The following is a 72089-nucleotide window of genomic DNA, read 5'->3' as shown; positions in this document are numbered from 1 at the left end:
ATTTGTCTTAAGATTCAAAAGGCAATCATATAATAAAGGACATTTTTCACCAGGATCAAGGATTGTAAACCAAGTACAATTACATGCTGGTGTATGCACCCTCAGGCAGGATATTCTCTTCTTTAAGCTTCTTTTGCCCTAGGTTTTAAGAAAAAAGGCTTAAAAAAATATTAAAATTAGCCTAACCCGCCTCTCCCCCATAACAGAGCTACATACAGCCGCCTCACCCCCACTCGTAGGTAAGTACAGTATGTGTAGTTTGTTTTTATTGTTAAACGTACTAGTTGTTTTCCTCTGAATACCAGTGATATGTGCCAGGACCATATTGATGCTCAATTCTACAAATGTTTGTGAGAAAGGGAATTTTTGCATTAAATACTTTCTGAATTATATTGGAATTAAACCGGTTATGTTAAATTTAGGACAATTATATGTTATTGTTTATATTATGAAAATCCTATACAATTTGCCAATGTATGTTTTGGGTGAATTCCTTGTGGTTTTTCTAGATCTCTGTTTGCTGTCCTTCAATAGAAAACTTCTGTGTCTTCTTCCAGAGGACAGAACTCTTTCCATGGTCATGTGATGTCACATAGGTGCATGGCTCATCATATCACACAGCTCTAATTTTTCTATGTGATACAATGTGCCGTGCACTTGTGTGGCATCAGATGACCACGGAACTGCAGCTTCCTTTAGAAGGACAACGAGCAGAGATCAAGAAAATCGTGAGGCATCAACACAGAAAGTATATTTGAAAAATGTGTAACTTTTTGTCATATTAATACTAAATATTACTAAAGTAAGCAGCTCCTAGCGCTACCCCAGATGTAGCAGTGTGAAACTGCCAGCTTTATCGGAACCTTCAAACACTGCAGTACATAGCGCTGTGAACACTGGATCAAGCTTACAATGTTGCAGCGTATTCATGAGGGAGGTGGTCCGGGGCGCTCCCCTCTCTTCTGCTTCTTCCCCGAATCGCCCCTCCCACATCATAGGCAGCGGTGACTGCTTCAAATGGCAGTTACCGCCTCCTCTTACCGCCCCCTAATGAGCCTAAAGCGGACTGGCGTTCACAGGGCTATGTACTGCAGTGTTTGCTAGCTTTATCAGAGGGTTCAGATAAAGATAGCAGTTTAACACTGCTACATCGGGGGTAGGGCTAGGAGCAGATTACTTTGGTAAACAGCTCCTAGGGGGCTTGAGCAGGTGGACAGGGTGACAGGACCTCTGTCACTACTTTGCATATAGTTCAGACAGAATCAGATCTCTTGCAACAACATAAATATTTTTCATACACTGTATTTTGCCAATTTTAGAAAACATTGGTAACAGCAAGAATATCTTCTACCACCAAACATTGGTAAAATTTAATCAGTCATCCCTAAGATCCATGTTCCCATAATTTCTTTCTAAAATCATATTAAAATCCCATAAAACTGCTAACCTTTAATTCAGATGCGTACATTTTAAAGTACAATTCATCTGCTCAGACATAGCTTATATTTCAGAAATATGGCAAGCTGTTTGTTTTATATGCCCCACAGCTACTCTGATGACTGCGAACACCCAGTGCAGGAAAACTAACAGCGCGGACAACTCTCTTTTAACTTTTATGATAGCATTAGATTAAAGTCATAGATTTTCACAATTCAAGTGAAATTATATGGCAAATAATAACATGTTTATGTGCATCATTTGTAGGATGCATTTTGCATTTTAGAATATGTGCTTTGAAAGTTTATTGTACAAAAACGAAGTGAATTTGTAAATACAGAAATTTGAGGCATTTGAAGTACATTATATAAGCATAGATCATAGTGCGATATATTGTATAAGAAATAAAATAAAATGCAAGGAACACATGTAACTGGAACTTTAGAGGCATCTGCATCCTAACAGATGCATAAAAATAAGTAATATTTGTACTCCTCAAATGTGGATTTGTAAAATGAGTTCTGTAGAAGACATGTTCTGTAGGTGAAATAGGGTGCTAAATAATAGATTTTTTTGTTTACTTTAACACCTTAACCCATTAACGACTTGGCAATTTTGCATCTTCCGGACACGGCCCTTTTTTAAAATCTGACATGTGTCATTTTAAGTGGTCATAACTTTGGAACACTTTAACATATCCAGTTGATTTTGAGAGTGTTTTTTCGTGACACATTGGGGCAGATTTATCAAGTGTCTGCAAGTCAGAATATTTCTAGTCGCCCATGGCAACCAATTGCAGCTCAGCTTTCATTTTACCAGTGCTCATGAATATTTCAAAGGAGAGCTGTGATTGGTTGCCATGGGCAACTAGAAATATTCTGACTTTCAGACAGCTTGATAAATCTGCCCCATTGTACTTCATGTTGGTTGAGAAACGTAAGCAATATGTTTAGTATTTAATTTATTAAATAAAATTTTGGAGAAAATTTTAAAGAAAACTATGTTTTTCAAATAAAAAAAATTCTACTTTTTGGAAAGTTAGTCATATCACCAAAATAACTTGATAACTAACATATTCTGCTTTAACATGGTATCATTTTTCAAACATTTTTTCCTTTTTTTTAGGATGTTAGGAGGCTTATAACTTTCAGTGTGATTTTTTACGATTTGCACGTAAATCATCAAAACCTACTTTTGGAGGGCCAATTCAGTTAGAAGTGACCTTATATGGCCTACATGACAAAAAAAACTCCACACTATTTTAGAAACTACACCCTCAAAATATTCAAAACAACCTTTAGGAAGTTTGTTTCATGAGGGTCAAAAATAAATGAAAGGGAAAAAACAGAAATGTAATTTTATTAGAGATGAGCGAACATGCTCGTCCGAGCTTGATGCTCGTTCGAGTATTAAGGTACTCGAGACGGCTCGTTGCTCGGACGAGTATTTCCCCTGCTCGAGATCGAGCATTTAATTAAAAAAACACAGTGAAGAACAATGAAGAATAGAATAAAAACAGTGAACACAGTGAACACAGGATCATTTAAGTGAAAAACACAGTGAAGAACACAGTGAAGAATAGATTACAGATGTTCGGCACATCTGCTTACTTGTCGGAAGATACGCGCGGAACGGTGCGAACAAAATAGTATGTGAAGAACAATATATATGTGTGAAGAACACATTGAAGAACACGGTGAGCAGGACAGAGACAACGGGGAGCAGCACAGAGACACCGGGGAGCAGCACAGAGACACCGGGGAGCAGCACGGAGACATCGGGCAGCAGCAGCACAGAGACATGGGGCAGCGGCAGCACGGAGACATGGGGCACGGAGACATGGGGCACGGAGACATGGGGCACGGAGACATGGGCACGGAGAGCAGCGGGGCACGGAGACATGGGGCACGGAGACAGCGGGGCACGGAGAGCAGTGGGGCACGGAGACATGGGGCACGGAGACATGGGCACGGAGAGCAGCGGGGCACGGAGACATGGGGCACGGAGACATGGGCACGGAGAGCAGCGGGGCACGGAGACATGGGGCACGGAGACATGGGCACGGAGAGCAGCGGGCACGGAGAGCAGCGGGGCACGGAGACATGGGGCACGGAGACATGGGGCACGGAGACATGGGCACGGAGAGCAGCGGGGCACGGAGACATGGGGCACGGAGACATGGGCACGGAGAGCAGCGGGGCACGGAGAGCAGCGGGGCACGGAGAGCAGCGGGGCACGGAGAGCAGCGGGGCACGGAGACATGGGGCACGGAGACATGGGGCACGGAGACATGGGCACGGAGAGCAGCGGGGCACGGAGAGCAGCGGGGCACGGAGAGCAGCGGGGCACGGAGAGCAGCGGGGCACGGAGAGCAGCGGGGCACGGGACAGCGTATCTCCCGACAAGTAAGCAGATGTGCAGAACATCTGTAATCTATTCTTCACTGTGTTTTTCACTTAAATGATCTTGTGTTCACTGTTTTTATTCTATTCCTCACTGTTCTTCACATCTGTTAACTTGTCGGGAGATAATATACGCGCGGAACAGTGAAGAATAGATTGCAGATGTTTGCATACATCTGCTAACTTATCAGAAGACATTCTTTTTCAATTAATTAACACATTTTATTCCCGAACCATGGTCCCTTTGAAAAATGCTCGAGTCTCCCATTGACTTCAATGGGGCTCGTTATTCGAGACGAGCACTCGAGCATCTGGAAAAGTTCGTCTCGAATAACGAGCACTCGAGCATTTTAGTGCTCGCTCATCTCTAAATTTTATCTTACAATATATTCAAAAAACACAAAAATTTGCACCTTCACAATGGGTTAAAAAGGAAAATGCATTTTACAATGTTTCGTGCAATTCCTCCTCAGTATGCCAATACCCATTTTGTCACTATACCCTGCTGTACGGACACAGGGGTAGCAATCGGAAGGGAAAGGGTGTTGTTTTATTTTGGGAGGACAAATATGTGTCAGGATTAGAGATGAGCGAGTATACTCGTCCGAGCTCGATGCTCGTTTGAGTATTACCATACTCGAAACGGCTCGTTGCTCGGACGAGTATTTCGCCTGCTAGATAACGAGCTTTCACTTAAGGAAATGCAGTGAAGAACAGTGAAGAACACAGTGAAAACAGTGAACATAGTGAACACAGGATCATTTAAGTGAAGAACACATTGAAAGAACACTAAAGAACACATTGCAGATGTTTCTGTGCATCTGCTAACTTATCCGAAGACACGAGTGCTGAACGGTGCTCTTCACAATAGTATGTGAAGAACAATATGTGTAAAGAACACATTGCAGATGTATGGAAACTGAAAGTGATCTTCTGATCACTTGTTCAAGCTCTTATACAGCTCATACAGATGTATAGATATGGGTGATACAGATAGGTGTAGGTTGCGACATGCAATGTGACACCCGTTCTTTACGAACGTGAGCCCGCATCTGCCGCACACCGTAATAGTACAGCGTGCATCGTTAAGTCACTTTCGGCGGGAAGGGGTTAAAGACAAGGCCTAATTTGGCCATCTTTTTTTTTTTTTTAAATAGGCATATGAGTGCACTAAGAGTTGAATTCTCCAAAAAAATGAAAGAACCCAAAATTGTGTAGGTAACAGCCCACAAGAGCCCTGGAATCATTATTTTGTCTTTGCTTTAAGTAATAGCAGGAATGTGATATGGAATAGGACCACTTGTGGAATCCCCTCAAACTGTTGTTTTCTTTGTTCCTCTCCTCACCAAATCACTGTCTATCCTTACCTTGATCATTATGCAGCTAAGGTTTGGATCAGCACATGTAAGAGAATAAGTGGGTACAAGCTTCTGAAGGGAAAACCCCACCATAGCAAAATTTCTACAAAGAAATTAGTTGAAGCATCACTGCAACAAAAAGTGATTATTTTATTCCATCATGTATTACAGGCAATGTTTTACCTTCAATGAAGGTATTATCAAGCTTGCATCCACCAAAGCTGCAAATTTGGATCTTTTCCAACATAGTCAAGACAGTTACTACATAATAACTTTCACCCGGAGGTATGTACCAACCATCAATACACAATTTAACAAGAAAACAAGATGGAGCTTAAAGCTTAACTTTTAGGGCTCTTTCACATTGGTGTTTTTCACATCCACAATTCAGTGATTTCAACAGATGCCTTACAAAGACATTGATATGTATGGGTGTTTTCACATTGGCTTGTATTTTCACTGTTCTGTGTTCCATAAAAAAAATAAGAAACATGTCCTTTTTTTTTTACTTATGTGGGTCACGGAAGGCAATAGAATTCTATGGTTCTGCAAAAAAAAAAAAAACTGTTTTCAAAGCAATGTTAAACCTTCAGGATACAGATACAAAACGGGACAAAAACAAAAACACAACCCAAAATAAAATGGCACGGATGCGCAACTGAAGCTGAGCATCAATGCCAATGTGAAAGGAGCCCTTTCTGATAGCATCAACCTAATAGTGGGTCCATATATAACCCTGACTGCACCATGTATACATATAGATAAGAAAAAGGAAAGTTCTCACCACACAGGGCTTGTAGGAGTCTGCATTATTTGGATAAATACAGAATTCAACAGCTCTTGTTGTAGACACCTATTCTGACCCTATAAAATTATCCCAGCCCTGGTTGTCCCGTCTTGACTCTATTCCAGACAAGTTCGTCCACAGCTTTTGCTGTTGCTCACTTCCCCTGCCTTGTATTATTTAGTTCACAATAATAGTTGTCCCGATAGGTGATTGGGTTTTTCTAAACTGTTTAATTACAGTGTCTGTAATTCTGTAGTTCTGGGATATTAGTGCCAATTACGTCACACTTTATTAAAATCAGTAAAAGTGGGGCGTGGCCTGGATGAGCTCTGAGACAGACGTGTGAGACGGAGCTTTGTCTCTAGGCCTGCTAGCGACTAATAAACCAGCATTTCGCAGCTTTCCCAGAACACCGGAGAACATCAGTAAGAGATCACATACCATGATGACAAGGAAGAGATCGGCGAAAACAGGTCCAAAACGACTCACAGACTTCTACCTGACAAGACCCCATGCACCGGGCCTGTCACAAAATGGAGGCGAGCACCCGTCCTCACCATGTCCCTCATCCTGCGGCGGCAGCTATCCATCTCGGCCCACGGCTACGGAACAGAGATCCCCATCGGAGCGGGAGGAAAATGAAAGATCAACATCAACCCCAAGCTCGGCAGAGCCAGCACCCGCCACGAGGCTGAGCAACGAGCGCAGATCAAACAAAATGGCACCGTCCGGACAGAGATACAGCTTCTCGCCGAGTCAAAGCCCCGACAAACAGAGACCTCAGCTTTCTGCTGCACTAACAGGTACCTCAAATAAACCCATAGACTGGGAAGACGAGACAGAGGACCCAATAAGAGATCTCCCTAGTACTGACCAACCGGCTTCAGAGACATTTATTAAGAATATGATTCTGGCATTGAAAGGGTCAATCCAGAAAGATCTCTCTCATGTCACTTCTGCCTTAAAAACTTCTATGGAAGAACTAGGTGGGAGAGCTGATCAGCTAGAAAACAAAATGTCAGAAGTCACCAGCTCTCATAACGAACTCATTGATGCACACTATGGGCTGGAGGAGGAGGTGGATAGGTTGAAGATAAAAATAGCAGACATGGAAGACAGAGGGAGAAGACACAATGTAAAATTCAGAGGCATTCCTGAGTCCATCTTACCAGCAAACCTGGACGAATATATCACCAAGCTAATAAGCACAGTCCTCCCAAATGTCCCAAAGCAAGAATGTCTCTTAGATAGAGCCCATAGACTACCGAAGCCTAAATCAATACCGGATAATCTTCCTAGAGACGCAATAGCAAGGCTTCATTATTTCCATGTAAAAGAGCTCCTAATGGCCGCTTCTCGAAAGTCACAAAATCTCCCGGAACCATACTCGGGCATAAGATTATTTGTGGATCTGTCTCAAGCGACACTTCAAGCCAGGAAAAAATTTGGCGCAACAACGGCAACATTAAGAGCAAACAACATACCATATAAGTGGGGTTTCCCGCTGAAGCTGCTAGTGAGAAAAGATGGGGTATTCCACACCATCAGGAACCCGGAGGAAGGTCCCGCACTTCTGGAGGAATGGGACCTTAAACAGGTGGAACCCTCATCACACCAGAAAACGGCAAGAATCTCCAATGACTGGGAAATCGCCTGAAAAAAGAAACATCACCCATTTGGAGAAGCATGATCAGCAGGCTGAAAAGCTCCAGGTGAACTTTACCCCCCAATAAAGCAGGAATATTTTTATCCTGCATCCCTGATGCTACTTGACTGTTTTATTTTTTTTTCTCTGCTCTTATGTGTATTGACTTCAGGGCCCTGTTAAGATGGTGGCAGCAGGATCACTGTGTCCCCTTCACCGTCACAAGGCTTTGTTGGCTGCATATATGTTGTAGAGGTTTAAATCTTAATTGTTGTAAAGAAGTTGTTTTAGTTAAGGGTATATCTCAATCTAATACTCATAAAGTTAAGAAAGAAAGGTGGAAACTCAGGACGTCAGAGTGGTACAAGCAAAAAAATCCACAGTCAAATGTCTTTTAAAATAGTGAGTCTAAATACTAAGGGCTTAACTCCCCATTTAAGAGAACATCGGTTTGGAGGGATGCAATAAAAGACAAAGCAGACATTCTATGCCTGCAAGAAACACATTTCTCCCAATCACATAGCCCAAAGTTCACACATCACAAATTCCCTACAATTATCTCAGCCAAAGCACAAAGGAAAGTTGCAGGGGTTACTATAGCAATTAGGGATGGGGTAGACATCAAAATTCAGTCATCAATAATTGACGAAGGAGGTAGATACATAATTCTGGTATGTACAATAAGATCCATTCAATTTACACTAGTAAATGTTTATAGCCCAAACTCAGCACAAGTTCGTTTTCTTAATAAACTGCTTAAAAAAGTAAGAAAAATTCAAAAAGGAAACCTACTGCTATGCGGAGATTTCAATTTGATCCCCGATCCCAAGCTAGACTCTAGCAATAGGGAGAGAGTAGCTCCCCCATCACTTGGATGTTGGCTCCTGAAGGAGGGGTTATATGACTGCTTTAGATGTCTTAATCCAATCTCGAAAGAATTTACGTTTTTCTCCCATAGACATAAATCTTTTTCTAGAATCGATCTGTTTTTATCAGATAGAAATACGCTCCCCTGGGTAACTACATCAAGTGTGGGAGTGACTACTTGGTCAGACCATGCCCCTATTTATCTTGAAATCTCTTTGAACCCAAAGTTATTGCCCACACGCATATGGAGAAACGCACCTTTTTTATTCCACAAACGGTACCCGTCAGGGCTGTCCTCTTTCCCCCCTCATTTTCGTAATGGTTATGGAACCACTGGCAGAGACAATTAGAAGGTCCCAAGGCATTGATGGAATAGACTGCGGAGGGAGACAACATAAAATTGGCTTATTCGCGGATGATGTAGTCCTGGCTCTGACTAACCCCATAAAATCCTTAAGACATACTTTAGTAACGTTAGAGGAATTTGGAAGTAACTCATATTACAAAGTAAATCCCAACAAATCCCTTATGCTAGGCTGCAACATTGAACAACGTATGAAGACAGAGATATTAAAGGAATTTCCATTCGTATGCGAAAATGAAAGCGTCCCTTATCTAGGCATAAAAATATGCATTCCACTCAAAAAAATGGTGGCAGTAAATTTCCTCCCACTGTATCAAAAGATACAAGCAGAAATCAATGCGATAAGTCCATTGGAACATCCGTGGTTAGGAAAAATTACTCTCTATAAGATGATGATATTACCAAAAATATTGTATGCATTCAGAACTATGGCTATTCCAATCCCCAACTATATTATAGCAAAATTCCAAAAACAAATGTCAAAATATATCTGGAAGGGTCACATACCAAGAGTGAACTCCAAAACATTACAAACTCCCAAGTCAGAAGGGGGTATGGGAGTCCCAAACCTATATAGGTACCATAAAGCATTTGTTTTTCAACAAGGGAAAGAGTGGTGTAGTACACAACACAACACCTCATGGCCTCAGATAGAAGCTCACTTAGCAGGTGGATCTTCATTACAACATCTGCTTATAGCTCACTCTACATGGAGAAATATTCCATTACCCTCTCAGGCTGTGCCAACAGTAAGAGCTACAGTGGATATCTGGAAACAATATTTAACAGCCTCACTAACCAATTCACCAAGATTAAAGCTGCTAAGCATCCCCCTATTAACTCTTAAAATCTGTAATCCGAAGTTAGACATACAACATTGGCTGCAGAAGGGCATCCAGACAGTGAGTGAACTTTGGGGAAGGAACTCAATAGTTCCATTTTTCAAGCTAAGGGATAAATTCTCACTTACCAAATCTGATTATATGCTGTATTCACAAATTAAACCATTAGTGAATGAATTGAAAGGTCCTAAAATTTTAATACCAATGAACATGGCCAATTACCTGGAAGGTACCATGGGTAAAGTATTCAAAAAAACAAGGGTCATATACGACACGTTTAGGATGGCTCAAAGTCCGGAGAGAATTTCCTCATTAGAAAAATGGGAAAGGGACCTAAGCATAGTAATTTCTGATAAAGAGTGGAAATCAGCAAATTATTGGTCTTCCAAGGCCTCTAAATCAGCTAGACTTATGGAGGTACATCACAAACTAATCACCAGATGGTATATGGTCCCAAGTAAAATAGCTAAGCTGTTTCCACGTTCTAAAGAAGACTGCTGGAGAAACTGCGGAGGAATAGGTACATTACATCATATTTTTTGGAATTGTAAAGAGATAGGCTCTTTCTGGAAAGATGTATTTGATTTATGCTCAAAAATAGCAGTAAAACAAATATTTCCTAGACCTGCATTAGCCCTTCTAAATATAGGAATAGGCAAGATACACAAGAGCTTACGTAAGGTGGTGGGACATATACTACTAACAGCAAAGCTTCTTCTCGCAAGAAACTGGAAAAACCCATATCCACCGAAAATCACCAACCTAATTGAGTCAGTAGCAGAACATTGTTCATCGGAAAAAATGCTGGCCCTAAGGAATAACTCTTTAGGAGAATATAATAAAATGTGGAAACCTTGGCTAAAAGTTTTCCCTAGGCTAGACCCAAGCATAACAGGTCTTTCAAACTAAGGAAGATTAGAAGAACCAACAATCAGTTGACTATTTGACTACTATAGACCATAATGGAATAACCACTGATTCCTGAATATAAACACAAGCATAAGCATGAAACATATGAGTATAATATTAAGATTCTCCTCCCTCAGCAAGGAAGAGAAATTTTAATTAGACCCTTTGTTCCAATTTAGTTGGATTAGGTTAGTTGTTGAAACCCCGGTTAGGGGTAAGTTGTAGAGTTTTTTAGTTCTACAGAGTAAAGGAAATGAGATGCAAAAGAAAGCCAAAGCAGTAAATTAAAACTGAAATAGTTAGTTATTACAGCACCCTCTGTGGGATTAGTCAGGAAGATAGAGCTGATACAAAAATTAAAGTGGATGTGTACATTACAAGAAATGTCATGCTATCAGTAAATAAGAAGTTCTAACTATTGTCTAGAATAAGTGTTATTATAACATGCCTGAATTTTCAGACAAATGTACATATATACAACTCAAATGTATCCTTTATACTCTGTATATGTTAAATTATAAATAAAAATTTATATTTAAAAAAAAATCAGTAAAAGTTACGTTTTATTCATTCCTCCACCTTGCTTTCTTGTTGACTTGTGAAACTATTAAAAAATGAAAAAGCAATTCAAGTAAATAGAAAAAACTCACATAAAGGATGATTTAAGTTCCAAATATGTACGGCACCCAAACTGCTTGTGGATATTTACACTGTATCCAAGACCCGGCACTTTGTGGTAGCTTTTAACTTCTTTTTTATTGTAGGTATAATTTGTCATAAAGTATAGCATCCATTTAATATTCCGGACACGTTTCGGCTCTCCAGAGCCTTTTTCAACAGCTCGAGATAAACGTTGATTATTTAAATGGTTGTTAATATTTATTGTTAGTATTCTGTTTAATTCAAACAGTTAATTTTAAAATGATCTAATAAATCTTCAAAACATTTTTTTCTGGAAATCTTGTAAACCCAACAATTAATTTAAACTGTACACTTTCTTTTGCCTTTTGGTGGCAGGCCAAACTATGACCAGAAACTTAAAATGCCACATGTCACTTAAATAGCCATCTGTTCATCTTGACATTCTTTGATGCAGTTATATCTGCCATCTGAATAATAAGCAGGTTCATTTATGGACATCAAAATAAGAAAATCAAAACATGTAATTTTACTTTTTAAATCTGAAATTCACATGAGTGCTCTGCTCGTAACAAAAAAACCCAATATTTCATGCCCAGATTCTAAAATCAAAATGTTGTTTTTGGAAGCAGAACCCCAGAGTTAAATGAATGAACAAGCTCTTTCATAAAGCAGTCATCAAAATCGCTAGAAGCCGCTACTTGTTATTTGTAAATTTGTCACTTCATCACTAAATATGTAATTTTTCATGATATTATATTTACTGACAAGTTGGCTTATCTTTGCCAATTTAATGATTCAAAAATGAATACCAGCAGCAAAATATGTCTACCAACAGCTGAATATATCAAATAACAGATCGTATTTATTATCAGTAATTTATGAGTCATTAGTAAAGTGGCAAAAAAACAATAGTAGTGGAACTAAAAGGGTTTGTCCAGTCTTGACTATTAAATCTTATTAAATATTATGTTTTTTTTAATTAAATTAATTTTTATTGAACATTTTGAAAATTACAACTGTTGTACAGAGTTGGTCGTCCAAATGATAATACATGCTTCCAGATATATTACAGATTGCTTGTAAATATTTGACATATATGATAAGACATTAACTTTGATGGATTGACAAGAGTTACCTTTTAGCTATATTAGTTGTCCTATAAAAGACCCTGTCACGTCCCTTCAAATCCCACTTCATCTTATGTTAATTCTTTTGCATCCTGACGAACATCACTACTATGCCTTATATTCAACACCTTAAATTTAAACTAATAAACTATCAAACCGAAAAACCAAGGGCCAATTTTAGTACCCTCCTCCTTCCCAAGGGAGGGGGGTAATAATGATAAGTTCAAGAGTAGGGAGAATGTCTCTTTGTATCTTCTTGAGTACCAGTGGTTATTCTTCCTGTTGCGGTTATAAGTTTTGAGAGTGGGGGTCCCTTTGACTCCTCTAATTCTGAATGACCTGGAATGCCTGGATCTAATTTTGGGAAGGTTGCCAAACATGGATTCCACATATTTCTGAGTGCCAGTAGCTTTTCCAGTGAACAGTCCTCCGCTATTACCTCTATCAACGCGTTTATGTTTTGGGCATTTATTACCTTCCAATTCCTAGCAATCAAAAGCTTAGCCGTTAATAGTACGTGGCCCACCAGTTTACAGACATTTTTATTAAATTTACCAATACCTATATGCAACATGGCTAAAGTGGGTCTTGGAAAGATCTGGTTTGCCGTCACTGTACAGCACAGGTCAAACACGTCCTTCCAAAAGGAACTAATTTCCGTGCTATTCCAAAACTCATGGTAAATTGTGCCCTCCTTACCTCAATTCTTCCAGCAATCTCCTTTGGAGCCTGGAAACAGTTTGGCTACTCTACTCGGCACCATATACCATCTAGTAATCAATTTATGGTGAACCTCCATGAGGTTGGCCGATTTGGAAGCTTTGGATGTCCAGTAATTCGCTTGCTTCCATTCTCCATTGGAGATAGTTTTCCCCAAATCTCCTTCCCATTTAGTTAGTGAGGAGATTCTTTCCTAAAGTTTCATAAATTGCTTTTGTTTTGTTTAAAGCTTTGCTCGGAGTGTCTTCTAAATATTTGGCAAAATGTATCGGGATGGGTATTTTTGTGCCTTTAAGTTTGGTAATGACTAGAGATGAGCGAGTATGCTCGTCCGAGCTTGATGCTCGTTCGAGTATTAAGGTACTCGAAACGGCTCGTTGCTCGGACGAGTATTTCCCCTGCTCGAGATCGAGCATTTAATTAAAAAAACACAGTGAAGAACAATGAAGAATAGAATAAAAACAGTGAACACAGTGAACACAGGATCATTTAAGTTAAAAACACAGTGAAGAACACAGTGAAGAATAGATTACAGATGTTCGGCACATCTGCTTACCTGTCGGAAGATATGCGCGGAACGGCAGCAGGGAGACAGACATCGGGCAGCACCACGGGGGACACAGACATTTGCCCGGGGGACACAGACATCGGGCAGCACCACGGGGGACACAGACATTTGCCCGGGGGACACAGACATCGGGCAGCACCACGGGGGACACAGACATTTGCCCGGGGGACACAGACATCGGGCAGCACCACGGGGGACACAGACATTTGCCCGGGGGACACAGACATCGGGCAGCACCACGGGGGACACAGACATTTGCCCGGGGGACACAGACATTTGCCCGGGGGACACAGACATCGGGCAGCCCGGGGGACACAGACATCGGGCAGCCCGGGGGACACAGACATCGGGCTGCCCGGGGGACACAGACATCGGGCAGCCCGGGGGACACAGACATCGGGCAGCCCGGGGGACACAGACATCGGGCTGCCCGGGGGACACAGACATCGGGCAGCCCGGGGGACACAGACATCGGGCAGCCCGGGGGACACAGACATCGGGCAGCCCGGGGGACACAGACATCGGGCAGCCCGGGGGACACAGACATCGGGCAGCCCGGGGGACACAGACATCGGGCAGCCCGGGGGACACAGACATCGGGCAGCCCGGGGGACACAGACATCGGGCAGCCCGGGGGAACACAGACATCGGGCAGACCGGGGGACACAGACATCGGGCAGCCCGGGGGAGACTTCAGTGGAAGAAGAGGAGCGGATCCCGGGACAGCGTATCACCCCGACAAGTAAGCAGATGTGCAGAACATCTGTAATCTATTCTTCACTGCGTTTTTCACTTAAATCATCCTGTGTTCACTGTTTTTATTCTATTCTTCACTGTTCTTCACATCTGTTAACTTGTCGGGAGATAATATACGCGCGGAACAGTGAAGAATAGATTGCAGATGTTTGCATACATCTGCTAACTTATCAGAAGACATTCTTTCAGTTAATTAACACATTTTATTCACGAACCATGGTCCCTTTGAAAAATGCTCGGGTCTCCCATTGACTTCAATGGGGCTCGTTATTCGAGACGAGCACTCGAGCATCTGGAAAAGTTCGTCTCGAATAACGAGCACCCGAGCATTTTAGTGCTCGCTCATCTCTAGTAATGACTAGAGATGAGCGAACACTAAAATGCTCGGGTACTCGTTATTCGAGACGAACTTTTCCCGATGCTCGAGTGCTCGTCTCGAATAACGAACCCCATTGAAGTCAATGGGAGACTCGAGCATTTTTCAAGGGGACCAAGGCTCTGCACAGGGAAGCTTGGCCAAACACCTGGGAACCTCAGAAAAGGATGGAAACACCACGGAAATGGACAGGAAACAGCAGGGGCAGCATGCATGGATGCCTCTGAGGCTGCTTAATCGCACCATTATGCCGAAATTATGGGCAACAGCATGGCCATGACAGAGTGACAGAATGAAGCTAGATAGCATCTAAAACATCCAATAATTGACCCTGACACTATAGGGGACGGCATGCAGAGGCAGAGGCAGCGGCAGCAGGCTAGAGAGTGGCATGGCGACATACCCTAATTGGACTCAGGCTTCAAACCAATGGGTGTCAGAGAGGAACCAAAGGAGGTGAGCAAGAAGCGCTCAAATAATATCGGTACATGATAAAAGTTTGCCAGTATATTTTGTGGATTACACAGCAGGGTGGCGACAAAGTTAACATGGAAGCCATGAAAACAACCCAAAATTCTGCCTGACACAGCTCGTTTGATAAGGGGACCATGTATGCTTACAGTTCATGCCAGTCGCTGCACTGGCTGCCAGTCTCCTTTCGAATACAGTTTAAAATAATAATAACCCTCATCCATAAAGCTCTGTATAATGCTGCACCCCCCTACCTCTCCTCTCTTATCTCAGTCTATCGCCCAACCCGTGCTCTTAGATCCGCCAGTGATCTTAGATTAACCTCTACCCTAGTGCGGACCTCCCACTCGCGTCTCCAAGACTTCTCTAGAGCTGCACCAATTCTATGGAATGCTCTGCCCTGGACTATCAGACTAATACCTAACCTCCAAAGTTTCAAACGTGCTCTTAAAACCCATTTCTTTAGGCAAGCCTATAACACTCATTAACTGCATGAAGTTTTAACTCTTCTACTAACCCGTCCTGTGTCGTCCTCCCATCTGTTATCCAGCAACCAAGAGGCACCAGACTTCTCTGCAGTCCCATTCACCCTGGACCTGGTATATAAGATGACGGCTGAGTGGTTCAAGCGACAGCAATTCCATTTATTATATTTTGTTCTATTCCCTAAGAAGAATGGCTTGACCGTTAAATATTCTTTTACCTCGTGTTACCCCATCATCTTCATAAACCGTAAGCTCTGGCGAGCAGGGACCTCACTCCTGTTGTTCCATACAAATGTTGTGCTCTGTTACAATACATTTGTATTTGTTTCCTATGATTTGTAAAGCGCTACGGAATATGATGGCGCTATATAAATAAAGATTATTATTATTATTATTATGGAGGCAGTGAACTAGTAGTAGATTAAAGGTGCTGCAACTATGTTAGTTGGATCTTGGGATGGAGCTGGCGCTCTGCAGCCAGGCGAGCTTTTGCCAATCCAAGCCCCTGTCTCTAGGCTACTCCCCAAACAGCACTTCTAAGAACCTTTTGTATAAGATCAAGTGTAGTAGCGTTCTTATAAGTTTAGGATATGGCGGGTGAGGGGAATGTAAACAGATGCGCAAGAAGCGCTGAAATAATATCCCTAAATGGTAAAAGTTTGCAAGTATATTTTGTGGATTACACAGCAGGGTGGCGACAAAGTTAACAACTTTGATGTGGAATGCCCTGTAATAGCTCTTGGGCGGTGTGCCTTTTATCGCCTAGGCTCAGCAGTTTCAGCACCGCCTGCTGTCGCTTAGCGACGGCACTGCTGCTGTGCCTAGAGCTACCGACTGATGGCGCCATGCCCACGGATGGTAATTCGGAGGAGGAGGAGGTGGAGGAGGGGTGGGAGGAGGTATAGTAGGCCTTTGAGACCTGGACCGAGGTAGGCCCCGCAATTCTCTGCGTCGGCAGTATATGACCAGCCCCAGGGTCAGACTCGGTCCCAGCCTGCACCAAGTTAAGTGTAGTAGCGTTCTTATAAGTTTGGGATATGGCGGGTGATGGGAATGTAAACAGATGCGCAAGAAGCGCATGATGCGCATGGAGCTGGCGCTCCGCTGCCAGGCGAGCTTTCGCCAATTCAAGCCCCTGTCTCTAGGCTACTCCCCAAACAGCACTTCTAAGAACCTTTTGTATAAGATCAAGTGTAGTAGCGTTCTTATAAGTTTAGGATATGCCGGGTGAGGGGAATGTAAACAGATGCGCAAGAAGCGCTGAAATAATATCCCTAAATGGTAAAAGTTTGCCAGTATATTTTGTGGATAACACAGCAGGGTGGCGACAAAGTTAACAACTTTGATGTGGAATCCATGAAAACAACCCAAATTTCTGCCTGACACACCTCGTTTAATAAAGGGACGATGTATGGAGGCAGCTATATGGACGACTTTTGGAGGTAGCAATGGAGACAACGTGTGGAGGCTGCTATGGAGACAATTTAATTTGGATAGTGCCTGTATGTGGCAGTCCCAAACATTTTTCAAACCAGAGGAGCAGGTAGGTGGCCCTCCAGTAAAATGGAATAGATTGAGTGCCTGTATGTGGCAGTCCCAAAAATGTTTCAAACCAGAGGAGCAGGTAGGTGGCCCTGCAGTAAAATGGAATAGATTGAGTGCCTGTATGTGGCAGTCCCAAAAATTTTTCAAACCAGAGGAGCAGGTAGGTGGCCCTCCAGTAAAATGGAATAGATTGAGTGCCTGTATGTGGCAGTCCCAAAAATGTTTCAAACCAGAGGAGCAGGTAGGTGGCCCTGCAGTAAAATGGAATAGATTGAGTGCCTGTATGTGGCAGTCCCAAAAATTTTTCAAACCAGAGGAGCAGGTAGGTGGCCCTCCAGTAAAATGGAATAGATTGAGTGCCTGTATGTGGCAGTCCCAAAAATGTTTCAAACCAGAGGAGCAGGTAGGTGGCCCTGCAGTAAAATGGAATAGATTAAGTGCCTGTATGTGGCAGTCCCAAAAATTTTTCAAACCAGAGGAGCAGGTAGGTGGCCCTCCAGTAAAATGGAATAGATTGAGTGCCTGTATGTGGCACTCACAAAAATTGTTTCAAACAGAGGACCGGGTAGGTGGCCCTCCAGAAAAATTAAATGCATGAAGTACTATAGCAAGAGCCAGTGGGCCCTGTCAAAAAATAGCCATTTTCCTCTGCTTTACTGTACAAAGAGGAGGAGAAGGAGGAAAATGAGGAGGAGGAGGAGTGGATCAATTATTCAGGTTGAGCTTCCTTCACCTGGTGGAGATTGGAAATTCTGAGAAATCCAGCCTTTATTCATTTTAATAAGCGTCAGCCTGTCAGCGCTGTCAGTCGACAGGCGTGTACGCTTATCGGTGATGATGCCACCAGCTGCACTGAAAACCCGCTCGGACAAGACGCTAGCGGCAGGGCAGGCAAGAACCTCCAAGGCGTACAGCGCCAGTTCGTGCCACATGTCCAGCTTTGAAACCCAGTAGTTGTAGGGAGCTGTGTGATCATTTAGGACGATGGTATGGTCAGCTACGTACTCCCTCACCATCTTTCTGTAAAGATCAGCCCTACTCTGCCGAGACTGGGGACAGGTGACAGTGTCTTGCTGGGGTGACATAAAGCTGGCAAAAGCCTTGTAAAGCGTACCCTTGCCAGTGCTGGACAAGCTGCCTGCTCGCCTACTCTCCCTCGCTACTTGTCCCGCAGAACTACGCACTCTGCCGCTAGCGCTGTCAGAAGGGAAATACTGTTTCAGCTTGTGCACCAGGGCCTGCTGGTATTCATGCATTCTCACACTCCTTTCCTCTGCAGGGATGAGAGTGGAAAGATTTTGCTTGTACCGTGGGTCCAGGAGAGTGAACACCCAGTAATCGGTGCTGGAATAAATTCTTTGAACGCGAGGGTCACGGGATAGGCAGCCTAGCATGAAATCTGCCATATGCGCCAGAGTACCAACGCGTAAGAATTCACTCCCCTCACTGGCCTGACTGTCCATTTCCTCCTCCTCCAACTCCTCCAACTCCTCTTCTTCTGCCCATACACGCTGAACAGTAAAGGACTCAACAATGGTCCCCTCTTGTGTCTCACCAACATTCTCCTCCTCTTCCTCCTCATCCTCCTCCACCTCCACCTCCTCCGATATGCGCTGAGAAACAGACCTGAGGGTGCTTTGGCTATCAACAAGGGAATATTCTTCCCCTGTCTCTTGTGACGAGCGCAAAGCTTCCGACTTCATGCTGACCAGAGAGTTTTTCAACAGGCCAAGCAGCGGGATGGTGAGGCTGATGATGGCGGCATCGCCACTGACCATCTGTGTTGACTCCTCAAAGTTACTCAGCACCTGACAGATATCAGACATCCACGTCCACTCCTCATTGTAGACTTGAGGAAGCTGACTGACCTGACTACCAGTTCTGGTGGAAGTTGACATCTGGCAGTCTACAATCGCTCTGCGCTGCTGGTAAACTCTGGATAACATGGTCAGTGTTGAATTCCACCTCGTGGGCACGTCGCACAACAGTCGGTGAGCGGGCAGTTGGAGGCGGCGCTGCGCTGCCCTGAGAGTGGCAGCATCTGGGCTGGACTTCCTGAAATGCGCACAGATGCGGCGCACCTTCGTGAGCAAATCAGACAGATTGGGGTATGTCTTGAGGAAACGCTGAACTATCAGATTTAACACATGGGCCAGGCATGGCACATGTGTCAGTCTGCCGAGTTGCAGAGCCGCCACCAGGTTACGGCCGTTGTCACACACAACCATTCCCGGCTTGAGGTTCAGCGGTGCCAGCCACAGATCAGTCTGCGCCGTGATGCCCTGTAATAGCTCTTGGGCGGTGTGCCTTTTGTCGCCTAGGCTCAGCAGTTTGAGCACCGCCTGCTGTCGCTTAGCGACGGCACTGCTGCTGTGCCTAGAGCTACCGACTGATGGCGCCGTGCCCACGGATGGTAGTTCGGAGGAGGAGGTGGAGGAGGGGTGGGAGGAGGAGGAGGCATAGTAGGCCTGAAACACCTGGACCGAGGTAGGCCCCGCAATCCTCGGCGTCGGCAGTATATGAGCAGCCCCAGTGTCAGACTCGGTCCCAGCCTCCACCAAGTTAACCCAATGTGCCGTCAGCGATATATAGTGGCCCTGCCCGGCAGCACTCGTCCACGTGTCCGTGGTCAGGTGGACCTTGTCAGAAACGGCGTTGGTCAGGGCACGGATGATGTTGTCTGACACGTGCTGGTGCAGGGCTGGGACGGCACATCGGGAAAAGTAGTGGCGGCTGGGGACCGAATACCGAGGGGCGGCCGCCGCCATGAGGTTGCGAAAGGCCTCGGTCTCTACTAGCCTATAGGGCAGCATCTCCAGGCTAAGCAATCTGGAGATGTGCACATTAAGGGCTTGGGCGTGCGGGTGGGTTGCACTATATTTGCGTTTCCGCTCCAGCGTCTGGGGTATGGAGAGCTGAACGCTGGTGGATGCTGTGGAGGATCGTGGAGGCGACGATGGGGTTTTTGTGGCAGGGTCCTGGGCAGGGGGCTGACTAGCAGCTGACACAGGGGAAGGAGCAGTGGTGTGCACGGCCGGAGGTGAACGGGCTTGTTGCCACTGAGTGGGGTGTTTAGCATTCATATGCCTGCGCATACTGGTGGTAGTTAAGCTAGTAGTGGTGGAACCCCTGCTGAGCCTGGTTTGGCAAATGTTGCACACCACAGTCCGTCGGTCATCCGGTGTTTCCTTAAAGAACCTCCAGACTTCTGAAGATCTAGCCCTCGCCGCAGGAGCCCTCGCCACGGGAGCTTCACTAGTTGACACATTTGGCGCTGATGCACCAGCTCTGGCCCTGCCTCTCCGTCTGGCCCCACCACTGCCTCTTCCAACCTGTTCTGGTCGAGGACTCTCCTCCGTCTCAGAAGCACTGTGTTCACCCGGCCTCTCAACCCAGCTTGGGTCTGTCACCTCATCATCCTCCGATCCCTCAGTCTGCTCCCCCCTCGGACTTCCTGCCCTGACAACAACTTCCCCACTGTCTGACAACCGTGTCTCCTCATCGTCGGACACCTCTTTACACACTTCCACTACGTCAAGAAGGTCATCATCACCCACAGACTGTGACTGTTGGAAAACCTGGGCATCGGAAAATTGCTCAGCAGCAACCGGACAAGTGGTTTGTGACTGTGGGAAGGGTCCAGAAAACAGTTCCTCAGAGTATGCCGGTTCAAATGCCAAATTTTCCTGGGAGGGGGCAGACTGGGGGGGAGGAGGCTGAGGTGCAGGAGCTGGAGGAGTGGCGATTTCGGTGACATGGGTGGACTGCGTGGAAGACTGACTGGTGGTGGACAAATTGCTCGAAGCATTGTCAGCAATCCACGACATCACCTGTTCGCACTGTTCTGGCCTCAACAGTGCTCTACCATGAGTCCCAGTAACTTCAGACATGAACCTAGGGAGTGTAGCTCTGCGGCGTTCCCCTGCTCCCTCATCAGCAGGTGGTGTCTCACCCGGCCCAGGACCACGGCCTCTGACCCCTGCAGTAGTTGGACGCCCACGTCCCCGCCCTCGTCCTCTACCCCTAGCCCTCGGGTTAAACATTTTTAAAATGAGAGTTATAACTTTATTTTTTTTTTTACTTTTTTTTGTTTTTTTTTGTGTTTTTTTTTTTTTTTTGTGTTTTTTGTTTTTTTTTGAGTTTTTAAAACCAAACAATGCTATCCTATTGCTATGGCTATTTTCTAGCCAAGTATCAAAGCACACTACTATGCCAGATGAGATGACACTGAGTTAGTGCCTAATTGAAATCCAACCCCTACTAAATTTTCCCACTTCGGTCTTTGCTATGGATATGTGCGTCACTAAGCGCAGAACACAGCGGTCGCAAGTCTCACTACAAATTGCTCAGAATTGGCTAGTACATGCACTGCAGAAAGTACAGCCACCAGCAGATCAACCAGAAATCAAATATATAGAACGCTACTGTATGCGTAAGTAAGCTCTTTGTATTCTCCTATGGCTATTTTCTAGCCAAGTATCAAAGCACACTACTATGCCAGATGAGATGACACTGAGTTAGTGCCTAATTGAAATCCAACCCCTACTAAATTTTCCCACTTCAGTCTTTGCTATGGATATGTGCGTCACTAAGCGCAGAACACAGCGGTCGCAAGTCTCACTACAAATTGCTCAGAATTGGCTAGTACATGCACTGCAGAAAGTACAGCCACCAGCAGATCAACCAGAAATCAAATATATAGAACGCTACTGTATGCGTAAGTAAGCTCTTTGTATTCTCCTATGGCTATTTTCTAGCCAAGTATCAAAGCACACTACTATGCCAGATGAGATGACACTGAGTTAGTGCCTAATTAAAATCCAACCCCTACTAAATTTTCCCACTTCGGTCTTTGCTATGGATATGTGCGTCACTAAGCGCAGAACACAGCGGTCGCAAGTCTCACTACAAATTGCTCAGAATTGGCTAGTACATGCACTGCAGAAAGTACAGCCACCAGCAGATCAACCAGAAATCAAATATATAGAACGCTACTGTATGCGTAAGTAAGCTCTTTGTATTCTCCTATGGCTATTTTCTAGCCAAGTATCAAAGCACACTACTATGCCAGATGAGATGACACTGAGTTAGTGCCTAATTGAAATCCAACCCCTACTAAATTTTCCCACTTCAGTCTTTGCTATGGATATGTGTGTCACTAAGCGCAGAACACAGCGGTCGCAAGTCTCACTACAAATTGCTCAGAATTGGCTAGTACATGCACTGCAGAAAGTACAGCCACCAGCAGATCAACCAGAAATCAAATATATAGAACGCTACTGTATGCGTAAGTAAGCTCTTTGTATTCTCCTATGGCTATTTTCTAGCCAAGTATCAAAGCACACTACTATGCCAGATGAGATGACACTGAGTTAGTGCCTAATTGAAATCCAACCCCTACTAAATTTTCCCACTTCAGTCTTTGCTATGGATATGTGCGTCACTAAGCGCAGAACACAGCGGTCGCAAGTCTCACTACAAATTGCTCAGAATTGGCTAGTACATGCACTGCAGAAAGTACAGCCACCAGCAGATCAACCAGAAATCAAATATATAGAACGCTACTGTATGCGTAAGTAAGCTCTTTGTATTCTCCTATGGCTATTTTCTAGCCAAGTATCAAAGCACACTACTATGCCAGATGAGATGACACTGAGTTAGTGCCTAATTGAAATCCAACCCCTACTAAATTTTCCCACTTCGGTCTTTGCTATGGATATGTGCGTCACTAAGCGCAGAACACAGCGGTCGCAAGTCTCACTACAAATTGCTCAGAATTGGCTAGTACATGCACTGCAGAAAGTACAGCCACCAGCAGATCAACCAGAAATCAAATATATAGAACGCTACTGTATGCGTAAGTAAGCTCTTTGTATTCTCCTATGGCTATTTTCTAGCCAAGTATCAAAGCACACTACTATGCCAGATGAGATGACATTGAGTTAGTGCCTAATTGAAATCCAACCCCTACTAAATTTTCCCACTTCAGTCTTTGCTATGGATATGTGCGTCACTAAGCGCAGAACACAGCGGTCGCAAGTCTCACTACAAATTGCTCAGAATTGGCTAGTACATGCACTGCAGAAAGTACAGCCACCAGCAGATCAACCAGAAATCAAATATATAGAACGCTACTGTATGCGTAAGTAAGCTCTTTGTATTCTCCTATGGCTATTTTCTAGCCAAGTATCAAAGCACACTACTATGCCAGATGAGATGACACTGAGTTAGTGCCTAATTGAAATCCAACCCCTACTAAATTTTCCCACTTCGGTCTTTGCTATGGATATGTGTGCCACTAAGAGCTAAACACAACAGTAGCAAGTCCCCCTGCTAATTCCTCACAAAATGGTACTAGATGCAAATTAAAATAAAAAAAGTAGAACGTTATTGTAGCCCTAAGAAGGGCTGTTGGGTTCTTTGAGAATCACTCCTGCCTAACAGTAAGCTAATAGAACACCCTAACGCTTTCCCTGACCAGCAGCAGCTCTCTCCCTAGCGGCATCCAGACACAGAATGATCCGAGCAGCGCGGGCAGCGGCTAGTCTATCCCAGGGTCACCTGATCTGGCCAGCCAACCACTGCTATCGACGTGTAAGGGTACCACGTCATGCTGGGTGGAGTGCAGAGTCTCCTGGCTTGTGATTGGCTCTGTTTCTGGCCGCCAAAAAGCAAAACGGCGGGAGCTGCCATTTTCTCGAGCGGGCGAAGTATTCGTCCGAGCAACGAGCAGTTTCGAGTACCCTAATGCTCGACCGAGCATCAAGCTCGGACGAGCATGTTCGCTCATCTCTAGTAATGACACTTTTGATTTGCTCATATAAAAGGAAGTCAGAGTCATTCAGTGAGAATGTCTCTTATTTGTTGAAATGGGGCGATTGAATTCCCTACCCATATCTCGCTTACCGTTTGGATATCCTTTTATAACCAATGTTGGATTGGAAGGTTTGGATTAATAACTTTTATTGCTGCCAGGGGGATGGTGACAAGTTTCGTTTTGGGGAAAGGGCAAGTGTGGCAGCACTGGTCTGCTTCCACACCTCCACTGAGGCCCGCACTGTTGGAACCGTTTTGGGAGGCAGGGGAATGTTGCTCCACGGTTAATGTGCTATAAGGAGGTTGGGAAGAGATATCCCTCCTGCTAGGTATGTTTCTATTTGTGGACATGCGGAGTTGTGTTGTTTGCAACACCACTCTTTACTCTTTACTGTTGAAATACAAAAGTCTTATGGTACAAATAAAGGTTGGGGACTCCCAGTCCTCCTTCCTCTTTGGGTATTGTAGGGTTTCGGTATTCACTCTCGGTTTATGGCCATTCCATATATAGTTTAGCATTTGTTTTTGAAATTTAGCAATTATATATTTGGGAATGGGGACAGCTTAAGTCCTGAAAGCATATAATAGTTTAGGCAATATCATCATCTTATAAAGCGTGATCAGGAGTGTTCCAATGGGCTTAAGGCTTTAATTTCTTCTTGTAGAAATTAATTAACGGAAGAAAATTTTTTGAGATTAATTTCTTTAGAGGGATACAAACTTTTATGCCAAGAAAAGGGACACTTTCTTTTTCCCATTTGAAGGAGAATTCCATAGAGATTGCAGACTTTATTTGTAGTTCCATATTACAGCCCAGTAAGAGTGATTTATTAGCATTTACTTCGTAATACGAGACTCTGCCAAAGTGTTCTAAAATTTTTACGGTATTACGCATGGAAATTATTGGGTTGGACAAAGGTAAGACCACGTCGTCTGCGAATAGGCTAATTTTTTTGCTGTCTCGCTTCGCATTGTATGCCCCCAATTCTCAAGGCCCTTCTTATGGCCTCCGCCAGGGGTTCCATAGCCATAACAAAAATTAATGGAGATAGGGGACACCCCTGACGGGTGCCATTAGTAATAATAAATGGATCCGAGATGAAACCATTGGCCATAACTTTAGCTGATGGCACTGTATATAATTCTTTATTGGCTTTAACTATGGGGCCTTTGAACCCAAACTTCTACATTACCGAAAATGCAAACTGCCAATGGATCCTATCGAATGCCTTCTCCCCATCCAATGTAAGAAGCAGAGAAGGCATCCGAGAGAGATGCCTCCATGGATGTGATTAGATCAAAGACTCTCCTTGTCCCATCGGGGACCTGCCTGCCCTTAGTGAATCCCACTTGGTCTATATGAATTAGATCTGGGAGTACCTTAAGCAATCTATTTGCTAACAACTTCGCATAAATTTTTATATCGCAATTTAATACTGAAATTGGACAAAAATTTGCTGGAGACAGGGGATCTTTGCCTGGTTTGGGCAAGGTAACTATTGTTGCCTCCAACAACACTGGAGGGATGGTACCTTTTGACATAATTTCATTGTATGTTTTGACTGCCTAGAATGTGGAAAAAAAGCCTTATAATATTATTTCCCAATCCGTCCTGGTGCCTTATCTTTTGGCGTATAATTTAGGATCTTCTCTAACTCCTGGATCGTTATAGGGGCATTAAGGGCCTCGAGATGTGAGGTTGAGATCGAAGGAAGGTTTATCTTAACTATGTAGTCATTTATCATGCCGAGAGTTGGCTGAGGGGTCTGTATATCCTCTTTTAGGTTATATGATTTTTTATAGAAATCTTTAAATATATTAGAGATTTTGTGGGGATGGGTTTCTTTGATTGAGGGGTTTTCCGGGTTGTAGAGGAGCGGTATGGATGATTTAGCCTTTGGTGGCTTCACCCCGCGAGCAATGAGCTTACTTGGTTTATTGAAAGCCGAGTAATAAGTTGCTTTTGTGACATTGAGTCTTTTGTTATATTGGGACAGAAGTACTGCTCTAAGGGATTGTCTTGCTTTCAACAAGGATTTGTAGCTATCTGGGCAATTTTGTCTTTGTAGCACAGCCTCATGGAATTTAAGAAGTTTCAGGCTTTCATCAATTTTCTTTTCCTTGTTTTTTTTTATGTTGGGCGCTAATTTGCATCAGGGTGCCCCTTATTGCTATTTTATAGGTTGCCCATAATTCCTCTTCTGTTATATTATCTATATTATTTGTGAGAAAACATTCACTAATATCCCTCTCCACCTTATTTTTACAGGAGGCAAGATGGAAAAGAAAGGGGGAGTTCCTCCACACCCGAGTAGGAAACGTTTGTGATTGCTCCAAACTTGTTCCGGGCCTGCAATGTTGCTTGGGACAGGTCAACAAATAATCTTACTCCTGAGTAAGGCTCGGGAACAGTCTGATGTTTTCGGGAGGCGAACATTAGCATTTCTTTGGCATGGAAATAGTGGATCCTCACTATTGCATTTCTTGGGAGATTATCTGGCATTGATTTTGGCTTAGGCAGCCTGTGAGCTCTGTCTAATAGGCATTCATGCTTTGGGATATTCAGAAGAACTTTGGCTATTAGCTGGGTAATAAAATCACTTATATCTGAAAGAGAAATAGATTCGGGGATGCCTCTAAATTTGACATAGTTCCGCCTACCCCTATCTTCCATGTCTGCATTTTTAATTTCATTATCTCCACCACCTCGAGCCCATAATGCACATCGATAAGTTTGTTGTGGGAGCTGGTAACCTCCGACATTTTGTTTTCAAAATCCACCCTCCCTCCTTGCTCCTCCATAGAGGCGTTTAAAGCCGCTGAGACCTGTGAAAGATCTTTATGGATTGGCCCTTTTATCGCCATTACCAGAGTTTTAATAAAGGTTTCAGAGGCAGGTTGGTCTGAACTCGGGAGCTCTTTCATAGCATCTACCTCTTCATCATCCCATTCTATGGTCTGATTTGGTGTACCTGTAAGTGATGTTGTCAGCCTTGGTCTCTGCTTATCCGGGCTTTGGCTTGGTGAGGGATTGTGTCTCTGAGGTTTCGGCGCCATCTTGGATGCACTGTGGCTGCTGCTGTTTCTTTCGACATCCTCTGATTTTGCGGAGCTCTGGGGCAAAAGCGCTCTCTCTTCTCTTTCCCGCTCTGGTGAAGGTCTTTGTTCCCAGGATGCAGGTAATGCCGGGGAGTTTTAGAGGGAGAGTTTGATTGTGACTGCTCACCGCCATCTTGTGAGAGGCTGGAGACATGCGGTCTCAATGAAAAGAAGTCGGTGAGCCGTTTTGAGCAGGTTTTCACCATTCTTTTTCGGGTCATCATATTCTGGGGTCCTCTGCAACAATCCCCGGTGCAGAGGACACCTCTTCTTGTTCTTGCTACATTATTTATTCATGTGTTGATAGACCAATAGAGGTATTTATTGTTGTGCAGGACTCTGTTTTTTGTTTATGAAAGCAGTTATACTTCACACATCACAAAAATAATAATAATGGCAATAATGAAAGAGGAGACAAATGTTGCTAGAGGGGACAGTGTCAAACATTGCGATTTTGAGGAACCCTTTCCAACGGTAACACTGGGGTCTTAACTCGTTAAATGCTCCTGACAAAGCCACCACATGTGTGCTGCTACTTGCTTGCAAGCGGCAACATATTCCCCTGGATTGTCGGTGTCTGTGACATGCAATATTTACAGTGTAACACCCCCAATTGGTACCAGCACCATTAGGAGTGTTCAGGCTCAATCCTACTTGAAAGCAATTAAAGAAATAGAAAAGGAAACAAGTTTCCATGTGTGGGTAAAAACAAGGGCACAGTACTATGTTTTACACATACATGCTATAAATCTACAAATCGGATGCAGAATTGGACATAGCTGCTGAGTCAGACTTGTTCAGATCACTAACAGTTTATGCTAACAACTACATGTAACTGTAAACTTTCCCTCTGAAAAATCCACCATAATGGACTTATTACGGTAAATCAACCAACTGTTCCAAATGGTAGATAAACTATCATGGGATCTCAATTCCTTTCTAAGGAGTTTCTCCATTCATCCTATACATCCTATCCTATCTTGGGCAGGCAGCCCTATAGGGAGGGAGGTTCTGGGGATCTACACAACTTGTTATAAGATGTAAGAAGGCTTATGATTTCAGTTTAGTAAATATTCCCTCATGAACACTGAGATGACCAGAACCAACTACAGTCAGAAGATCGGGTTCTGCTCAGTCCCTCTACTGATAAAACCCTTGATTGGTGCTTAAGGAAAAATGGAAGCGCACCACTATAGATTTAGAGATTTAGCAGATGTGGGTTACAAATGTGGGTTTGAGATATGTACCCCCACAAAACCCCTAATAGAATTTTGAGGTTTGGGTTCGGCTGAACTCACGTCCGCACATTATTACCCCATAATGTCTTCTATTCAACATATTTTTTTTAAACATTTTGGCTTTTTTGTACTATTTCTAGAACCGTATTCTCATTAATACTTCATTAATACTTAAAGGAAACCTACCTTTTGATTTGATGCATTATGAATAGAGATGAGCGAGCACTAAAATGCTCGGGTACTCGTTATTCGAGACAAACTTTTCCCGATGCTCGAGTGCTCGTTTCGAGTAACGAGCCCCATTGAAGTCAATGGGAGACTCGAGCATTTTTCAAGGGGACCAAGGCTCTGCACAGGGAAGCTTGGCCAAACACCTGGGAACCTCAGAAAAGGATGGAAACACCACGGAAATGGACAGGAAACAGCAGGGGCAGCATGCATGGATGTCTCTGAGGCTGCTTAATCGCACCATTATGCCAAAATTATGGGCAACAGCATGGCCATGACAGAGTGACAGAATGAAGCTAGATAGCATCTAAAACATCCAATAATTGACCCTGACACTATAGGGGACGGCATGCAGAGGCAGCGGCAGCAGCGGCAGGCTAGAGAGTGGCATGGCGACATACCCTAAATGGACTCAGGCTTCCAACCAATAGGTGGCAAAGAGGAACCAAAGGAGGTGAGCAAGAAGCGCTCAAATAATATCGGTACATGATAAAAGTTTGCCAGTATATTTTGTGGATTACACAGCAGGGTGGCGACAAAGTTAACAAGTTTGATGTGGAAGCCATGAAAACAACCCAAAATTCTGCCTGACACACCTCGTTTGATAAGGGGACCATGTATGGAGGCAGTGAACTAGTAGTAGATTAAAGGTGCTGCAGTTAAAACTATGTTAGTTGGATCTTGGCATGGAGCTGGCGCTCCACTGCCAGGCGAGCTTTTGCCAATCCAAGCCCCTGTCTCTAGGCTACTCCCCAAACAGCACTTCTAAGAACCTTTTGTATAAGATCAAGTGTAGTAGCGTTCTTATAAGTTTGGGATATGGCGGGTGAGGGGAATGTAAACATCTGCGCAAGAAGCGCTGAAATAATATCCGTAAATGATAAAAGTTTGCCAGTATATTTTGAGGATTACACAGCAGGGTGGCGACAAAGTTAACAAGTTTGTTGTGGAAGCCATGAAAACAACCCAAAATTCTGCCTGACACAGCACGTTTGATAAGGCGGCCATGTATGGAGGCAGTGATCTAGTAGTAGATTAAAGGTGCTGCAGTTAAAACTATGTTAGTTGGTTCTTGGCATGGAGCTGGCGCTCCGCTGCCAGGCGAGCTTTCGCCAATCCAAGCCCCTGTCTCTAGGCTACTCCCCAAACAGCACTTCTAAGAACCTTTTGTATAAGATCAAGTGTAGTAGCGTTCTTATAAGTTTAGGATATGGCGGGTGAGGGGAATGTAAACAGATGCGCAAGAAGCGCTGAAATAATATCCGTAAATGGTAAAAGTTTGCCAGTGTATTTTGTGGATAACACAGCAGGGTGACAACTTTGATGTGGAATCCATGAAAACAACCCAAATTTCGGCCTGACACACCTCGTTTGATAAAGGGACGATGTATGGAGGCAGCTATATGGATGACTTTTGGAGGTAGCAATGGAGACAACGTGTGGAGGCTGCTATGGAGACAATTTAATGTGGATAGTGCCTGTATGTGGCAGTCCAAAAAAGTTTTCAAACCAGAGGAGCAGGTAGGTGGCCCTCCATAAAAATGGAATAGATTGAGTGCCTGTATGTGGCAGTCCAAAAAAGTTTTCAAACCAGAGGAGCAGGTAGGTGGCCCTCCATAAAAATGGAATAGATTGAGTGCCTGTATGTGGCAGTCCAAAAAAGTTTTCAAACCAGAGGAGCAGGTAGGTGGCCCTCCATAAAAATGTAATAGATTGAGTGCCTGTATGTGGCAGTCCAAAAAAGTTTTCAAACCAGAGGAGCAGGTAGGTGGCCCTCCATAAAAATGGAATAGATTGAGTGCCTGTATGTGGCAGTCCAAAAAAGTTTTCAAACCAGAGGAGCAGGTAGGTGGCCCTCCATAAAAATGGAATAGATTGAGTGTCTGTATGTGGCAGTCCAAAAAAGTTTTCAAACCAGAGGAGCAGGTAGGTGGCCCTCCATAAAATGGAATAGATTGAGTGCCTGTATGTGGCAGTCCAAAAAAGTTTTCAAACCAGAGGAGCAGGTAGGTGGCCCTCCATAAAAATGGAATAGATTGAGTGCCTGTATGTGGCAGTCCAAAAAAGTTTTCAAACCAGAGGAGCAGGTAGGTGGCCCTCCATAAAAATGGAATAGATTGAGTGCCTGTATGTGGCAGTCCAAAAAAGTTTTCAAACCAGAGGAGCAGGTAGGTGGCCCTCCATAAAAATGGAATAGATTGAGTGCCTGTATGTGGCAGTCCAAAAAAGTTTTCAAACCAGAGGAGCAGGTAGGTGGCCCTCCATAAAAATGGAATAGATTGAGTGCCTGTATGTGGCAGTCCAAAAAAGTTTTCAAACCAGAGGAGCAGGTAGGTGGCCCTCCAGAAAAATGGAATAGATTGAGTGCCTGTATGTGGCAGTGCAAAAAAGTTTTCAAACCAGAGGAGCAGGTAGGTGGCCCTCCAGAAAAATGGAATAGATTGAGTGCCTGTATGTGGCACTCCCAAAAATTGTTTAAAACAGAGGACCGGGTCGGTGGCCCTCCATAAAAATTAAATGCATAAAGTACTATAGCTAGAGCCAGTGGGCCCTGTAAAAAAATAGCCAGTTTCCTCTGCTTTACTGTACAAAGAGGAGGAGAAGGAGGAAAATGAGGAGGAGGAGGAGTGGATAAATTATTCAGGTTGAGCTTCCTTCACCTGGTGGAGATTGGAAATTAGGAGAAATCCAGGCTTTATTCATCTTGATAAGCGTCAGCCTGTCAGCGCTGTCAGTCGACAGGCGTGTACGCTTATCGGTGATGATGCCACCAGCTGCACTGAAAACCCGCTCGGACAAGACGCTAGCGGCAGGGCAGGCAAGAACCTCCAAGGCGTACAGCGCCAGTTCGTGCCACATGTCCAGCTTTGAAACCCAGTAGTTGTAGAGAGCTGTGTGATCATTTAGGACGATGGTATGGTCAGCTACGTACTCCCTCACCATCTTTCTGTAAAGATCAGCCCTACTCTGCCGAGACTGGGGACAGGTGACAGTGTCTTGCTGGGGTGACATAAAGCTGGCAAAAGCCTTGTAAAGCGTACCCTTGCCAGTGCTGGACAAGCTGCCTGCTCGCCTACTCTCCCTCGCTACTTGTCCCGCAGAACTACGCACTCTGCCGCTAGCGCTGTCAGAAGGGAAATACTGTTTCAGCTTGTGCACCAGGGCCTGCTGGTATTCATGCATTCTCACACTCCTTTCCTCTCCAGGGATGAGAGTGGAAAGATTTTGCTTGTACCGTGGGTCCAGGAGAGTGAACACCCAGTAATCGGTGCTGGAATAAATTCTTTGAACGCGAGGGTCACGGGATAGGCAGCCTAGCATGAAATCTGCCATATGCGCCAGAGTACCAACGCGTAAGAATTCACTCCCCTCACTGGCCTGACTGTCCATTTCCTCCTCCTCCAACTCCTCTTCTTCTGCCCATACACGCTCAACAGTGAAGGACTCAACAATGGTCCCCTCTTGTGTCTCGCCAACATTCTCCTCCTCTTCCTCCTCATCCTCCTCCACCTCCTCCGATATGCGCTGAGAAACAGACCTAAGGGTGCTTTGGCTATCAACAAGGGAATCTTCTTCCCCCTTCTCTTGTGAGGAGCGCAAAGCTTCCGACTTCATGCTGACCAGAGAGTTTTTCAACAGGCCAAGCAGCGGGATGGTGAGGCTGATGATGGCGGCATCGCCACTGACCATCTGTGTTGGCTCCTCAAAGTTACTCAGCACCTGACAGATATCAGACATCCACGTCCACTCCTCATTGTAGACTTGAGGAAGCTGACTGACCTGACTACCAGTTCTGGTGGAAGTTGACATCTGGCAGTCTACAATCGCTCGGCGCTGCTGGTAAACTCTGGATAACATGGTCAGTGTTGAATTCCACCTCGTGGGCACGTCGCACAACAGTCGGTGAGCGGGCAGTTGGAGGCGGCGCTGCGCTGCCCTGAGAGTGGCAGCATCTGTGCTGGACTTCCTGAAATGCGCACAGATGCGGCACAGCTTTGTGAGCAAATCAGACAGATTGGGGTATGTCTTGAGGAAACGCTGAACTATCAGATTTAACACATGGGCCAGGCATGGCACATGTGTCAGTCTGCCGAGTTGCAGAGCCGCCACCAGGTTACGGCCGTTGTCACACACAACCATGCCTGGCTTCAGATTCAGCGGTGCCAGCCACAGATCAGTCTGCGCCGTGATGCCCTTTAATAGTTCTTGGGCGGTGTGCCTTTTATCGCCTAGGCTCAGCAGTTTGAGCACCGCCTGCTGTCGCTTAGCGACGGCACTGCTGCTGTGCCTAGAGCTACCGACTGATGGCGCCATGCCCACGGATGGTCGTTCGGAGGAGGAGGTGGAGGAGGGGTGGGAGGAGGAGGAGGCATAGTAGGCCTGAAACACCTGGACCGAGGTAGGCCCCGCAATCCTCGGCGTCGGCAGTATATGACCAGCCGCAGGGTCAGACTCGGTCCCAGCCTCCACCAAGATAACCCAATGTGCCGTCAGCGATATATAGTGGCCCTGCCCGGCAGCACTCGTCCACGTGTCCGTGGTCAGGTGGACCTTGTCAGAAACGGCGTTGGTCAGGGCACGGATTATGTTGTCTGACACGTGCTGGTGCAGGGCTGGGACGGCACATCGGGAAAAGTAGTGGCGGCTGGGGACCGAATACCGAGGGGCGGCCGCCGCCATGAGGCTGCGAAAGGCCTCGGTCTCTACTAGCCTATAGGGCAGCATCTCCAGGCTTAGCAATCTGGAGATGTGCACATTAAGGGCTTGGGCGTGCGGGTGGGTTGCACTATATTTGCGTTTCCGCTCCAGCGTCTGGGGTATGGAGAGCTGAACGCTGGTGGATGCTGTGGAGGATCGTGGAGGCGACGATGGGGTTTTTGTGGCAGGGTCCTGGGCAGGGGGCTGACTATCAGCTGACACAGGGGAAGGAGCAGTGGTGTGCACGGCCGGAGGTGAACGCGCTTGTTGCCACTGAGTGGGGTGTTTAGCATTCATATGCCTGCGCATACTGGTGGTAGTTAAGCTAGTAGTGGTGGAACCCCTGCTGATCCTGGTTTGGCAAATGTGGCACACCACAGTCCGTCGGTCATCCGGTGTTTCCTTAAAGAACCTCCAGACTTCTGAAAATCTAGCCCTCGCCGCAGGAGCCCTCGCCACGGGAGCTTCACTAGTTGACACATTTGGCGCTGATGCACCAGCTCTGGCCCTGCCTCTCCGTCTGGCCCCACCACTGCCTCTTCCAACCTGTTCTGGTCGAGGACTCTCCTCCGTCTCAGAAGCACTGTGTTCACCCGGCCTCTCAACCCAGCTTGGGTCTGTCACCTCATCATCCTCCGATCCCTCAGTCTGCTCCCCCCTCGGACTTCCTGCCCTGACAACAACTTCCCCACTGTCTGACAACCGTGTCTCCTCATCGTCGGACACCTCTTTACACACTTCTTCCAGTACGTCAACAAGGTCATCATCACCCACAGACTGCGACTGGTGGAAAACCTGGGCATCGGAAAATTGCTCATCAGCAACCGGACAAGTGGCTTGTGACTGTAGGAAGGGTCCAGAAAACAGTTCCTCAGAGTATGCCGGTTCAAATGCCAAATTTTGCTGGGAGGGGGCAGACTGGGGGGGAGGGGGCTGAGGTGCAGGAGCTGGAGGAGTGCCGATTTCAGTGACATGGGTGGACTGCGTGGAAGACTGACTGGTGGACAAATTGCTCGAAGCATTGTCGGCAATCCACGACATCACCTGTTCGCACTGTTCTGGCCTCAACAGTGCTCTACCACGAGTCCCAGTAACTTCAGACAAGAACCTAGGGAGTGTAGCTCTGCGGCGTTCCCCTGCTCCCTCATAAGCAGGTGGTGTCTCACCCCGCCCAGGACCACGGCCTCTGACCCCTGCAGTAGTTGGACGCCCACGTCCCCGCCCTCGTCCTCTACCCCTAGCCCTCGGGTTAAACATTTTGAAAATGAGAGTTATAACTTTAATTTTTTTTTTAACTTTTTTTTGTGTTTTTTTTTTTTGTGTGTTTTTTAGTTTTTAAAACCAAACGATGCTATCCTATTGCTATGGCTATTTTCTAGCCAAGTATGAAAGCACACTGCTATGCCAGATGAGATGACACTGAGTTATGAAAAAAAAAAACGTAAAATAAAAAAGGAAATGGCAGACTGTGCCCTAATAAATTTTCCCACTTCGGTCTTTGCGATGGATATGTGCGTCACTAAGCGCAAAACGCAAAACACAGTGGTCGCAAGTCTCACTCCAAATTGCTCCCAATTTGCTAGTAGATGCACTGCAGCAACTACAGCCACCAGCAGATCAACCAGAAATCAAATATATATAACGCTACTGTAGGCGTAAGTAAGCCGTTTGGATTCTCCTATGGCTATTTTCTAGCCAAGTATTAAAGCACACTACTATGCCAGATGAGATGACGCTGAGTTATGAAAAAAATAAACGTAAAATAATAAAGGAAATGGCAGACTGTGCCTAATTGAAAACCAACCCCGGGCCCTAATAAATTTTCCCACTTCGGTCTTTGCGATGGATATGTGCGTCACTAAGCGCAAAACACAGTGGTCGCAAGTCTCACTACAAATTGCTCCCAATTTGCTAGTAGATGCACTGCAGCAACTACAGCCACCAGCAGATCAACCAGAAATCAAATATATATAACGCTACTGTAGGCGTAAGTAAGCCGTTTGGATTCTCCTATGGCTATTTTCTAGCCAAGTATTAAAGCACACTACTATGCCAGATGAGATGACGCTGAGTTATGAAAAAAATAAACGTAAAATAAAAAAGGAAATGGCAGACTGTGCCTAATTGAAATACAACCCCGGGCCCTAATAAATTTTCCCACTTCGGTCTTTGCGATGGATATGTGCGTCACTAAGCGCAAAACACAGTGGTCACAAGTCTCACTCCAAATTGTTCACAATTTGCTAGTAGATGCACTGCAACAACTACAGCGACCAGCAGATCAACCAGAAATCAAATATATATAACGCTACTGTAGGCGTAAGTAAGCCGTTTGGAATCTCCTATGCCTATTTTCTAGCCAATTATTAAAGCACACTACTATGCCAGATGAGATGACGCTGAGTTATGAAAAAAATAAACGTAAAATAAAAAAGGAAATGGCAGACTGTGCCTAATTGAAATACACCCCCGGGCCCTAATAAATTTTCCAACTTCGGTCTTTGCGATGGATATGTGCGTCACTAAGCGCAAAACACAGTGGTCGCAAGTCTCACTCCAAATTGCTCACAATTTGCTAGTAGATGCACTGCAACAACTACAGCCACCAGCAGATCAACCAGAAATCAAATATATATAACGCTACTGTAGGCGTAAGTAAGCCGTTTGGATTCTCCTATGGCTATTTTCTAGCCAAGTATTAAAGCACACTACTATGCCAGATGAGATGACGCTGAGTTATGAAAAAAATAAACGTAAAATAAAAAAGGAAATGGCAGACTGTGCCTAATTGAAATACAACCCCGGGCCCTAATAAATTTTCCCACTTCGGTCTTTGCGATGGATATGTGCGTCACTAAGCGCAAAACACAGCGGTCGCAAGTCTCACTCCAAATTGCTCACAATTTGCTAGTAGATGCACTGCAGCAACTACAGCCACCAGCAGATCAACCAGAAATCAAATATATATAACGCTACTGTAGGCGTAAGTAAGCCGTTTGGATTCTCCTATGGCTATTTTCTAGCCAAGTATTAAAGCACACTACTATGCCAGATGAGATGACGCTGAGTTATGAAAAAAATAAACGTAAAATAAAAAAGGAAATGGCAGACTGTGCCTAATTGAAATACAACCCTGGGCCCTAATAAATTTTCCCACTTCGGTCTTTGCGATGGATATGTGCGTCACTAAGCGCAAAACACAGTGGTCGCAAGTCTCACTACAAATTGCTCACAATTTGCTAGTAGATGCACTGCAACAACTACAGCCACCAGCAGATCAACCAGAAATCAAATATATATGACGCTACTGTAGGCGTAAGTAAGCCGTTTGGATTCTCCTATGGCTATTTTCTAGCCAAGTATTAAAGCACACTACTATGCAAGATGAGATGATACTGAGTTATTAAAAAAATAAACGTAAAATAAAAAGAAACTGGCAGACTGTGCCTAATTGAAATCAAACCCCCAAATAAATTTTCCCACTTTGGTGTTTGAGGTGGATATGTGTGTCACTAAGAGCTAAACACAACGGTAGCAAGTCCCCCTGCTAATTCCTCACAATATGGTACTAGCTGCACTACTTGTGCCAGCAAGCCCAGCCACAAGCAAATAAAAAAAAAAAGGATAACGTTATTGTAGCCCTAAGAAGGGCTGTTGTAGAATCACTCCTGCCTAACAGTAAGCTAATAGAACACCCTAACGCTTTCCCTGACCAGCAGCAGCTCTCTCCCTAGCGGCATCCAGACAGAGAATGATCCGAGCAGCGCGAGCAGCGGCTAGTCTATCCCAGGGTCACCTGATCTGGCCAGCCAACCACTGCTATCGACGTGTAAGGGTACCACGTCATGCTGGGTGGAGTGCAGAGTCTCCTGGCTTGTGATTGGCTCTGTTTCTGGCCGCCAAAAAGCAAAACGGCGGGAGCTGCCATTTTCTCGAGCGGGCGAAATACTCGTCCGAGCAACGAGCAGTTACGAGTACGCTAATGCTCGATCGAGCATCAAGCTCGGACGAGTATGTTCGCTCATCTCTAATTATGAACCAAACATACCTTGAGAATGCTGTAGCTAAACTGATGCAGGATCATATATTGGTTAATCCCTGTGCTGAGTGGTTTTGCTGATAAAACAATTATAAAAATTATTATAATGAAGCTGTCTCACTTCTATGGCTGGTTCAGGTCTTCTCCTAGCAAATTAGTTATTCACTGCAGGAGAGGATGAATAATCTATTGCTGCACTATTTCCCAGCTGCTGTGTATGAGTGATCCAGTTCAAGTTCATTAGTCATGTCTTGACTAACCTCCATGTCTTATGAAAAGCTCCGTGTGTTCTGTGTTTATGTAGGCAGCGAGCCTGACCCAGCTTTCCCAAGGTCCTGAATGTTGTAATTGTTTTTTCAGCAAAACCACTCAACTCAGGGATTAACCAAGATATGATCCTGTCTCAATGTAGCTACAGAATTCTCAAGGTATATTTGGTTCATAATGCATCAAATCCAATGGTTGGTTTCCTTTAATAGTTAGGAGCAATGCAATTGTCTAGTAAAATTTGAAAAATTAATATAAAGCCCATACACACTTAGTAATTCTTGTTATTTCTCTAATACATTTTACTGCAAAATATGTAGCAATTTGCAAGTACTCAAATATTATTCATTTTATAGTCATGATTCTGGTTTTCTGGACTGGCTTTATAATATTCAGATGTTATGTCCTAAGCATCTAAGATGCTCTTCAAGTGCCCTCCACTAAATGATGGCAGTGGTGCATTAGAATGATTCACTACAACAGAATCTGAATATTGATTGAAATTATCAAACGATACCTTTGGGGATTCTTACAGTAAACCTGCAATATAAAGTAACCTGTTCAGCTCGCCCTGTCTAGCTTATCTTACTATTAACTCATAGTAATCACTACTAAGTACAGTAAAATTAAATTATTTCCTGCCTTCATGAAAATAGGCATTTGTTTAATGAACTTTATTAGAAAATTAACATAATTTTTAAACTTATTTTTTTCTTTCAGGATTCATGATGACACCTACTACTAATTTACTTTAGGATTCAGAATTTGGGGATTATAGACAAAATGGTATTTCTTGGAAAAAATGGTTTATAATTTAAACTGTAATGTTTAAATCACTGTTATTATCTTAACATAGATCGTAAGATTCCTGTTTCATGTGAAAATAGTTTTCCTTTTTATTATCGGTAAAGTGCTGGCCAAGGCAAATGTAGTGCCAATATAAAAAAAAAGGGCTCTAGAACTTCGCCAGGCAATTACAGGCCTGTAAGCTTAACTTCTATTGTAGGGAAAATATTGGAAGGGTTAGTAAAAGACTATGTACTGGAGTTTGTGACATCAAATAGTATAATAAGTGACAGCCATCATGAGTTTACTAAGAATAGAAGTTGTCAAACTAACCTGATCTGCTTCTATGAAGAGGTGAGCAGGTGCCTGGATGGAGGAGCAGCTGTGGATATTGTGTTCTTGGACTTTGCAAAGGCATTTGACACTGTCCCTCATAGACGCCTGATGGGTAAAATTAGGGCTATTGGTTTGGCAGAAATAATTTGCAATTGGATTGAAAACTGGCTGAAGGATCGTATCCAGAGAGTTGTGGTCAATGATTCCTACTCGGAATGGTCACCAGTTATGAGTGGTGTACCTCAGGGTTCTGTGCTTGGCCCACTACTATTTAATATATTTATTAATGATATAGAGGTAGGAATTAATAGCACCGTGTCTATTTTTGAAGATGACACCAAGCTGTGTAGTGTAATACAGTCTATGGAGGATGTTCATAGGCTGCAGGGTGACTTGGACAAACTGAGTGTTTGGTCACCCACTTGGCAAATGAGGTTCAATGTGGATAATTGTAATGTTAGGCACCTGGGGGCTAATAAACCACAGGCAACATATGTCCTTGGGGAAGTAAATCTGGGAGAGTCCCTTGTTGAGAAAGACCTGGGGGTGCTAGTAGATCATAAATTGAATAACAGCATGCAATGTCAATCAGCTGCCTCTAAAGCTAGTAGGATCTTGTCATGTATCAAAAGTGGTATGGACTATGTAATAATACCACTGTACAAGACATTGTTTCGGTCTCACCTGGAATATGCTGTCCAGTTCTGGGCATCGGTCCATAAAAAGGATTCCCCTTGAAATCAAGAGGGTTCAACATAGAGCCACAAAAATGATAAGGGGTATGGAGGGTCTTATTTATGAGGAAAGATCAAAACATCTAGATTTATTTAGACTGGAAAAGAGACGACTACGAGGGGACATGATTAATTTATATAAATATATGAATGGTCCATCCAAAAAATATGGTGGTAAGTTGTTTCAGATTAAATCAAATCAAAAGACGATATGATAATATGAATAAATAAACATTTATTATAATTATACATGTAAAAAAATGATACACCAGTTCAACAAGTGACATCAACATCTTTTGCAAAGAAAATTTTTGTTGTTAAACTACATTTTGAGACTATTTTGTCTCAAAACGTAGTACAAGAAACCAGACCAGAAACAGATAAATCACCTCATAGTGTACAAGAACACTTGTCCGGCATGGCATGCTGCAAATGTAGTACAAGCCCTGAAATACCAACTAGCAGACATTGTGATTATTATTCCCTTTACACCAGCTCCATCCCAAGTGGACATGGGGGATGTGAAGGGAATGCATCCGGTGGTGGAGTGGGCCGGCCCAGACACTACAGCCTGCAACCATTAAAGCTAAATGGTCACTGGTTAGCAGAGCAAATCTACACAGAGGCACAGAGGCAGTGTCTACAAGCCACAGAAGTTGCTCGGGTAATGCAGCTCATCCAGTATGGCACATCAATGTGAGGAGTGTGCAGCTGTCAATCACCAAGGGTTAACTACTGCTCGAGCAAGCTAGGCTACAGGACAGAAGCAGATGAGGTGCTGAATTCGTCAAAGCAACACAGCAAGTTAATCCATGTTCTCAACACTGGAAATAAAAGAGACACAGAGATAAAATCAGAACCTGAATCAGAATCAGAATCAGCACATTATGGACAATGACGCTGATATATTGCGTCATTGATGCACTATTTTTTCATATTTTATTCTAATATCTTCACAAAATGTCATATGCAAAATAAAGAAAAAATAAAAAAAATACTACTTGAAGCCTTGCAGTCTTATTGGAATATTATATGATACTTGTCTACTGCCTAATGGGCATGGATGAAGAGGGACAACCATAGCCATGGATTGGACCGGCAAGGGGCATGTCTGCTTTGCCTATGCGCATCAGCTATGCCCTATGCCAGGAACGAGTGCAGAATATATACTGCATTTCTGTGCAAGGCGTAGAATTATTAGCCATGCGCCAGATATTGCATAAGGGGGAGTATGGAGCCCTGGGGCACCAGGTTCTAACATGTGATAACACATTTGTGTTAAATTATTTTTAAGATAAATTTGACTTTCTTATGTTGCAGTATTTCATCTGTAGGAAAACTAGTTAGAGGTGAATTTCTTGGTCAAAAACCTGTAGCTTTGTCCCCTGGGAAGGTAATAGCAATTAAATGATCACAAGGGTCAATAGAGGTGGCATCACTATCATTTCTCATTGGGACAAATCTATCAATGTGGTACAAGTATCAAAAGTCCAGCTTTGTCTATTTGTTTTTTGTTATTCCTTTCTGAAGCCAGCATAAGACTATTTTTTAATAATTCCACATTAGTAGATACCGTATTTTTCGGACTATAAGGTGCACAAAAAATTCTTTGATTTTCTCAGAAATTAAAGGTGCACTTCATAGTCCAGTGCGCCTTATATATGAACTGTACTTACAGACAACAGCTGCCTTGAATTGTGCACAGGTCTGCCACTTGCTGGTCATTCATCCTTATAATCAGGTGCGCCTTATAATCCAGTGCGCCTTATACATGAACATTTAATATATGAACATTTTATATATGAACATTTTATATATGAACATTTTATATATGAACATTTTATATATGAACATTTAAGCAGGCATTTATTGATGGTGCGCCTTATAATCTGGTGTGCCTTATAGTCCAAAAAATATGGTAATATATATTTTTTTACAATAAACTTTTGATACCATTTACAACTAAATGTACCCAATATAGGGAGTAATAATGTAAAAACAAATGTTAAATAGTATAAAAAATGTTAATATTTTATTAGTAATGGTAGGTAGAACAATGGAAGGTATTTCATGGGATATCATCTAAGGAAGAACAGATTAGGACAATAAGAATTCAAGGATTCTATATGTAAAAAAATGGCAATGATTTACCTACTGTGGTCCACATTTTAAAAAACAACTGTACTAGGTGCAGTGTGCCTGTACAGTGTGCAGGCCGCGCCAGATTCATGAATTGTGGTGCACGCTCTTCATGAATCTGGCACCCCCTGCACTGCTCCGACAAAGTACACCAACTCTTTTTTTGGTGCACCTGTAACATAAAGCATGCAATACAATTCTTTTGGACACTGCATGATAAACGTTGTGTATAGTCCGTCTGTGCACCAGAACACCACATTCAGTGCAAAATTTTGGGTATAGTGTCGCGGACACTTTATAAATACATGTGCAAGCAGTTTCACTGAAAAGAAGGTGCAAAGTCAGACAAAAAAAAACTGGTGTAGGGGCTTTAATAAATCTCGGCCTGCATGTTCCTCTTTAAAAGATAACACCCAGAATACCGTATTTTTCGGACTAAAAGTCGCACGATCAATAAATGCCTGCTAAAACTTCTAGGTTCATACATATGGCGCACCAGATTATAAGGCGCACCTGATTATAAGGATGAATGACCAGCAGGTGGCAGACCTGTACACAGTACAAGGCAGTTGTTGTCTGTAAGTACGGTTCATATATAAGGCGCACTGGACTTTGAGAAAATCAAAGTATGTTTTGTGCACCTTATAGTCCGAAAAATACGGCATCTCTGGTTTGTGTAATTTTAGTTAATTTAGATACAATTTTAGTAAAAAAAAAATGTGCTGTGCAAAAACACATGATTTGATGTGAGTTAATTATCTAAGCTAATCACTTTTTTATCATATTAAGTTAAGGAGCTTGATAGTATAATTTTAGAAGTTAAATTGGCAAAAAATGTAGAATAAGATCATTAGTATTTAGAAGTAAATATTTTGAAATTCCTGGGTGTGGAAAATAAAACTATCCTGCGGGTTTATACCTTATACATTTCAAAGCTACTAATGGATGAAATACTATCTTTCCAAAGAAACGTTTCACCATAAAAGTCTTCCCTGAGGACGGTAGGATAACACATGCACCCTATTACCATTTAAGAAGGTGAATGCAGATACCAGTAATATCACAGAGTCATAAATTCTAACCTGCAGAATATGTGAAGTACATAGGAGTCCTATGAATGAATATAAATGTTGGGACAACCTTCTTCATATTAAAACATTTACAATTTTTCCTTTTTTTTCTGAATCTGAATCTATTTGTTTTCTGAATCAATTTCAATTTGAAAGCTACAAGCTTAAGACAGATCAGACCGAGATTTCTCCTGAGCAGTTTAATTTCCCTTCAATTCTACCCTTAGTAATATTTACATTTTAAGAAAAAATTTTCTCTGCAATGCCACTGAAACAAAAAAAAATAATCATAAAGCAGTTACTTATTATTGGATTTCTGATTATTATGGTTAGAATTATTGTAGTAGTAAGGTGTTATCTATTTTTTAAATATTTAGCAGTCAATTAATATGAACAGAAAATTCCTGAATTAGTAAAATTTAAAAAAAAATTTATAATTTTTTTAACCGGTTAATATTTAACCGGTTAAGGACCGGGCCCTTTCCTATTTTTCATTTCCATTTTTCACTCCCCACCTTCAAAAATCTATAACTTTTTTATTTTTACATGTAAAGAGCTGTGTGATAGCTTGTTGAATTGAATATGCCATGCCATGTACTGGGAAGTGGGAAAAAAATTCCAAATGCAGTGAAAATGGTGAAAAAATGCTTTTGTGCCATTTTCTTGTGGGCTTGGATATTACGGCTTTCACTAAGCACCTCAAATGACATGTCTACTTTATTCTTTGGGTCGGTACGATCACGGGGATACCAAATTTGTATAGGTTTTATAATGTTTTCATACATTTACAAAAATTAAAACCTCCTGTACAAAATTTTTTTTTAAAATTTTGCCATCTTCTGGCGCTAATAACTTTTTTATACTTTGTTGTACTGAGCTGTGGGTGATGTAATTTTTTGCGACATTTGATAATATTTTCAACTATATTATTTTTATGAGTGTACGATCTTTTGATCACTTTTTATAGATTTTTGTAATATTTTTCAAAATGGCAAAAAGTGCCATTTTCGACTTTGGGCACTATTTTCCATTACGGGGTTAAAAGCATTGAAAAAACTTTAATATATTTTGATATATTGGGCATTTTCGGATGCAACGATACCTAATGTGTTTATGATTTTTACTGTGTATTTTTATATTTATGTCAGTTCTAGGGAAAGGGGGGTGATTTTAATTTTTAGGTTTTTTAATTATATATATTTTTTTTACTTTTTTTTATTTTTCCTTTTACTATTTTTCAGACAACCTAGGGTACTTTAACCCTAGGTTGTCTGTTCGATCCTATCATAAACTGACATACAACAGTATGGCAGCATATGGGGATTTTCCTCCTCATTCATTACAATGTGCTATCAGCACACTGTAATGAAAGGGTTAAAATGAAATAGCCTCGGGTCTTAGGAAGACCCAAGGCTATCATGAAGACAGATTGCCGCTCCCTGATGACGTCATGGGGAGCGACAATCTTAGGCAAGATGACGGCGCCCATGCGCTGCTATCTTTTTGAGGCTTCCGGTAGCTTTGCCGGCAACGATCGCTGTAATAACACCCGCGATTGATGCTAGCACCTATCGCGGGTGTTACTGGTAAGTCTCTGCTTCAATATGCAGCAAAGACTTACCGGTTATGGAGAGAGCTCAGCCCGTGAGCCCTTTCCATGCAGCGGGACCCGACACGGCTGGCGGCCGTGAACCGGTTAAAAAAGGTGCCTTTTTTGTTTTTTATCTATAAGCCAGAGCATAGAACTTCTTTGTATTGAACAAAAAACACAGTTGTTCGTGGTGCACAGTTTGCCCCTTAAGGAGCTACTCACGGTATAAGACCGGTCCACACAGTCTTTGAAAAAATCCACAAAAATAGAGAAAAATATTTTCACTATGACCGGAGCTCCAAAAATTCTTCTTCTCCCTCTTATTCTATCTTAAAACATCGATGAACAGCACCAATCTTCAGTTTCTCCTGCTGAAAGTATGTCACCATTCAGACTAGCACCATCGCACTCTCATTCTCCTCCTTTAATTGTATTGTAACTGGAAGAAAATATGCAGGCAAATGGTGTGGTACGTTCCAATAAGGTTAAAATTTATTCCAATTCATCATACTCACAAAAACCATTAAAAATGCGCATATCACAAATTCACATAACGGGACGCTAGCTTTCTATCCGCCCTTTGTATTGAAGTGGTGGCATATAAAGGTGCTGTAGGGTTGATCAAGCACTTACTACTGGACAACAATGCAATAGGACAACCTGTTTTTTCAATGCTTACAGAAAGCAGGGGGCAATTTCATGTTCTAATACTCCCCCTATGCCTGTATTTAGCACAACTTTCCTTATTTATTTTATTCTGCACTCGTAATCTAAAATACGTGGAAATTCTAAACCATATTAACTGCCTAAATTTACTGTAAAAGTTCAAGTAATACACAACAAATGCTAAACTGTATCCAGTCCATCCAATGTTAAGTTATTAAAATAATCTAGTAAATTCATTTATTAATTATATCTATTTAAATGGTAATGGGAATTTACTAAAGGCAGTTTATTTGGCTTCATCTTTTGTTGTGTATATAATTAGTCTAGGGCCCTGTAATCCTTTATGCATTTGCCTTTGTTTGAAAAGCTCATTTGCATATTTGAAGTATGAAATTCTGTCTGGTGTCTTTGTTTAAGGACGAAGGAAAATCTTGAACATGCTAATCAAAGTGAATACTTTTTGTGATATCTCACTTCTGACATTTGAGGATAGCTTCATGCAAATGAGCAATGTGTCTGAATTTCTACAGAAGAATATCAAACACATATGATTGGAATACAATTGTCTCTTTGTATTGACAGAAGTCCTTCAAGTGCCTTTTCTCAAGTGCAAATTTCTCTTAGATAAGTTCACTTTTGAAGTATACTATGCTTTGGGTTTGGATATCAGCAGTGTAGTTCTTGCTGATATCAGTATTCTTGTCAACCAGGATTATACCACCACAACCGTTCTGTTGTCTCTTATTCAGAGAGACGTCACTTTACACTAAGGCGTTTAGCAATTTGTATTCCTTCTGCCACACAACTAATGTAGTCACTTCCATAGAAGCAATTGAGGCATTGAGGAATATGTATATAGCGTATTTTTCTAACTATAAGGCGCACAAAAAATCCTTTGATTTTCTCAGAAATCAAAGGTGCGCCTTATAGTCCAGTGCACCTTATATATGAAACGTACTTACAGACAACAGCTGACTTGAAATGTACACAGGTCTGCCACCTGCTGGTAATTCATTCTTATAACCCGGTGCACCTTATATATGAACCAAGACGTTTTAGCAGGCATTTATTGATGGTGTGCCTTATAATCCGATGCACCTTATAGTCCAAAAAATACATGTATACATTATGAACCAAAACCGAATTGTTTTATTTTCCATCTTACGTTTTAGTAGACAAGTGTTAGATTTTTATTTCCTAAAAATCTGAAAAAGCTGGAGTCGAAGTTCACTGAAATGGAGGAATCTTTTTTTCTTCTGCACCGCAGATTTATCATAGTGTTTTAGTCTGCTTGTTAAATCTGGCATATGAAGTGTTTCCAAGAAGTTCCTACGCAAGGAACTGTAGCACATCAAATTGTAGCACATCAAAACTCACATCAAAACATCAAAACTCAGTCTAAAACTTCTTTAGTGATGCAAAAAAAGAGGGGGGAGCTTCAAAGATAAATTCCTCTCAAAGTTTTTATGGCACAGAGCGGTCCAAAGAGTCCTAGGTTAACTTATGACCACATAGACTTCTATTGGGCATGATCATGATGTGGTGCATGTTTTGTAATATCTCACCAAACTGGGAACGTGAGATATTGGCGCTTACCTGCTAATGTCAGGTAGGCTGCAAGAGATGCCACAGAGCCCATTGTTTTCAGGTGTGAAAATGCACATGTTCTTGTGCATGAGGCCTCACATAGCACCATGGTCATTTTCAACTTAAAGGGGTTGGCCAATTTACCTTGTGTTTTTGTAATGTGTTTGTAAGTGTTGGGTCAGAATTTTAGGTAATTGACCAATATACATCTATGAATAGTTCTGATCCACTTTCTTGATATGTAAAGTAAAGCCCCCTTTCTTTTACCTTATCAACCTGACATTCTTGGCTAGAGAAATGTCATCTCTAACTGTCTATGAGAAAATGGCCTGCCAGGAATTTAATCTTACATTTATGAATATTGTTATAGGGTCCTGACAGGGCAATTGCTCGTAAGCAGTCGCATAACATTTTATCTGCAGCTATTTTATCATCAGGAATCCCTGATTGATGATGCAAAAGACAGGAGACTTCGCTTTGCATATGAAGAAAGTGGTGCAGAACTTTCAATAGATGTATATTGGTAACTTACCTTATGTCAGGAAGTAAATGTGAATAACACATATATTTTTTGGTTTTGTGATAAAATAAGGGACTTCTGGAATAGTATAATAGAGTCAGTTTTGGATTATGGGATAACAAACTTTATATTATCATGAAAACAATAGTTAAGAAATTCTTGCTCTATGTCAGAATGGCGATATAATGTAAATGCATGGTTGAAAATAGAATAGATCATTTGCAATTCTGAGTGAAAAATATTACTATAATAAAGAAGCAAAAAAGAGTATGACCTTTCACAAAGTATTTGATTGTTGGGAATTATGGATAAAGAAATTAACGATGAATGAACAACTTTTTATTCTAAATGAAGGGTGGGGGTGGGCAGGAGGTAGGAGAGAATGGAAGTTTTTTTGTTGGTAATAAAACCTATAGAAATTCTGCATCTCCATGATTGTGCTAATCCAATGAATAAAGTAGAGGTGTCATTTGGAATGCACAGTGAAAGTCGTTAAAAATGTGTCCACAAAAAATATTCTCCAGCTTCCCAGTAACTGCCATGGAATATGAGATGCTGTCACGAGAAAGTAACATTTTTAGGAAGACAAAAGCCCCCAAAGCCCTCTGTAAACAAAAAAATGTAAAAATTTGAGATGGGGAAAGAAAAATGTAAACACAAAAAAATAAATAAAATGTTGTGGTACATAAAGGATTAAGTGATTTTTTTAGTGATTGTTTTTCCGCAGCCACTCCTGAAAGATTTATTAAGGGCAGAGGAAGCTCCAAAGATTGTCATAGAATTGTTCCAAGGAGCCTGCCGAATTAAAAATGTGATAAGGCGATGAGCCACTATATAAAAATATTCCTGTTGGTCACACAGCCCATACAGTCCTGCTATATCCATACACTCACACACAGAGCTTTGCTATATCAATTTATTCACACATAGAGCACTGCAACATCCATGCATTTACACACATAACACTGCTACATCCATATATTTACACACATAACACTGGTACATCCATACATTTACACACATAACTCTGCTAAATCCATACATTTACACACAGCTCTCTACATCCATTCGTTCATTGATACACACAGCTGTGCTATACACATACAATTTTGGGGGTGTAAAGAAGAAAATAGATCTTTGGGCTGTTGCCTTAGATTTTTTTGGACACTAGCAACAAGACCTGGCTGCTAGAGCGGAGTCAATTGGCCATGTGAGCTACTGAATGTTAATAATGGAAAAAGTTACATGAACCTTTTAACCCTGAGGTCAATGCGTCCTTTATAGCACCTCCCGAGTGGCACTCTGCTCTTATTCACTCAGTTGTTACTTTACAATGGATGAAGCCATCTGCTTTCGGTTTTGTACATTGTACAGTCCTTGCACAAGGGGCTGCTTGGAACACTGATACTGATGACCCATCCTCAGTATCGTGAGATTCAATATTGAATAAGGAAGTGGCAAACAACTTTTTTTATAATATTAATAATACATTTTAATATCTGCCATCATAATCTGCAGCACATTACAAATTTAGCTCAATTATTTGTATAGCTAATATGAATATGCTAAATATGTACTGTATATTATTTATCATGTCAGTCCAACTAACTATCGATAATTAACAAAAATCTTAATAAAGTCAATTTCAAATCAAATTGTCCATTTTGACTCCAAGTTAAAGTTTTCCGTTAATCACTATAAAAAAGTAGTTGGACTTACAGAATGAAGTAATTTTAGAGCTAAAGAATCTTTTTTTATTATTCTCACCAGCACCTTCGTCACGTTGTGTGAACATGTTTAAAAAGTCTTTATCAACATATCTCCTGCTGTCACACTATGGAAACAAAAATATGTATTGTTGTACTATGCAATTAATGTATCAGCAGGATGTTTTGGAAAAGGTTTCTGTTGTTTTCATGTAAATTAGAAGTAACATTTTGAAAAATAAAAACACAACATTTCGTGAAACCTAAATCCTTAAAAAACTGGGTGGTTTACAGACCCGATTCTGACGTACACAACGTAAATCCAGAATTTCTGCTTTATGTATTATAGCAATGCATTAAAAATAATGACATTTTTTGGTGCACGTATAGCACTGCCGTTCACCAATTATATTATGTCGGGGCACCTGTAATCTATAACAGTGTAGAAGCCATCAGCTAGTCGGAAACACCACAGTCTTATCGTACGTCATGGGTGATAAATTCCCTTCTTTATGTGTAGCTTTGGAATACTTTGCAAAGAATGAACAGTCTGAACCTTGAAGTGTTGCATGTATTACATTTTTATACTTGTATGTTTTAAATTTTTGAAAAATATACTTTATGCAGCTCATCATGATACATTAATGTTAGAAAAGGAGGAACTGATCAGATATACTTATAGCTTTATATACAGTATAGATTAGTAATTTTATTTGCCTTCTCTATTTTAAAGAACAGTTGTTGAGTGAAGGGGTTGGTCTATTTTTTACAACCCTCCATGTAAAATACTATTCTTTCTCTCAACTACAGTTTCATATCTTAAGAAGAAAATATATATGTAAGGGCAGAACACAAATAAGGGCAGTGAGCTCTGGCTCACTTATTGGGTCCCCCCTAAATGGAGGCCAATAACTGCTCGACGTTCCCTCCCTGGGTAAGGTGTGAACATGTAGCAAGACAGACAGACAAAACACAATAACACAGGGTAGACAATCCGGGCAACAGCGACAGCAACAGCGGGAAATAACAATAACCAAATCACAATCCAAATAGAATAGTCAAGACACAAGCAAGAGATCAGAAACCAAAAGCTAGAGCATACAAGAGAGCTAGAGAACACAGAAAAATAGCAGTTTGACCAGCAAGGAGTGATGGTATAGCTGAAAACCAGGCCCAGCCGCAGGTGGCAGTTTTGCCTGTGTAGTGTACAGAGGGCGCCAGATTCAGGATTTTTGCACATGTTCTTCATTAATCTGGCGCCCCCTGCACTACCCTGACAACTTTTTTGGTGCATCTTTAACATAGGGTGTGCAACACAATTCTGTCTGACTTTGCATGTTTAATCTGGTGCACGGTCCGACTGAGCACCGGAACACCCCTTTCAGTGCATAAATTTGTGTAGCATGAAGAATAGTGCAGCTGCGCCACAAAAACTGTGCAAGCAGTTGACACTAAAAAGAACATGCAAAGTCCAACAGAAAATTGGCGCATGGAGCTTAGTAAATGTGCCCCGTGGACTTTGCGATCCGTGGACCCTTAGTAAATAAGCCCCATACTCTTCTCATACATAGCACATTTACCACTCACACATAGAAAAGGTACCACACAACTAACACTATAACACTGTTCAAAGCCTCATGCAAACTACAACTAGTATCCTTCTACTTTGTGCCTATAGCTAATTTGGCTTATAATCTGCACTATTTGACAACATGACTTGTTTGTGACTTCCCCTTATCTTGTCTCGATTGTTGACCTTCTCTTTTTCTATCCCCTAGTTAAGTTTTGAGTTGTGTATCGGATCATATAAGATAGATAGAATATCACATCAATGGAGATGTGGAACTGATTGCAGAGACAAAGTAACTCAAAATGATATGTAGGATGATTGAAGACGCATCCAGCTTGCCAGTCTAAAAAGCTTCTAAACGTCAAGCACATAACAAACATGTGGCTCGGCTCCATTATGTCAATTATGATATAAACCTATGCAACCTAAGTAGGGATGAGCGAACCGATTTAAGTGCGGGTTTATCATGTTTGTCCAAACCTTGAACTAAAGTAAGGTTTGGGTAGCTGAACCTAAACCTGAATGGGAACACCCGCCGGAGTTACCTTTTCAAATGCCACCTGCAAAGCTGTTGCCGGCACTTAAATGCTGGCCTCGCATGCCCTCATTTTGCCTTAGATCGAAGCTCCCCAGTATTGCTGGTGATATTTAAAAGTGTAACACTTGGTATTACCAGTGGGGGTAATCTCAAATTCTGAACCCAAACGTCTGGCTGAAGTCTACAATGTTTGAGGTGGACCTGAACATTGTGGTTCTGGTAGGCTCAACCATAGACCTAAGCTTCCAATATTTTATGAAACATGTGGTTTTATTATGCGTTGCCCCTGTCTACTGTACTTGCATAAGTATATCACTAACACTTTTGCTTTTTTTTGCAGGAAAAGTGAAAAATTAACTGCAAAGATTCATTCAACCAGAAGGGTACATAATGCTGACTGCATATAAATTACCCCATCTCAGTTTACATGTCTGAATATGTTTATTAGTTGTCGAAAAGAATCAACAAGAATCACATAAATAAAACATTTATTCATATGCTCACAAGATAGATACTAGATAATCAAAACATTTGCATCCATAAGACACCTATTTTCCTCTTACATCTTTCATATGGATATATTTGCAGTTTGTGTTTACTGTGAAATTGCTGGGCTTAGTACCAAATCAGTGAAATTGCAGTAATGCAAATTTAATGGCTAAATAAAAGCCCCTTAAGTGAACAATCTGCATTTTATATTTTTCACATTGTGAGACATCAAAGTTTTTTTTTTGCTAAACATATACAGTAAAACATATTTTTAACTCTCAAGTATACTGCTGTAAAAACAAGTAAAACTTGATGCTTAAAAATATTATAATTTTAATGTTCATAAAATTTATCATTTTTAAAACCGTACACAAGATTTATGTCCTTTTAAAAATTATGTTACCTCCCTAAATAGACACAAATTGCCATTTATTGTACAATAGGTACAATTTTTCATCCTACGCTTTTCGCAATGTACAACAGTAGAAGTACAATCTGTGCACTAATTAGAAAACCCAATGCTTTATTTAAGTCATGTGGGTCAAGAGGCAAGCCAAACACAGTAGAGCTATGGGCCATTTCGTGAAGCTTGTACTTTCTCGGACTCAGTCCCCTGTCCAGCAATTGTATTGTTTACAAATAGGGGACAGTCCGGGTTTAGAGCTGAGGACAATTTTGTTTCAATGAAACTACTAATAAAAAGTCATAATTGTTTTGAAATGTTACAAGATTTAGACGAGGAGATTTATAAATAAAGCTTTATGGTGCATACACATACAGGTGAGTAGATATTGATCAAGCAACATGATAAATATGGTAAATGGGCAATATGTCTCACTTGAAGGATTAGAACTAATCCATTCCATCAAAAAGTTAATGCGAATTGTGACTTTTCTTGATTTGTATGTTTAACATTTAACTTTTAATTTGCTTACTGAGGCCTTATGGGGAATCCGATACTAACAAAAGTACTTTTGACTCTAACTCACATCAAACTTGCATTGTGTGTTTGCTGGAATGTCAGGCCCGATTGTTCAGCAACTGGAACTGAACTTATCATGAGCGTTCAGGCCGGACATAGCAGCTAGCGAGTTGCATGCATCAAACTTGCTTATGGGCAATAGGGCTAAGATAAAGATTATTATATGTTCACTTTTCTAAAAATATGCTTTCTGGGAAAATATTGAGTGAATCATTCATAAGAATTCACTTTAGTTAAGCTTTTCCAAATGTTAGGTAATATTCAATTTGGGTCAAAATTAGAGATGAGCGAACATACTCGTCCGAGCTTGATGCTCGATCGAGCATTAGCGTACTCGTAACTGCTCGTTGCTCGGACGAGTATTTCGCCCGCTCGAGAAAATGGCAGCTCCCGCCGTTTTGCTTTTTGGCGGCCAGAAACAGAGCCAATCACAAGCCAGGAGACTCTGCACTCCACCCAGCATGACGTGGTACCCTTACACGTCGATAGCAGTGGTTGGCTGGCCAGATCAGGTGACCCTGGGATAGACTAGCCGCTGCCCGCGCTGCTCGGATCATTCTCTGTCTGGATGCCGCTAGGGAGAGAGCTGCTGCTGCTCAGGGAAAGCGTTAGGGTGTTCTATTAGCTTACTGTTAGGCAGGAGTGATTCTACAACAGCCCTTCTTAGGGCTACAATAACGTTATCCTTTTTTTTTTATTTGCTTGTGGCTGGGCTTGCTGGCACTAGTAGTGCAGCTAGTACCATATTGTGAGGAATTTGCAGGGGGACTTGCTACCGTTGTGTTTAGCTCTTAGTGACACACATATCCACCTCAAACACCAAAGTGGGAAAATTTATTAGGGGTTTGATTTCAATTAGGCACAGTCTGCCAGTTTCTTTTTATTTTACGTTTATTTTTTTCATAACTCAGCGTCATCTCATCTGGCATAGTAGTGTGCTTTAATACTTGGCTAGAAAATAGCCATAGGAGAATCCAAACGGCTTACTTACGCCTACAGTAGCGTTATATATATTTGATTTCTGGTTGATCTGCTGGTGGCTGTAGTTGTTGCAGTGCATCTACTAGCAAATTGTGAGCAATTTGGAGTGAGACTTGCGACCACTGTGTTTTGCGCTTAGTGACGCACATATCCATCGCAAAGACCGAAGTGGGAAAATTTATTAGGGCCCGGGGTTGGATTTCAATTAGGCACAGTCTGCCATTTCCTTTTTTATTTTACGTTTATTTTTTTCATAACTCAGCGTCATCTCATCTGGCATAGTAGTGTGCTTTAATACTTGGCTAGAAAATAGCCATAGGAGAATCCAAACGGCTTACTTACGCCTACAGTAGCGTTATATATATTTGATTTCTGGTTGATCTGCTGGTGGCTGTAGTTGTTGCAGTGCATCTACTAGCAAATTGTGAGCAATTTGGAGTGAGACTTGCGACCACTGTGTTTTGCGCTTAGTGACGCACATATCCATCGCAAAGACCGAAGTGGGAAAATTTATTAGGGCCCGGGGTTGGATTTCAATTAGGCACAGTCTGCCATTTCCTTTTTTATTTTACGTTTATTTTTTTCATAACTCAGCGTCATCTCATCTGGCATAGTAGTGTGCTTTAATACTTGGCTAGAAAATAGCCATAGGAGAATCCAAACGGCTTACTTACGCCTACAGTACCGTTATATATATTTGATTTCTGGTTGATCTGCTGGTGGCTGTAGTTGTTGCAGTGCATCTACTAGCAAATTGTGAGCAATTTGGAGTGAGACTTGCGACCACTGTGTTTTGCGCTTAGTGACGCACATATCCATCGCAAAGACCGAAGTGGGAAAATTTATTAGGGCCCGGGGTTGGATTTCAATTAGGCACAGTCTGCCATTTCCTTTTTTATTTTACGTTTATTTTTTTCATAACTCAGCGTCATCTCATCTGGCATAGCAGTGTGCTTTCATACTTGGCTAGAAAATAGCCATAGCAATAGGATAGCATCGTTTGGTTTTAAAAACTAAAAAACACACAAAAAAAAAAACACACAAAAAAAAGGTAAAAAAAAAATTAAAGTTATAACTCTCATTTTCAAAATGTTTAACCCCAGGGCTAGGGGTAGAGGACGAGGGCGGGGACGTGGGCGTCCAACTACTGCAGGGGTCAGAGGCCGTGGTCCTGGGCGGGGTGAGACACCACCTGCTGATGAGGGAGCAGGGGAACGCCGCAGAGCTACACTCCCTAGGTTCATGTCTGAAGTTACTGGGACTCGTGGTAGAGCACTGTTGAGGCCAGAACAGTGCGAACAGGTGATGTCGTGGATTGCCGACAATGCTTCGAGCAATTTGTCCACCAGTCAGTCTTCCACGCAGTCCACCCATGTCACCGAAATCGGCACTCCTCCAGCTCCTGCACCTCAGCCTCCTCCCCCCCAGTCTGCCCCCTCCCAGCAAAATTTGCCATTTGAACCGGCATACTCTGAGGAACTGTTTTCTGGACCCTTCCCACAGTCACAAACCACTTGTCCGGTTGCTGATGAGCAATTTTCCGATGCCCAGGTTTTCCACAAGTCGCAGTCTGTGGGTGATGATGACCTTGTTGACGTAGTGGAAGAAGTGTGTAAAGAGGTGTCCGACGATGAGGAGACACGGTTGTCAGACAGTGGTGAAATTGTTGTCAGGGCAGGAAGTCCGAGGGGGGAGAAGACTGAGGGATCGGAGGATGATGAGGTGACAGACCCAAGCTGGGTTGAGAGGCCGGGTGAACACAGTGCTTCTGAGACGGAGGAGAGTCCTCGACCAGAACAGGTTGGAAAAGGCAGTGGTGGGGCCAGACGGAGAGGCAGGGCCAGAGCTGGTGCATCAGCGCCAAATGTGTCAACTAGTGAAGCTCCCGTGGCGAGGGCTCCTGCGACAAGTGCTGCCGGGCAGAGCCACTATATATCGCTGACGGCACATTGGGTTAACTTGGTGGAGGCTGGGACCGAGTGTGACCCTGCGGCTGGTCATATACTGCCGACGCCGAGGATTGCGGGGCCTACCTCGGTCCAGGAGTTTCAGGCCTACTATGCCTCCTCCTACTCCCACCCCTCCTCCACCTCCTCCTCCGAACGACCATCCGTGGGCATGGCGCCATCAGTCGGTAGCTCTAGGCACAGCAGCAGTGCCGTCGCTAAGCGACAGCAGGCGGTGCTGAAACTGCTGAGCCTAGGTGATAAAAGGCACACCGCCCAAGAGCTATTACAGGGCATTCCGCATCAAACTTGTTAACTTTGTCGCCACCGTGCTGTGTAAGCCACAAAATATACTGGAAAACTTTTTTCATTTACGGATATTATTTCAGCGCTTCTTGCGCAGATGTTTACATTCCCCTCACCCGCCATATCCTAATCTTATAAGAACGCTACTACACTTGATCTTATACAAAAGGTTCTTAGAAGTGCTGTTTGGGGAGTAGCCTAGAGACAGGGGCTTGGATTGGCGAAAGCTCGCCTGGCAGCGGAGCGCCAGCTCCATGCCAAGATCCAACTAACTGCAGCACCTTTAATCTACTACTAGTTCACTGCCTCCATACATGGTCCCCTTATCAAACGAGCTGTGTCAGGCAGAATTTTGGATTGTTTTCATGGCTTCCATGTTAACTTTGTCACCACCCTGCTGTGTAATCCACAAAATATACTGGCAAACTTTTATCATGTACCGATATTATTTGAGCGCTTCTTGCTCACCTCCTTTGGTTCCTCTCTGCCACCCATTGGTTTGAAGCCTGAGTCCATTTAGGGTATGTTGCCATGCCACTCTCTAGCCTGCCGCTGCTGCCGCTGCCTCTGCATGCCGTCCCCTATAGTGTCAGGGTCAATTATTGGATGTTTTAGATGCTATCTAGCCTCATTCGGTCACTCTGTCATGGCCATGCTGTTGCCCATAATTTTGGCATAATGGTGCGATTAAGCAGCCTCAGAGGCATCCATGCATGCTGCCCCTGCTGTTTCCTGTCCATTTCCGTGGTGATTCCATCCTTTTCTGAGGTTCCCAGGTGTTTGGCCAAGCTTCCCTGTGCAGAGCCTTGGTCCCCTTGAAAAATGCTCGAGTCTCCCATTGACTTCAATGGGGCTCGTTACTCGAAACGAGCACTCGAGCATCGGGAAAAGTTTGTCTCGAATAACGAGTACCCGAGCATTTTAGTGCTCGCTCATCTCTAGTCAAAATATATTCATTCCAAACATATGTTGCTTCAATTGTCTTATATATAATTATATATTTTTAAAGTTCTTTCTCATTTTGTTAATTTTTCAAAAATATTTATCATTTCAATATTCACAAACACAATAATAATGGAAGCCTAACGGATATGGTGCAACCAGACAATAATGGAAGTCCATGGAAATCAATGGACATTTAATGGATACTTTAGACTTCTGTTATTTTATTATATACAAGATGTGTCCAAAGCTTATAAGAATATCATAGATTTGATGTGATTCCTGAAAATCACTAGATTCATACCCAATCTGTGAATAGATTCAGAGTGCTGATTATTTGGACTTCTCAACATGTACACATACACTCACCGGCCACTTTATTAGGTACACCATGCTAGTAACGGATTGGACCCCCTTTTGCCTTCAGAACTGCCTCAATTCTTCGTGGTATAAATTTAACAAGGTGCTGGAAGCATTCCTCAGAGATTTTGGTCCATATTGACATGATGGCATCACACAGTTGCCGCAGATTTGTCGGCTGCACATCCATGATGCGAATCTCCCATTCCATCACATCCCAAAGATCCTCTATTGGATTGAGATCTGGTGACTGTGGAGGCCATTTGAGTACAGTGATCTCATTGTCATGTTCAAGAAACCAGTCTGAGATGATTCTAGCTTTATGACATGGCGCATTATCCTGCTGAAAGTAGCCATCAGATGTTGGGTACATTGTGGTCATAAAGGGATGGACATGGTCAGCAACAATACTCAGGTACAACGATGCTCAATTGGTACCAAGGGGCCCAAAGAGTGCCAAGAAAATATTCCCCACACCATGACACCACCACCACCAGCCTGAACCATTGATACAAGGCAGGATGGATCCATGCTTTCATGTTGTTGACGCCAAATTCTGACCCTACCATCCGAATGTCGCAGCAGAGATCGAGACTCATCAGACCAGGCAACGTTTTTCCAATCTTCTACTGTCCAATCTCGATGAGCTTGTGCAAATTGTAGCCTCAGTTTCCTGTTCTTAGCTGAAAGGAGTGGCACCCGGTGTGGTCTTCTGCTGCTGTAGCCCATCTGCCTCAAAGTTCGACGTACTGTGCGTTCAGAGATGCTCTTCTGCCTACCTTGGTTGTAACAGGTGGCGATTTGAGTCACTGTTGCCTTTCTATCAGCTCGAACCAGTCTGTCCATTCTCCTCTGACCTCTGGCATCAACAAGGCATTTCTGCCCACAAAACTGCCACTCACTGGATGTTTTTTCTTTTTCGGACCATTCTCTATAAACCCTAGAGATGGTTGTGCGTGAAAATCCCAGTAGATCAGCAGTTTCTGAAATACTCAGACCAGCCCTTCTGGCACCAACAACCATGCCACATTCAAAGGCACTCAAATCACCTTTCTTCCTCATACTGATGCTTGGTTTGAACTGCAGGAGATTGTCTTGACCATGTCTACATGCCTAAATGCACTGAGTTGCCGCCATGTGATTGGCTGATTAGAAATTAAGTGTTAACGAGCAGTTGGACAGGTGTACCTAATAAAGTGGCTAGTGAGTGTATACTCTTCCAAACCTGTAACCACATGCCCTATGTTAATGATAAAGGTAATAATTTAGATAATCCTAATCCACTTCTTAATGTATAATATTATGGTAAATGCACATAACAATCTTAGGCCTGACTGCAATGATAACCTATTCATTTGTTAAGTATGGCAAATCACCAAGTAGTCATAATAGGAAAACTTGCAGATTCCAATAAGGACTTTTATAGTGTATTTTGATTATGGCAGTTACAATATACAACTCAGATGCACAAAGAAGGAAATCTCCCCATGGTCAGTGCAGTATACTTTAATAATGCATTCACCAAACATAAAAGAGAAGTAGTTTTATGGCAAGTACCATATTAATTCAGCAGCAGGTGTGATTATCATGCTAACTACACCACTGGCTGCTTCGAGTCATATTACTACATCTGGTGCATAGTAACATCTCTTGGGTGATTATATTGCTGTAATAAAAACATCTCTCTAATGACCTATTTCCTAATTAAGTATTATAATGCCTTCTATTAGCAGATGCATGAATTCCAAACATATTTCTTTAGAGGAAAATCCTACAAATAAACATATTCTATGAGTCTTTCTCTCCATGCAGCTCTTTGTTTTTCTCATTCTTTCCACTTCCTACACCAGCTGCTTTGTCTCCATACGGAGAAGGGTACATGTAAGGAATGGTGTGAAAGGATACTGTGTGATCTTATGGGATCAATGCATTGGGACAAATCCAAAATTAGAAACCATTTTGACATTGAATATAAAATGTTATATTACTTAAATTAAATAAAGGTAAGTCAAAGTGAGTTTAAAGTTATATGTGGATTTTCTGTTGTTTTTTTTATTTTTGCCAAAAACAGTAGTGCAGTCAAAAAAGCCACAGAAATTGTATGTGTCTCCACACTTAAACAGGTAACCCAGTAATTACAATGGTTGTGGGGCATGGCTACCATCAATCATGACAATAAGACCACCAAAACCCCCTTTAATAGTGGTGTGGTAGGACATGCATAGCACAAAACCATTCACTATCTATGGGACTACTGTAGATATCCAAGGACAATAGCAGTACTCAACTACTGCAACCATTGAATGGAGAATGCATGGAGACTTAGGATCTATTTTTTCTAATCTATAAAGGGTAATTTGTTATTATTACAATCCTCATTTAAATTATACTGTATGCCCATTTTTGCAAGAAGTTTTATTTACTGGCATACTAAGATATTTTGTTTTGATGAAAAGCTAAAAAGTTATGTCCCCATTAGTTCTAACAGGTTTGGAAACATGGAGCATGGTGGTCCGTGCCAGTGACCCATGTGTGTTTCTCAGGACCATGGCCCTTCCAATGAACCAGATACTGGATGGAGTTCTCGACCAGATAGAAATAAAGAATCTTTTCCAGGAGGTAATGCGGGTACAAAAGCTTTGAGAGTGAGCATCTGTCTTAACTTTTTTTTAGCATCAGGGCTATAATCAATATTGGGTTTGAGACCACCATACTTCTTTACCACTAGGTTTGAAGCCTGCACCCGTGGCAGAATCAGACACACTCATTTGTCTCATCTGGGAACTGTCACAAATATCCTCTCAAATTCTGGAGGAGACAAATTGAAAGTCCATCTCTGGGGGTATTTAGACCGTGGGAGGGTACAAATACTACAACAATAAAGCTTATGCAAGGGTAAAGAGTCTTTAACTTTTTTTTTTTCCAAAACCCCAACAGAATCTGAAATGTACTTAGACAGGTTGCCCACCTTTAGTTGACACACAGACCAAAACAATGAAGTGCGAGGAACAATTAGGATCCAAATTAACCAACTCCTCTGAACTGGAGACTGGATTATGCATCTAACCAGAAAAGACCCAAAACACTTTTAGAGGATATATTTTCTATGACAAAAAACACTGAAAGTCTAACTTGACCTAACTTGAGCATGTACCCTTTGAAATGGATTTCCATCCTCTCATTGTAGTAGAATCTACTCTGTTCACCAGGAAAGGAGGATCCAACTCCACTAAATCCAGCTGAAACAAATGCAGAGTTAATAAAGTTATCTGCAACCCAGGGCCTGTCCAGAAACTGATTTAATCCCCTAACGACAAATAAATTGACAGCAAAACATTGGTAACATACTGAGAAGATACCTGATTGCCTGAGTGGTTTCCCCAACTACAACTCTGGATTTTTTATGAAAATCGAAAGTGGGAGCGTTCTGTAAGAAATGACACAGGGCACAGTTGGCTTACCACTACGTTGCTATATTCACTGTGATTACACCCAACAAATGGCACCCACTTTACCAATTCATAGCAAATCAACTAAACACATTCAGTGAGCACTACCGCCAAATAAACTGGGAGGTTTCATAACTCCTTCGCCCCAAAAGTTATCGAAATGTACAACAAAATTATCAGCACCCATGAGACAATGTTGCCATGACCAACCAATAACCCCCTTCACACTCCTCCCCTTGCATTAATAATTATCTGAATTTTACCTGTGTGGTTATATATTTATATGTAGTCCTGGCTCGGGCTGTGTGTGTACAAAGCATTTCCCGAAAGGGATCAATAAAATTGTATTGTATTGTATTGTACTCTCCCACACAGATTGTGAGCCCTCACAGGGAGGATCTTCCTTCCACTTGTTCCTGTTCAATGTAGTCTTGTGTCTTCTATACTTTCCTGTGCTCTCATCATAATGTGATGTATGTACAGCACAATTAAATTAACAGTGCTCTTTACATAAATAATAACAATTCCATTGTTTCATACCTATATTACACAAGCATAGATGTTATTGTTACCTCTTTATCTTAAAAAATAGAAGGCAGGCTTGTATATACAGGCTAGTATGTATGGTCAGGCACTGCTTCATTGTAAGCAACATTTATCCAATCACTTACCTTATATATCCACTCCAATCACTGGCTTAAACATGAAAACTAAGAAACTTGCACTTGGTAGATAGTGTGATGGCCTTCAATCATGTACGTAAATGATTAAAGCAGAATTACACTATATTGCTATATAAAAAGCTTGATATTTAATTTTTTCCAGGCTACTGAAGTCTATCATATGTATCTCTGCGAGAACTTTTCCATTCTGTATTATATATCATAGGCAAGCCACATCTAGACATTGGGGCACATTGACTAAGCTCCTTGCCCCAGTTTTCTGTCAAACTTTGCACATTCTTTCTAGCGCAAACTGCTTGCACATGTATTTAAGAAGTGTAAGAGCCACATTTATGTCGCACAGCTGCACTATTATTCATTCGACGCAAATTTCTGCACTGAAGAGGCCTTCTGGTGCTCAGTCGGACTGTGCGCCAGAGTTAACATGCAAAGTCCACCAGAATTGTGTTGTACACATGTTAAAGGTGCACAAAAAGGTGGTGCACTCTGTCGGAGCAGTGCAGAGAGCACCAGAGTCATTAAGAACAGGCGGCAAAAATCATGAATCTGGCACATTCTGTACATTTCTTAAAAAAATCTCTAAAGTTTCACCTTACAATATGAGTTTTCAATATGAAATCTACATATTTGTTTAGAAATATTCTTCATTAGCATTCTCTATTCTTTGGGAAATTCATGAGGTTTGATATATAAAATGAAATGGCATCTTGTTCAAGAAGTGAATGTGTTCTATTTTCTGATACACTATTCAAATTCACAGCGACAGCTTAGATTTTTTTTGTAATCGCATTTTCGGAGATTGATATGAAATGAAAAAGGTGTGAAGTATAACAGGGCTCATGTTGCTCAGGAACGGTTGACATTTTGGCATACCTAATATGCTGATTAGAAACAAGCCAAGCCATTTTTAAATATTGATTTCACATTATAATGCCAAAGCCTTTCAAATGAAATGTATCCAATAAATGTGCAGGGTATATTGTTTGTCACAGTCCAGCAAACCAAGAAGCTTTTGAAAGTGTCAATTAATTACTAGTAAGGTGAGTATAAAAGTAATGTATTACAAAGCATTTCAAGTCAAGTTAGATTTTTTTTGTCTTTTTATCACTTTACACATGCTTGTAATGGCCCTACATTTTGATTTAATAAGAGCATCATGCATGCTGCTGATATATTGTATACTTGCCATACGTAGGATACATGGTATCATAAACAATCACAAGAAAACAGATTAGTTTTGACAAATATCTTTTTATTGAGCTTTTTTTAGAACAAGTTTTATTACAAACATAAGAAAGCGATAGATAATGTGGAAGAAAGGGGTAGACCACTGCCTGATTCAGAGATCCTTGAATGTTCCATACAATAGCACAGAAACAGCATGATCAAATATTTGACATATGGAAACGGACAAAATTGGAGCTAGAGACGATGGGAAAGAGCAGAGTTAAAGCCTGTGGGGGTTTGTCAAATTTTCAGCCAAGCGGACCAAATCCATGGGAATTTAATCCATGGGAATTTAACTTGGGAGAACAGCAAGCTCTTTAAAACTTAAAAAATGAGAGACTCTCCTCTCTCAATGAACAGGGGACTAAGTTTGAGTAGATCTCCATAAAAATGCAAACTATGCTTTAGCCACAAACAGCACGTGAGACCATAAAGGTCTATTAAAGTTTACCTATACGTCTAAAGGTAAGACCCCCGGGCCGTCATCTATACGTGGTGCCACTTGTGCTATTAAAACGGGGTTAAGACCCGAAGAATTCTGTAGCTCATACTGCCTATATCACTGCTCAATTATATTTTTATTAGGTGCTGACAAAGCTTGAGCAGGCTGGTAACTCAGACCATGCAGGGTTTATCCTGAGTCGCTTTACATTGGATGATATTAGACTTGTCAAAGAACTTTCTTAGTAGGGCTGTGGGAGCAGCACAATTGTACCTTGACCTCGCTGGATGTGGCCAAGATGTGGCCCAAATCTGTAGTAAAAGATTTGGGTTTAGCATCTGGTTTATCAATTGGATCACCATATTGTATAGATCCCCTTGAATAGTGTATTGTTGAATGGGCTGCTTTCCACTTTCTTTTGCTTCCATGGGGGCACAATGCAGGATTGTCCCCTTTTACCATTTGAATTTGCCAGGAGGCTCCCTTTCAGGGAGTATAATATGTCCCCAGAAGAAAATAATTTATCTGGATGCTGATGATTTTTATATAGCTAATATAGCTGCAACTTTACCTAGGTCCATCTCCACCGCATATACAAATATTTTACAGTATAGCTCATTAAATGGGTGAAATCCTTTCTTAAGCCATTATGCAGAGGTTATGGTTTGGAGTCCTGCTGCCTTAAGATAGTAGAGACTCTTAAACTCTTAGACACTCTTAACCTATCTTAGGGATATGGTGTTAGCTTTGAACACCTTGTTAGCTTGGAAACTTTTGTTCTGTGTCTACGGGGGAAGGGGAGGTCACATAAACACACCTAAAATTTCAATATCATTGAAATTATTTACCCAAGCATGAAGGGGTTTGCTCATCACTAGTTATCAGTAATATCGATTACTCCTTATAAGAGATGAGCGACCCGAATTTTCCGTTCATGTGCACCCGTGCTTCGCCGACATATTGCCGGATTGGCTGCCAAACCGCCAATCCGGCATGTTAACCCCCACAGCAACTAACCATAGTTTTTATTGGCCAAGGATTTTTCCTTGGCCAATCACAGCCATGGCTAGTAGCTAGGGGCTTTAATTTTCTGGATTGGCTGTTTGGCAATTTGTCTGGGTCGCATGACGCAAACTCAGACCCCGAACTAGAAGTTTGGATCTGCTCCTCTCTAGTCCTTTTCTCTTAGAAACCGCATTTAATTGAACACACATAACACAACCTATTATTTGTATATGAAATTAAAATATACATTCATATTTAAAATAACAAGGAGGGACAATTACTCGCCAGCTTTCCCCACACTTTAACTGAGATTTGGATTAACTTATTAAATAGATAATATTTTGAAAACTGAGTGGAAAAAATACCCTTGAGCATATGTGTACATACTTGGTTTAACGATTAAGAGAAACGTTTGTGATATGATGTTATTAAAGTAATCTGACAAGAGTCTGATCTGGAGGCAGTGGACCATGAAACAAAAAGCTACACTAATTTATTATTCTGTACTTTTGGTTAACAACACGTCTTGTGAGAATTAGTGTATGCTTGAAGTTTCTTTGATGAATTACAATTACATTTATATTTACATCCAGTTATCAGTAACATTAGACATGGCAGAAGGTGGGCATTTTAGGGTCTTTAGAACTTCTAGAGCTTGTTATAGGTGGAGAAACTGCTGTATTTCTCAGGACACTGTACACCCTCTGCTTCTGGAGTCCTTGCTCAGGTCATAAGATTGCATTGTAGTCTGTCTTTGTGTTTCCTGGGTGATGTGGCTCATGGAAGTAGAATTGTCCTTAATTCTAGCAATTGGTAACATTGATAGGCCACAACATAGAGACACAGAGGTGCAATAAAACAGCCGACCACGGCCCCCCCTTCATGGCCCACTGGCATGAAGGTGGTGGATTGGGGTAAATAATTATTAATTATTAATTATTTTAGGGTTTCTACGCTACTGACAGGAGGCCCTGATAAGTATCCTTCACAGTTACCATATGCAATATATAAAGTTTACTGGGGCAAATTTACTAAGAGTAGTGCAAACTGCACTAAATGCACTTTGCATGCATATAATGCAGGGTGTGCCAGAAATCTGGCGCACATTCTGCATGAATCTGTTGCTCCCTGCACTGCCCCGACAGAGTTCACCAATTTTTTTCTGATGCACCTTGAACTTTGCATGCGCCAGAATGCGCATGGTCCAACTGAGCACCAGAACACCCTGTAATTTGTGTCACATGATGCCTAGTGCAGCTGCACCACAAAGGGGTCACATGCAACACAAATGTGGCGGAGGCACTTCTTAAATACTTGTACAAGCAGTCTGCAAAGTAGGACAGAAAACTGGCCCACAGCCCTTAGTAAATGTGTGTAATTCATTAAACAATCCACTGTGCTCTTTAAAAATGAAATATTCCTTCTCATTGGTGGTGTAGACAATATTTGTTACAGTTTCATACAGTACATCTCCCCCTTTGTTCTTTTACCAGAACTTTAAAGAGTATATTAGGCAGCATAACTAGGATCTCTGCTATGAAATCGCTGGTCCTGGGCTGGAGCATCTTTGATATCTAATATACAAATTATCACCAGAGACTTCTGGGGCACGGGGGTGGAGTAGTCTGTCTGGGCTCTACTCTCCCGTAGCCTCTGTTGTATCACCTGCTTGCTCGACCTATTGTATCGTCGCTGCCACTGGCATCAGAGCAGGAGCTACTGCACATGTGAAGAGCTCCGGAGAGGCCGGCTAAATTCTTGATAGTAGGTTTCCTATAACTCCAGGGAGAGGAAACAACTGTTAAGGTTAGGAATTTTTTTTTTCATTTGCAATAAGAATATGATCTGGGATTTAGTCATCACAGATACTGCAATAAGTTGGGAAATGGTATGGTGCAACATAGCCTCTCATCTTATGTGGTTAGGAGTGTAGTGATGTCAAGAAGAACCTTCATTTTTAGATAATTATAGTGTTTATGTCATATATAATATCATTTTTATTTTTCTACTACCCTGTGTACATTCATGGGCACTATGAAGAATATAAGTTTTCATGTTTTATGTTTATTTTATCGTACTTTATTGCAAATGGATTTGTTAGTTACATCCATCAGAATTTTAAACTTCCTTGATATTATTTTCCCCTGCCAAATATGTAGCATAAAATCAATGGACACATTTGTACAAGTCTTTAAATTACAGCAGCAGTTGTCGTTATGGCAGTATTTAATTAAAACTTGTTATTCTTAATGCAATTTTGAATTTGGTATTAAAATGGTCCATGAACATTTCACTTAAACCTCTATATTAAACACAGTCAATAAAATTTCAAATTTTTATTGTGCTGATGTAGAGGTAAAAATTATTTTACCTGAAAGAATTTTATGGTGTCTGTTGAGAATCATATTAACCTGTAAAGAGTTTGTGTAGCGTTTAAGTCAAATCTTATAGACACCCTAAACTGATATTCACAGTCCAATGACAATGACTTCATTTTTAATTTAGAACGGCTTATATTCAATCAGCGCTTAACTATATCTATTGAAATGAGTTATTTTAATTTTTTTAAACCTAAAATGTATGCTGGATTAAAAATGTTCCGGGGCAATACAATGAAATCACATGTTATATTTGCACTAATATAATAAAATGCAAGAATTTTTTTCTCAATGCACACTGCTATTTTAGCATCAGGCCTTGTGCACTAAATTTCTGGAATACAGGACATGGAAAAGTCCCTATTGCGACATTTTGGGGATATTCAACCCCTCATGCAATTTTTTTTAAAGTGGACATGGGAGGTTGGGTAAAGGATTGGCTTTCCAAATTCACTGGGCCAAAATACTGGTGCGGGTTATAGCTCAAATTTACATCAGACCAAAGTTTCATAGTATATCTGGCATCTTGTGTGCTGGTGTGGGGGTTCTCAATGCTCAATACACTAGTTTTCTTAAATTCCTGTTCCCTCCTATTATGTAATACTATCATGTGTTTTTTTTAAGAGAAGCTGTCCCAATATTTTATCCCATTGAATTATTCCAACCATCAGGTGTTGAATATTAGGGTATGAAATGTCCTTTCTAAAATTCCCACATATATGTGAAATCTTGCCCATTTACCTATAAAAATTCTACTTTAAAGTCAAGTGAAAGTTATCAGAGAAGATTCATATTTAAAAAACAAACCAATTACCTGCTCTGACCTATTAACAAAAATAACCACATAGACTGGACAAGCAAGTTACAAGTTAACACCGACACCTGCGCTGTATTATCTGGATCTGTGATCTGTTACACAACAGCAGTAACAAAAAAGACATCCAGGATAAAACTATTCTTACTTTTAGTACCCCATTTAGTAGACAGATTAATGCAGTAAAGAGTATTATTAAAAAGAATCTCCCCATCCTTGCGTGAGATCCAGATCTATATGATCTTGTGAAGGATGGAGTCAGATTCATTCCAAAGAGAGCTCCTACTTTGGGTAATCAATCACCTCTGAGTCTTTATCAGAACAAACTTGAAAAAATTCCTCCATGGCCTGCGTATCCTGGCAACCATAGGTGTGGACACCGAGTCTGCAAGATGTGTTCTTACATCATGCAGGGTAATATAGTTCTATTTCTAACTCTACAGGAAAACAACACCTTGTGAAGTCTTATATCGACTGAAACACTACACATGTCGTATATGTCATTTAATGTACTCTATGTAGGATTCAATACGTTGGTTGTACCACGGGTCCACTTAAGATCAGGTTACGCTGACATTTGTCTGACATTACCAATAACTCTTACAATGTTTCTGCGGTTTTACGCCACTTTAGAGATCTTCATAACAAGGACTGCACAGGGTTTGCATGGAAAGCAATCGAAAGGGATAACCGCCCAGTCAGAGGTGGTGACCATCAGAGGAAACTGTTAAACAGGGAGTCCTTTTGGATTTTTTCCTTAGAAACTAGGATACCTAAGGGCCCTAATGCTAGACAAGACACCATCTCATGCTATTGATGAATTGATAACATTTATCATTCTTATGTAGATTATATTTTATTTGTCAGGCAGTTTATATCAACATATGTTCCTGCAGTTTCTTTTGATAGGGCTTTATTCCATCTTGTCGGCTTTCTGATCACCCAAATCCTGACTGATAGCCGTCCATTCTTGCACAATCAATGCTTGCATTTTGTCACAATTAGTTGGTTTTTGTTTGTCCACCGGTCTCTTGATTATTGACCACAAGTTCTCAATGGGATTAAGATCTGGGCCATGGACCCCAAATCTCTATGTTTTGTTCCCTGAGCCATTTAGTTATCACATTTGCTTTATGGCAAGGTGCTGGAAAATGCATTGTTGATCACCAAACTGCTCTTGGACCGTTAGGAGAAGTTGCTCTTGGAGGACATTCTGGTACCATTCTTTATTCATGGATCTGTTTTTAGGCAAAGCTGTAAAAGAGCCAATTCCCTTGGCTGAAAATCAACCCCACACATGAATGGTTGCTGGATGCTTTACAGTTGGCATGAGACAAGACTGGTGGTATCGCTCACCTTGTCTTATCCGAACAAGCTGTTTTCCAAATGTTCCAAACAATCGGAAAGGAGATTCATCAGAGAAAATGACTTTACCCCAGTCATCAGCAGTCCACTCCCTGTACCTTTTGCAGAATATAAGTCTGTCCCTGATGATTTTTCTGGAGAGAAGTGACTTCTTTGCTGCCCTCCTTGACACCAGGCCTTGCTCCAAGAGTCTCCGCCTCACAGTGCTTGCAGATGCACTCACACCTGCCTGCTGCCATTCCTGAGCAAGCTCTGCACTGCTGGTAGCCCGATCCCGAAGCTGAAACACTTTTAAGAGACAGTCCTGGTGCTTGCTGGTCCTTCTTGGGCGCCCTGGAGCCTTTTCGGCAAAAATGGAACCTCTCTCCTTGAATTCCTTGATGATGCAATAGATTGTTGACTGAGGTGCAATCTTTCTAGCTGTAACACTCTTCCCTGTTAGGCCAGTTTTGTGCAGTGTAATGATGACTGCACATGTTTCTTTAGAGATAACCATGGTTAACAGAAGAGAAACAATGATGCCAAGCACCAGCCTCCTTTTAAAGTGTCCAGAGGTGTGATTCTTACTTAATCATGACAGATTGATCTCCAGCCCTGTCCTCATCAACACCCACACCTGTGTTACTGGAGCAATCACTGAAACAATGTTAGCTGCTCCTTTTAAGGTAGGCCTGCAATGAAGTTGAAATGTGTTTTGAGGGAAAAAGTAAATTTTCTAGGCAAATATTGACTTTGCAATTAATTGCTGTTCACTCTTTATAACATTCTGGAGTATATGCAAATTGCCATTATATGATGCAGTAGGCTTTGTAAAAATTAACATTTGTATCATTCTCAAAACTTTTGCCCATGACTGTAGAGTCTGCAGGGGATGTGTCACTTCTGAGAACCCTTTCCTTAGTTCTATAGTACCTAGAAACATGTCATATTACAGGTAATAATATAATTGCTGACTTACAGATTGGGAGAAACAGGCAGTTAAAGACATAGTTGGAACTGCAGATCCAATTCCTGTCTTTCTTGTTCACTGCCTATCTGTTTCTGTAGCTCAAAAATCACAAAATGGAATCTGAAAGAATAGATTCTTATCTTAAACCCCTTAAGGACCCAACTCAATTTCCCCTTAAAAGAGAACTTGTCAGGCAAATTAACCACCTAAAACGAAATATATTTTTATAAATTGCCATTAGAAAGCATTGCCCCTATCCCTACATTGTCCCTATACATGCCTGTAAACCTAAACAATCTGGTCCTAAACCTGTATACAAATGACATGAGATGGGCCAAATAATTCATTATCATACTAAACAGTCCAGCTTATTCATGAGTGGGAGGCACAGCCACACCTCCAGTGTTTGACTGACGGCCTGTATAATGATGTGACACTCCTGGTGCTGGCTCCTCTATGTACTTCCTGGTGCTGGAGGCCATGCCCTCTGCAGCCTTATTGTGTATGAGATACTATTATACACATGACTGACAGCCTGTATAATGATGTGACACTCCTAGGGCTGGCTCCTCTATGTGCTTCCAGGTGCTGACAGCCATACAAACTGCAGCCTGTGCCTGAATGAGATGTTCCTATACACTTGACTGACAACCTGTATAATGATGTGACACTCCTAGTGCAGGATTCTCTATGTGGTCCCTGATTCTGGCTCCCTTCTGGAGCCCCTATATTCCTATACACACGACTGACAGTCTTGACAGTCTGTATAATGATGTGCTTGCTAGTGCTGGTAACCTTGTCTCCTGCACCCTGTGTGTATGAAATATTCCTATTCACATGACAAATAGCCTGTATAATGATGTGACACTCCTGGTGCTGGCCCCTCTATGTGCTTCATGGCTCTGGCGCCCCCTGCAGCCTGTGTGTATGAGATAGTTCTATATACATAGCTGCATCCTGTAGCAGTTGTAACAGCCTGACCTGCTGGTACTCCTATACACTACTTGTGTAGCTGATGTCCATGTTTCTCATAATCATGCACAGACACTAGCAATGCTGTACTATACATTACACACATGAGCAGGAGGAGGAGAGGGGAGGGGGAACAGGGGTGACATCACTTTCTCTCTCCATGTGCACATCTTCATTCACATAGTAAAGAAAATATGATTTAATAGGGTTATGATTAATGTATGAAATAACTAAATAAAGGCTGGGATGGAATCCTTGTGAGCTGGACCAACAATGAGTACAGTACACGGTTCTGGTCCTAGTAATTATTTTGGCCGAGGTAGACCATATCTTTTTTTTTCTCCCCCTTCTCTTTTCCTTTCTCCCTCCCCAACAGGGTTTTGCTAGTCTCCTGTAGGCTGGTTAATACTGCAATTTTTTATCTAGGTCCCCCAGATCTAACACACCATATTCCCACATGCATTACTCCGTCCTCCAAATTTCGTTTACACCTACGATCGCATCTTGAATTGTAGGACAGACGGTAGACTTCCAGTTCCTGATAATAACTAACCTGGCCACAGCACATATCCTATTTAACACCCATAAATATTCACTATATTCGTTCAATATCCAGCTGGAAATGTGTTTAATAATAGCTGCAGTGGGGATATTGCTATTGTCAAATTTTCTTAAACAAATTTCATGTGCTATGTGGCATTTGCTGAGCCTATAAGATACCAGAAATACAGAAACCACTAAAAAGTGACCCCATGTTTTATACACAGCATAGCATATATATTATATTATTCATGTTTTTTGGTCAGCATGATTACAGCAATATCCCATTTATATAGCTTTTTTATGTTTGAATATTTTCGCTGAATAAAAGTGTATTTGGAGAGAAAAAAAATATTTTCGCATGGCCATCTTCTAAAGCGTAATTTTTTTTTTTTTTGAGTGAGCCGTATTAGTCCATTTTAATCACTTTTTATTGCTTTCCTTGGTTGGATGTACAATAATCTGAATTTTTGGCAATTTGTTTAGTTTATTTTCCAGTGTTCACTTTACATGTTTAGCAATGATTTTATTGTACAGTTTTTTTTATAGATGTGGCAATATATTATACAGTTTGTGTGGGGATTTTCACTTTTTATGTGTAGAAGTTTGGTCATTTATGGGGCATTTAGTTGACTTTTATTACTTTATATTTCTTTATTTCTAAATATAGTTTTTTCCTCTAGTTGTACATTTTTAGTGGCCCACTCTGGGACTTGAACAAGCAATCATCTGATCACTTGTTGAAAGTAATACACTGCCATACTGATGTATTGTAGTGTATTACAGCAGTCAACCTAAGCACATGCATAGGCATACACACACACTGACAGACCCTGTCAGTGCTCCTGAAGAAAGCACTGGGGTCCACATCCAGGCCCAGTGGCTGCCATAGAGACAATCAGTGCCCCCCATAATCAGAACAAGGGGGCTAATTGTGGTTGGGGAATATGGCACAGCCCTATAGGCGCCGCTGTCATGTTTGACCATGGTGCCTGCTATCATGATACCAGTTGTTATCGTAGAAGCTCAACGGATGATTTTTTATGGAGTCTGACTGGAGAATCACATTATAAAATAAAAAAATAATATGTTTCCAATTCTAACCTAAGCTTCTTCATAGAGTGTCTTATGTTGCCTGATGATTGCTAGAAGATAAGTCTCTTGAGTTTCATCACTGGACTGGGTATATAGTATGCTTAATTTGCAGTAGGGGATAAGAGGGAGTCTAAATTGTGAAACGTGATTTACACCTTATTGTCGCAAATACTAAATGCCAAAGTGGAAAGGAAGACCATTACACATTGGGGCACATTTATCAAGCTGTCTAAAA

The sequence above is a fragment of the Engystomops pustulosus genome, chromosome 1, assembly GCF_040894005.1.
Source record: "Engystomops pustulosus chromosome 1, aEngPut4.maternal, whole genome shotgun sequence".
Lineage (NCBI taxonomy): Eukaryota > Metazoa > Chordata > Amphibia > Anura > Leptodactylidae > Engystomops > Engystomops pustulosus.
This window is presented reverse-complemented; position numbering follows the sequence as displayed.